The 64,158-nt window shown below is 33.3% G+C and overlaps 1 protein-coding gene across 1 annotated transcript; it reads left to right on the top strand.

The window, feature by feature from the left end:
* The first annotated feature begins 4,612 nt into the window (after positions 1–4,612).
* On the top strand, positions 4,613–38,628 carry LOC123714682. The gene is made up of 4 exons (XM_045669048.1): positions 4,613–4,834; positions 35,541–35,583; positions 35,711–37,298; positions 37,677–38,628. The coding sequence occupies exons 3-4, from the start codon at positions 35,785–35,787 to the stop codon at positions 38,512–38,514; spliced, it is 2,352 nt and encodes a 783-aa protein (XP_045525004.1). The 5' UTR covers positions 4,613–4,834; positions 35,541–35,583; positions 35,711–35,784; the 3' UTR covers positions 38,515–38,628.
* Positions 38,629–64,158: the final 25,530 nt, after the last annotated feature.

Below are 64,158 nucleotides of genomic sequence, written 5' to 3'. Positions count from 1 at the left end.
ATTTTTAAAATTGTAATGAAATAGATATACTGTACGATACTTAGGACTACTGGTTCTGCAACTCCTTTTACTTTGTCTAAGATAGAATCTTCGCTGCTATTTTGTAAGAAATCTCTTCTTAACTATTTTTGTATGTAATTTCAATATAGTTCAATAGCGCTGATTTAATGTAAATGTAGCACGGAGTTAATGTAAATCATTGAGTTTATAGTATTATCTTTTGTTAAAATAGCTTTTACACATTAAGAAAACACTTTTTGAACGGATTAAAGCTATGAATTATTAAAAACCTGTCATCTTGTAGTCGATACCAACTTCGAGACAATAAATACAGATAAAACAACTTTCTCTACAGCTGTGATACTTTTGACATTTAACACCTTTTGTCTTCAGTCACCGTGACCACGCACGCTGAAAAGCACGCGAAACTATGTAATTATGCAAATAACTATAAGTTTTAATAATACATAGCTTTAATCCCTTCAAAAAGTGTTTTTATCATTGAGTTTATATTTATTTATACAAAAAAAAGTTTTTTTTTGTTCGTGACATGTGTATAAACAAACTTTATCCTTAAATATATGAGATGCCCTAATAATAATTAAGACATCGGCGATACAAACTTCGTAGATTTGGCCTTTTTCCTGTGTCGCACTTGTTTCGTTTCAGTCATGTCATTATATATATAACATATGTACGTAAATAATAGCGTGTTGTAGCGTGCGTAAAATGACATCACTTCTTTCATAAGGGTTACGGACAAATTAGTAAATTAAATAACAGAGATATTTGCTGACAAAGTCTCTGTAAACATAATTAAAGCGGAATCCCGCATGTGATGTCGTCTCAAGGTATAATTTTGCGCAGTAAACCCGGATTTCGCAAAGACCTTTCAATATCCTCCAAGGGGAATTCAAACGAATTAATAGGAAATTTGTTTCTGAACAAGTTATAAAACTTAAATTGTTCACAGAGTCGATAATTATGTTACATGTTTTACCTGTGGTTAAATGCAATTCAAATTCAAACGCAGTCTTAATATTGGCAAATGGTGGTGCACATTATTATTTAGCCAAAAGAGCAGTATGGGGGGGGGGACCTTGTAACAACATTGTATAATTCTCATCCCTCATCGTAGATTCGAAACCCTGTTCACCAACGGACTTTCTGTCTATGCATGTAAATTCGCTGACGGAGAACATCGGGAGGATATCGGCATGATTTATGAGCCACAACTTCGTTGACGGTGTGTCAGGCACAGAAGGCTGCTTAACTACGTTTCTATTAGAAAAAAAAAACAAATGATAACGAAACATAAAAGCGTGTATCGCTACACAATTAACGACAGGTGAGGTGTACAGCAAAACAAACTCGTAGTTTTATAATTTTTACAATGTGATTTATTAATTGAAGGACACACATATCAGGCAAAGAAATGAAATAAAGGTAATAAAAATTCTACGCAACAAGTATAATATAAGATTACAAATGCTTTCTCCCACAAATATTTAAAGTAATAGAAAATTCGATTTTCGTAATGATGATTGGAGTTTGTTAATTTGACGGATTGAGTCAACCAGTGTGATCGTGTTTAGTGCAGTATAATTTCCTTTTAATATCCGGATATTATTATTTTAAACAATACAAATAAAAGATTTTCAAGATAGTAATTTTAATCAAAACTTCAATGAACAGTTAATTCTTGCCGCGACTACTATTGAGGCGGTTTCAATAAGCACTATAATACAAGTTCAACTAATTTGGGTCCCCACAAAAGGTACGAATGTAAGTTCAGTTGTAAAGTTACGAAGAGATTTGCGGTATATCAATTGTTGGGACCGCTTCTGTTTTGAAATTTAGAAACTTTTGGCATAGTTTAAATAGTGGAGAGTTTTGTATAGTTTCGTAATTAATCTATTTAATGTTATATATATATAATAGTAGGTATATTGTTTAATTCACGACGAAGGTGCTGTTGGATGATGTGGACCACCGATGGAATATCAATTTGCCAAAAGCTTGTGGGTCGTTTCATCGTTTACGCAGAAGATATATATTTTAAATAAACTTGTTAAATCGAATAACTGTTATTAATTATTTTACAAAACTTGATGTTTGGATTGCCCTTCAACAGTATTTATGTAATCCTAGAATCTAAAATGTTCAAGTATTTACTTAGATAAACGTGAACTCTCTATCCTTAAATACGGATTTTCTAAATGATTATTCTATCACATGAGTAGGCATAGGTTTTAGCTTTACGTGCTCATGCCACAGGATATAAAATCACCAACTTCTTCACTCAGGGTTCCGTTTCGTTCCGGGTTTTTTATTGAACAGGGTGCAAACGGGCAGGAGGCTCACCTGATGTTAAGTGATACCACCACCCATGGACACTTTTAATGCCAGAGGGCTTGCGAGTGCGTTGCCTTTTAAGAATTGGTACGCTCTTTTCTTGAATTGGTTCGGAAATACTTTGGTGGTTAATTTTTCGTTACAATTTTGTAATATACAATAATTGCTTTACTTTATATTTAAATGGAATGGATCTTATGATGTAGTGGCGCTATTAATTGACCACTATTAAGTCTAGTGCAGCAGGATTATACACAATTCCCGGAACTTATGGCCAGCCATAAGTTCCAGGAATTGTGTATGTGTATGTAGTCTGTTAGAAATGTAATTCATATTTATTAAAGTCTCAGTGAAAATAAAAATAAATATTTCATTCAAATGATCACCTTTGGCTTTTTTACGGGCCTGTATATTTGACCACGAATCTTTGGATTTACGTACTGTTTCCGAGGGAAATGACGCCACTGCTTGCTGCAAAGTTTTTTTTATGAGACTCAATGACACCGTGTCGTTTAGAGCAGGCCATGTCCTCTAAAACTTACCGTAAATTGAAGTCTAAAGGGTTGGGGTCTGGGCCAGTCTTCAGCTGTTATGAAGTCCGGAACGTTGGTTTTAAGCCAGGCTTGAATAGTTCGTGCCTTGAATCCTGCTGGAACGACAGCTCCATACCCACTTTGCGCAAGGCGATGACTGCAATTATATTTTCTTTAACAGTCCATTCCATATCGTAATTTGATAATGAACTCAAAAAATTAGTGAAATGGCGCAAAATCGAAAAAAGTTTCAAAAATAATATACGTTCCAAATTTAAAATAACTAAAAAGTTTTTATGTAGCAGTATCTATGGCCAGACTAATTACATAAGGATTTTTTATAATGAATATCAATTATTTTAGTAAATTCGAGCGAATATTAACTATGTTCTCAATAACATTTTTATTGCATACAATTGTTGGAATTGGGAGCAGTGTTGGCCTAGTGATAATTATGCTACTCTTAACCCCAAACATTTTTTTATTCCTATTTTAAATATACTATACTTTTATACAAAACTATTGTTCCACCAGATAAAGAATTTAAATATATATATTTTTTAAATTATTATATTAGTGGAGATCATGAACTGTACTCCGCCAGCAGACACCAGTTCCACTTATGTCACTGCTTAACGATTTCCTCAGTTCTGCACCAGAACTGGATTGTTTGTTTGTTGTTACAGGTTTCGGGAAACTGAGAGATGTAGGAGGTTTTATTTACTTAGAAAATTTAGTAAAAATACAATTTATTAGTAATTTTAGGTAGACTGAATATTATAATGATTGTTTGGCATATATGTTGTAAATGTATAAATAAATACTATAACTTTTATTATACTACTAATATTGAATTTAGCTTTAATAAAACATTCGGGAAAATTGAGCAAATTTTTAATACTATACTAAATTTCGTATTATTTCTCAAATATTTGCCTTAGACTACTTGACATTTTTAGCAATTTTTACGGCTGAATTAACCTCTTTAAGATATAATCTTGCGTGAGGTTTTTAGACGAACCTACAGGCGTCTACTAGTACAATATAATCCGCGAGATATAAAGCCATTGTTGTTCTTTTCAAGAGAACTCATAACCGTAGATCCCGATTTTATTGCGCTTCTGTACTGCAATATGCCTTTAAAATTGAAGGCTTTATCTTCAATATACTGTATCAGCTATCATTGTTCTATAGACTTTTATTAAAGGTGAGAAATATGTGTTTATAATCAACATTATGATTACTCATGTTTTATGTAAAACTGGTGTGTGACATAAAAAAATCCAAATATTGCATTTGGGTTTATAATAAACGGGCGTTCCTCTGGAATGGTGCCTAGTACTCTTTCGAAGAGACCAATAATATGTATAAACCTGCGTATGTAATCTAATATTAACGTACTAAACAACAAGTCTGGATTGTGAATAATACAAAAATCAACGTGTACAAAGCTGACTGACTTGCCTTTAAGACAAGAGAGACTTGCTTTAAAACTTTGGATTTTTTAATGAATTCCCATCAGATATAACAAATATATAATTGTAATTAATACAAAATGAACAGTAGGCGTTGAATATTTTTTACATTTGACTACGAAACGTTTTCTCGTAAAAACTTACCACTTCATTCTCTCTAAAATCGTGTACGTTCGGCTACGTTCGTAACCTTTCGTCAGGCTTCGTTACTTTGGGCGGTCTCTCATTCAGTCGCCGCTAGCAACGACTACTATCTGACGTGTTTTTTTTCATGTATTTATTTGTATACGTTAGTTATAAATCTACATTTACTAAGTAAGTGATAAAAAATTAATTAAATTTTTATTATAACTGTTGAAAGTGTAGTGATAATTTTTTTCGAGTGAAATTAATTTATTGTGAAGGAAAATCATTGACTTAAACTCGGCGGGAATGATGCCGGAGTGGTTTGCGAGTATAAACATTTGCGAGGTAGGAAGTGCCACTTAATTTTTAATTTAATTTTAATATTGAAAATTATTATTTGATGTTTCTGTGCGCACTCGGCTGCAGTATAATGTATGTTAAGTTATTCCAAAATTTCATATTCGCTTCCACATTCGAAAATTATGAAAGTGAAAACTGTTAAAATATTTTGACACCAAAAAATAGCATTAGTTTTTGAATTCTCAGGTTACAGTTCGATTATTTTAAATGAATTTAAGTATTTTATTACAAAGAAATAAATCTCCGCTCTTGTTGATACAAAAGCTTCTTTAATTTCTAGTCTGATTTTGTGTTAAATCAATTTATAAATGGCTATACACATTTTGTTTTTATACGATATAATTCGAGGTTTTGTTAAAATGGCTTCATTTTAGTCATGTTAGGATTTTTTAAATTGACCACAAAAGCGATTTCTATATTTGAAACAATTATTTGACCTAATTCTATGAGCTTGACAACATTAGTACGTAGCGTTTTTCTATTCGTGGATATTTTTCAAGTAACATTTTTTTTGAACTAGTAATAATAGATAAGAGTTCTTACTTAATGATAGTTTTTCGCACATGCAAACCTTAATATCTGTATAGAAAGTAATGAAATATTAACGTTGAAAATTCCAATTTCCTATGAAAATGGTTCGTTCAATATACGGAGACGTCAAGCGCAAATTGTCAGTAAAGCTATAGGAGTTGAGACTTTATTAAAACTACTTGATATGTAACAGAAATTTATATTACCTTTTTGAAACGTGAGGAAAATGAAATCGCGTAGCGCTTCAGCGGGATTTTCGGATCTATACCTATTAAGAAGCTTTGATTGGCGCGTGCCGTATGTTATGATATAAGTATATTTGAATTCTTTAGATTATGGAATATAATTTATAATACACCTAAAATATTCGTAGAACTGGTTTTTGTGAGACAAGACTCGAGCAAGTTTTTTTTATTGGGGCAAACGGACATCCTCATCTGATGTTAAGTGATACCGCCCATTGCCACTCTCAATGTCAGAGAAATCGCGTGTGCGTTGACGGCCTTTTAGGAAATGCTACGTTCTTTTCTTGACCCTAAGTCGAATTGGTTCGAATATACTTCAGTGGGCAGCTGGTACTTATAAAAGTTTAACGTATTAAAAAAAATAATTATAAGGAAACAGTCTTGTTAATCCTAATTAAATTGATATTGAGGCGACCTCATACAAATTTTCAATATAATAATAGAAGCCTTATTTCCTCATCTACTTTACATGATTTTTCAATTACGAATAAAAAGAAAATTGGTTTGGTCGCATTATACCTTCTGGAAATTTTATCAACATGAAATTACAGATTAATTTCCTTATTCATTCCCACGTCCAGTCTTATTAATAGCGCCTTGGGGTCGCGTTTGAACCCCGGCTGAAAACCAATGTTTTATTCTATTAATAGTTGCGCATGCGGTGGATGACAACATAGTACGGAAACCAACTTATCTTCGGAAAATCAACAGCATGCTTCAGGCACAAACATCTGATCGCCATTTGCCTATAGGATCAAAATACTTAAAATTCCACATGGGGTTTTGGGGACTTTATATTATATTTCATAAATACCTTTTACCCTTATCTATACCCAGTTTCATTGAATGAGACAGATATAAATTGGAACAGTGAATTTGGTAGATGTGACTACTGACCACGACTTAGATTTTATGAATAAGGGTTAATATGTTGTTTATCTTTAGACCGTGGGTGTAGGGGGTTAGGGGGTCTTACCGCGAAGCAAAGTAGCTAGAAATCTTTCATCCAATTTACCAATTACATTCAGTCAAAGCCGTTTAATTTCTTTTTACGTGGCATTCAACGTTAAACGACATAATTGAATCTCTTTGTGGTGTTATTTAGATAAAAAAATCAGTATGATCCAACATAAGCCGTGAGTTGATTAATTGGTTGGGTACATAATATATACATATATATATATATATATATAATTTGAAACACAAGTTGCCATTTAATGTTTTATTGTCACTTATAGCTCTAAAGTCGTAGCCTAAAAGTGTTGTACTTATATAATTGATATATAAGTAAAAATAGTAGTCATCAGCGTCATGTAGCACGCCTTACAGATCACAGGTGGACGAAAGTAGTAACTACATGGAGAGGCCGACTACGCAAACGGTACAGAGGCAGACCTTACGCTCGATGGGATGATGATATCAAAAAAATCTTAGGTCCTCAATGGATGGAGATAGAGAAAGATGGCAAGCCTTGGAGGAGGCCTTTACCGGAGAGGGCTCCTGATACATACTAACTGTTAGGATAACTGGATATTAGTGGATGGGGAAATAATTTAAGGCTTAAACTAACATAAAATATAAATAAAGTAAAAATAGTACATACAACAGTGATACAATACACGTAGGATCATTTCCTTTTAATGATTCCGTATATCATAGAACAATCAATAGATGTGTGAAAGCCCCAGAAGCTAAACGAATATTTATAGGTAATTGATTAAGAGACTATGACAAGTTTAACAGATATTTGGTAAATCAAAAAACATAGCGATTTAAAAGATTGACGCAGAATTTTTTGCCATTTCTTGTCATCCATATTGAGGCCTTAAGAACTAAATCTTTTTGTGGTTCATTAGTATATTAATCTATATAAATTAAATTTGATTTGAGCCTATAGCGATAATTGATCAATCAAAGAGATGCATAATTAATTGTAAAACCCGTGGCTAGAGTGAGTGTGATATTTTATACATGTTGCATAGAACAGCGTAATAATAATTTATCATTTGTTGTTTCCGACACGACGTTGCAGTGCAACAAGAAATCTTTGATGTAAACCGCAACACGCCATCTACTGGTACGAACTGCATTTAATTACAGTTTTGTTTTTGTTCCTTTCATACATTTTAGAGGTTTAATTGCTCCAAAATGCGGGAAAACTTAAGAATAATCGTGAAAATAGCGAGTGAAATTCGTATCGTTTTTACGTAATATTAAATAAACATGATCTAGAGTATCTCCCTGACGGTATGTTCAAAGCACTTGAAATATCGAATTACGAATATAACTTTAAAGAAGTTTATTTAAATGATTTTCATTTCAGTACGTCTATTATAATTTTGCTTGGTATATTTTCTATACCAAGCAACGTTATAATCTGCTTTAACGATTATTCAAATTATTTAAAGGATTTATTACAAAGATAAACACTTAGATGATGTAAAGATTTAAGTAGACTACGGATATAAAAAGGCTGTGTTACTGCTACTTTTGCAGATAGATAACCTGATTCGTACGGGCTTGAATTTGGTAAAATGTATTTAGTTAAATACTTGAAATTACCGTGATAATAAATATAATTGTTGCCATATAGAATGTCGACGATTTTAACTCTCCGGTAGTAACGCAATGGTACACCAGAATTTGCCGAGTCCCACTTTGACTCCTATGTACATTGGTCTAATAAGTTTTTGTGTGCATGATAACGTCTAACAACATTTAGTTATTTATAGCTGGTAGGCAACGTTAAGCCTTTCTCACGTGACTTAATCGCAGGATTCATATTTCTTATGCCCAGTCAAAATACTGCTAATTGGTATGAATTTTGTGTGGAATATCAAAAAATAACTCGATTGAAGTCGGCTTAATTGGCAAAATTTCAATTGACGATTATAAATCCAAAAGCCGTTCAAACGTGAATTAAATACAAGTTGACTTCATACGTTTTAGAAAGTCAACATTAAATTGAAATGGTTAATTCAAATAAGCCCGTGACTTGAGATTTGATACGTTTTGGATACAATCCTTAGAAAAGCTCTGTACAATAATTATTATGAGTTATTTCTATCACACAAATATGTCACCACATGTATCCCGACTGTTTCATGACAGTCAATTACACGCTCACCTCGGGCTCGTATGTGGAAATATAGAGATGTAATCACAAATGAATATTTCCTTTGAGGTTTATTTTGAGACTGCAATGTATTTTTGAAATAATATGGCCTTAATTGTATTCGCATGACACTGAAGTCTGCTTATTAATATCTAGCGCTTGCATCACACGGGTGGAGGAGGCGGAGGGCAAAATTGGTAAAACGTAATGTATTTTTGATTAAGTTTTTCATCGGAAGGAAGGAACCCTTCGGACCCCACCCCTAGATCAGCATTTGTTCCAAGACTTGGCAGATTTATGTATCTTTTAAGGCAAGTGGGATATTGTTGCCTATAAGTGTATATAACAGTTGGCCTAGTGGCTTCGGCGTGCGACTCTCATCCCTAAGGTTGTAGGTTCCATCCCCGGCTGTGCACCAATGGATTGTCTTACTATGTACGCATTTAATATTAGCTCGAACAGTGAAGGAAAACATCTTGAGGAAACCGGCTTGCCTTAGACCCAAAAAGTCGAAGATGTGTGTCAGGCACGGAAGGCTGATCACCTACTTGCCTATTCAATTCACAAACGATCATGAAACAGATACAGAAATCTGAGGCCCAGACCTAAAAAGGTTGTAGCGCCATTGATTATTATTATTATAAGTAATATATTATGTTAAACTTAGCAGCAAGTGTTATTTCAAATCAAATAAAATATAATTTATTTGTCTAGGTAACTTATGAACGTCAGTTTAGAAAAAATATGATTCTTAATTTCCATTTTCAGCCAGTTCTCAAATCAAGGTCAAATCAAACTCTCCGTCAATCTTTTAAATAGCAAGGTTGTTCAACAAAATATTTGGAACCATTACATCATGCTCATCAAATAATGTTTATTCATTAAAATGTTCAGTTCATTAAATAAAAAATAATGAATAAATAAACAGGAATGAATGAATTCATGTTCAGTTCATTAAATAAAAAATAATGAATAAATAAACAAGAAAACCAAACGTTTAAAAAAACACTTTTATCAGTAAAGCGCATTGAAATAGCATGTGTGAAGCATGCACTTACATTAGTTTAGAACAACACGCAAACACATAGTATCAGGGTGAATCATGTATAAAGAACGCTATTGATGAACCACAGAGCAACGAACAAATCGCACTTTTAACTATGTACTGCTTTCCCTCTCTCAAATTTTAAACATGATACAACCTACCCTACCGCATGGATCAATGTATTTTATGTATGGATTAAATTTTTTTTAGTAAAAACAGAAAACTTTAATGGCCAAAATTGATTTACGCATTCATCCCAGCTTGAGTCCTCACAATGCAGTTCTCACAACTACCAAGTCTGGAGATAAATGACACGATGCTATATCTTTATATTTCGTCAAAGGAACATCTCCGACTACAAACAATGTAATGTTTACGGGTGTATAATAATGATGAAAATTCTATCATATTGTCTACATAACACCGTTTCGTATACAGAAATACGTAAAATGAATGAGAAATTAAATTTCGTCTAAGCAAAGTTCAAATTAAATTGCACACCTGCCATGTACAGGTGCATTGTATTATATCATACGTATGACCTGTAATAGGAGAATAAACATTATTAAACGTACCATATCTCAAATACCGTTTTGTCGTTATGCCCGTCGTGTCACTTTGCTAACAGAATTGTTGTTAATTTGTTTTTTATAATAACCGCTGATTGAAATAAATGTACTACCTGTGGTCTGTTCTAATTATACTCACTTTGTTCGTATAGAAACAGGTATACACATAATATCATTTATATAATAGGTAACATAATTTTTGATTTATTGACCTCAAAATTCTAAATTTACAGTCATTGCCAGTTCTTCAATCAATCGTAAAACGGATGACAAAAAATTATAATAAGCATTTCGTTTTATACGTACGATCAAACTCAAAAAATTAACCTTATTATATATAACTACGGATAATGATAATTATATATTACACTTTAGCTACACAAATCAATGAATTTTCTCATATACACCATTCAATTAAACTGTGTGGCTAAATAGAATCGTTCCAATCACAGATAAATGAAAGGAAATACGTACATTTAGCGCAGTGCGAATTCATTTTATTTCGTTTGTAAGACAGGGATTTTCCTATTTGCTTAGTTCCCGTAATTGCCTCACATTTCAGGACCCACGAAAGTGGGTTTTAGCACAGATGAAATCTCGTTTGTAGTAGCTGTTGTATAGCCTATCATATTGTCTGTGGTTTACGTATTAAAGCTTAAAATATATCTCTGATTGCTTTAATGTGGTCTTATTACATTACTCTATGGTGTTTATGCGTTAATTCGATTCCCTCTCTGAACAATTTTTATTTTATTTTAAAATATTTGATTTGAATTATTTAGCTCAATGTTGCAAATTTGGCGACTTCATAGTCAAGATTTGAATTAAGTTTCAATTCAACCATACATTAAAGCGGAACCTAAAATGGAATTGCACTCTCTTGTGCTTTCTCAAATACCTTATTAACTGGTGTGAGTTGCGCTGTAATTTAGATATACTCGTATGTATTACAGAACATACTAACATACAAACGTCTAACTCTTAGAACCATAAGACACGGAGATTCATTTGCAACATTGGCTTGGAAATAAATAGTATACATATTTTAATTCAATTTTAGCAAATTATCCTCTTTATTTTTTAAATTTAGAACAGTCGAAGTATATTTACATCATTTTTTAGATAAATAACAATGATTTTATTATTATTTACAAAGCTCTTTCAGTGTTTTGTCAGATGAATGGTCTGACAATTGTCAATCTGGGCGGGAAATTCAAATTGTAAATGGAACGTCATTACAAAGATCATAATTATGTTCCTTTTTTGTGATTTATTCTTAATTTATAACTACAATTTATTGACATGATTTAATGTTTAATCCTATATCATTAACAATATAAAAAAATATCTTCTCATAAAAGCAATTTGATTTACTGTGTCTTAACAGTAACGTTCAAGATATCCGTCCAGGGAGATATCAGCAGAGCATTTAGTTTAGGCCAACATATTTTTGTTTCGTAAATTTTGTATTTAATACATTTTTTACAGCTACAAAATTCGCCATTTTACTATCATTGATTTTATTTTATGTATAATTAAAGTTTTTAACAGAAATGTCTACTTGGAAAGAACAATGATATTTTTTTCAAAGCAATAATATGTATGTGAACAGGAGAGACGTACTAGTTCGTAATTAACAACTAATAGCGCATAATCAATTGTTATATAAATATTAAATAAATGAATACCATAATAATTCAATCTTATACCATTTCCTGTGAAACGTTGTGAAAATTCCGCGAACAGATTTCCTTCGAGAGATTAATAAAATAAACATTGAATGGGAAATTATTAACAATACATCGGCAATGCACAATACACGTAGGATTTCTGCGACCGGATTGGTAGTTGAGTTTGTTCAACTGTTACCAAGTATTTATCTTAACGATTTATACATCGCATTTCGAATACTATTTAATTATATTTCCAATAACATTGTTAGTGCAGTTCACTTACCAAAACGTGTAATGAATTTATGTGAATTAACATTGCTAATTGGTAATTATTTATATCCGATATATACATTATTTAAAACATAATCTAACATATTCGACAAAACCGTTTTTAAAATGGACATCTTAAATCATACAATCCGTATCACCTTGACGTCCGTCGTTCCATGACTGAGCGATAAAGCAATTTATGCCACGCACCATCACAATGTGGAACCAGCTGCCCACTGAAGTAAATCCAAACCAATTCGAGATAGGGTCCTTTAAGTTCGTACCAATTCTTAAAAGGCCGGCAGCGCGCTTCCCGGCCTCTTAGCAGTGTGAGTGTCCATGAGCGGCGGTATCACTTAAAGTCAGGTGAGCCTCCTGCCCTGCATCCTATAACATCCTATACATCAATTAAAGGTGAAAAATTTGAAAATAGTACAGAAACTGGATTTTTTTAAATTGATTAAGTCATGCAATTTCTTCAAAAGACTAGTCTTAGTACACTTAATTAATATTAATAATGCAGTATATGTGACCTATATGGGTTTTGATTGCAGTTTGCATCCGTTTCTTTGATCATTTTTATTTCATAGACAAGTAAGTGATTCTGTTTGACACATGTCGTCGATATTTGGACATGATGCCGGTTTTCCTGTACTGTAGTGTGTATTAGTAAGTGGTATAAAAAAAATATATATATATTAGTGCACAGCCGTGATACGATCGCAGCACACTTAAAACACTATACAGACACTGGTCTTATAATTTTTATTAAGGTGAATAAAACTGTTATTAATAACTTCTTCCAGCTATCTATCTATATAGCTTCTATAAATATCGAAATTTTAAAAGTTTAGCTGCTGAATTTTTGAAAAGAACTCTCTACATCCCTTTTTTGGTAAAATTGTTTATCAATAAAAGTAAAAACTAAAAAAATCGTAATAATATACTTTGGCAAGTTTGTTTAGTAAAAACATCTTTAAAGAAATGGTTCGTTCACAGTAATTTTTAAGAATAAATAGAACGACAGAATTACAGAACAATGTGACGAAGTTTTAATCTAAGTTTTTCAACACTCCACTTAGAGCCTCGCCCCGAGTGTAAATGGCTTAAATATAATAAAGCCACAAAACGAGGAAAATTTTGCGTTTCTTTATTTGTTTTGCGCACATAAACTGGTTTATCGCATGCAATCTTTTTACGTAAGGTCAGGTATCCCAAAGATGAAATTATAATTAAAAAAAGTATTTTGATGTTATAACATTTAAATATTATTCTTTTGACTTTAAAAATACCTTTTAATACCTGCAGTTGAGTTTCATCATCGGATGTCGAGGCAGAATACAAAGTTCCACCCGTATCACCTCGACGTCCGCCGTTACACGACTGAGTGTTTTTCAAGGCAATTTTTGCCGCGCACCACCGCTATGTGGAACCAGCTGCCCACGGAAGTATTTCCGAACCAATTCGACTTAGGCTCCTTCAAGAAAAGAGCGTACCAATTCTTAAAAAACCAGCAACTCACTCGCGTGCCCTCAGGCATTGAGAGTGTTCATGGGCGGTATCACTTAACATTAAGTGAGCCTCCTGCCCGTTTGCCTCTTGTTCTGTAAGAAAAAAGCCAACTTTAACTAAAGTGCTGGAAAAACTTGCACAATAGGTTAAGTTCTTTTTTAGGCAAATTCAGTGCAACAAATGATGAACAGTACTTTTTTCAAATAGGTAAAAATACTATCGAAGCAGCTTTCTCTTTCATTAAGGTTTTTGTGGAACATATCGATACAGTTCTGCGCTATGGTATCCTTTTATGGGGAAATTCGGTAGATGTGAATAAAAATTTTATTACTCAGAAAAAATGTATTAGGGCTATTATGGGCTTACCTCTCGTAAGCTGTACATTATTTTTTTCCCAACTCGGTATCTTGACGGTACCAAGTTTATATATCCTTATGACTGTAAAAAAGAAACCAAAATTGTTCAAAACATTTTAAAAAAATCAAGATAATTTATTCGTATATGTAACAAGATGTACACTTATGAACGACAAAAAAAGAATTGTATATGAAATGCTTCTAATTTTACATTTACTGCAACTTCTCAAATCAAGGGCGTAGAACGGAAGAGAAGAACTGACAATTAACTGGTATATACTGAGGGATTCAACAAGGACCCTGCATGCTGTACCGCGATGTATTAAACAATATGTTTCGCCATAGCTTTCAAACTATTTAATCACCTTCCTAGTAGTTACAGATAACTATCGTGTAATTCTTTCAAGGGGATGATGATAAATTTTTTAAAGGTGCCTTTATAACCTGGGTGAGTTATTAGACCATAAGTTTGATTTCAAATACATAACTTAACTTATTATTATGACATTATGTTAATGTTTTTATTATATGACACTAGCAGACCCAGCAAACGTCGTTTTGCCATGTATATTATTTCCAGGAAACATTTTTTTTTGTTTAATTAAAATAGCCTATCTACTGTAATAAAAAATAGGGATTGATGGTAGAGGGGTGACAATTAAGGGTTGTTGTACTTATGTATGCTGTATCATAAAAAATAAAAACATTAGTTTTCTTCTAAAAAGTAATGAATAAAATTTGGGGTGAACACTCCTTATTACTTAGGGGTTTGAAAGATAGATAGTACCCGATTCTCATATGTACTGAATATGCATAAAAAAATCATAAGTATCGGTTGAGCCGTTTCGAAGGAGTATGGAAACAAACATTGTGACACGAGAATTTTATATTTTAGAGAAATTTGCATGCCGGATTAAAACAATGTATGTAAGTTTAACTCCTCCTCCTCTTAACAAATTTTTACCATAGATACAATTAGATACATAACAAGTTACTCGCAATACCGTAGAAATTCAAAATTCACAAATTGACTTTGAAGAAAAGACGAAGAAACTAATCTTTTTTGTACGATTAAGGTATATTATCCAATTAACAGGTTTGCTTATTCATAAATATTCACTAAGTTTCTACAATTCTTAAGCCGTCCCTTTGGTTTCCATACCATGTGAGAGAAAAACAAAAGATAGCGCGTTTCGTTTGTTTATCATTGGCTAAGTAAGCGTGACTATGAATGGACGAGTTGCTTTTGATTATTCAAATAAGTTTCCAATGTTTCCTAGCAATCTATGCGTTAACGGGTAGTGTATCCCGTCTTTTGTTATGTTACCCTGATAGTTCAAAGATAAAACGAGTCGATCTAAAGTAGGGTTAAAATTTAATGGATCACCGATCGAGTTACAATGGCGCCCCGATGAATGATGTAAGATTACCGAATGACGTACCATAAATAAATATCTGTATAACGACTCTTGGGCCGTGGGGTTCAAGTGCAGAGACGCTAATTAACGATTTAAGCTGAGCCAGAGCTGGTGATTTTCTCGCTGGTAACTGCTGCCACCGTTAAAGGTACACTTTTATTATTTAAAGAAAGTAGTATTTTAACAGTTGCCACCCCATAAGTGTATGAAAATATTATGAACGTTTATAAAACATAAATAAATTTTTGAAGCGCAGTGACTCTCACAATTTAAACACAAGAAGTAAGAATAGACTTGCGTTTTCTGCTTTCAGACTTTACTGCTCATTTATGGGGAAATGTACACAGATATATAACAAAATTCCAGATCATGTAATCAGACTTCCGCTACATAAGTTTAAACCTTACATCAAGGAAACCCTAATAAAAAATGGATAGAACAGTTCAAGAATGTATAGATGATAACAATGTGTGGACACTAATATCGCTATAAGGTAGATGGCGTAAAATGACATGCATAAGTGAACAAATTGTACTTAAATGAATGACTTTATGATTTTGACTTTTTCTTTACTGTCACAGGAACCAAACTTTTAAATTTGTTTTAATTTTATTTTTAGTTATTTTTATTATTACTATGTAGGTTAAGAAATTGTTAATACTGTATATTTTACTGTTATGAAGATAATACCAAATATTTTATCCGGTATCGGTGTTGCGTTGTCGCTTAACATTTAAGAACTGCCTTGCCATGCCGTTGCCAATTCGATCATATACACAAAGCATTGCCTCTCAGTTATAACTTTGAAAACATAACAATAATATTGAACTTCAAAATGCTATTTGCAACTACGGTCGAAATAATTTACTTATTTACTTACCGCAGTCGCAGCGAAACAGTGAGTCTCGGTTTGTTCTAACTTTAATTTACTTAAGAGTTGCTTGTTATACGAACATTTTACAGCTAAACTACTGCATCTACTTGACCGATTTGCCGTCAAAGCAAGGATTGAGGGCACTTACTTGGAAGAAGCTTAATAGCTTCGCTATTGATTGGCAAAAGATTACGTTATCTAATAACTGATTTAAAGTAGGTAAGCCGACGTCGCTGTTGAATACAACAGCGACGTCGGGAGTATTATGGGACCCCAATGATGAAAATGATATGTTTTTATACGTTGAATAGTAATTGCATCATGTGTAAGAACAGAGGCCAGGTGTTTTTTTTTTAAATGTAATAGGAGACAAACGAACAGGAGGCTCACCTGTTGTTAAGTAATACCGCCGCCCATGGGCACTCACATTGCCAGAAGTATCGCAAGTGCGTTGCCGGCTTTTCAAGAATTGGTACGCTCATTTCTTGAAAGACCCTTGGTCGAAAGTCGAATCGGTTCGGAAATACTTCAGTATGGAAGCTGGTTCCATATAGTGGTTGTGTGCGGCAAAATTGTTTTAGAAAACGTTCAGTTGTGGAACGACGGACGTCGAGGTGATACGGATGGTACTTTGTATTCTGCCTTGACGTCCGATAATGGAACTCGGTTACAGGTGCGCGATTCTCAGTGATATTTCCTCGATTTTTCTTTCTAAGTACGCAATTAACATATGATCGTGTATTGAAAATCGCATGGCATGGCTTACAACTTAAATAAAGGCAGAAACTAGCTATGTTTTTTACTAATAATATCGTCAGCAATGAAGACACAAAGAAAAAATATAAATTGTAGTTGGTGACGTAATCCTATTTGCCGATATCGCCAAATCACTGAAACGTTATTATTGTTAGACCCAGTTTGCTGAGATTTTAGGGTAAGGTAAGTCAAGACAACGCCAAGTATGACTAACGTATGTCAAAATCGATTCACATTTTATCATGCTGTTATGAAAGACTACTTCGTGTATAATATCTATAATAGAGTGATACTCTTAATGTAATGGCTCTTGAAGACGGCTGGACCAATTAGAGTATTTTTTTAATTTTCCTTTTGAGGACGTTTGCGATTTTTATGGAGAGATAAATTGTAGAAATATAAATATTTTCAACGTTTTTTCTAGTATAGTTTCTATGAAGTAGCATAACAAAATATTGTATATGTTGGTTTGTATTTCTATTTAAAGGTAGAAAATAACACATTGAATGAAAAGGCTAAATTACACTCTAAGGAGCTTGGAGTGCTCAGGACGGCGAGATTCTACTTCACTCTGAACCACCGCTTGCAACTCTATGAAACGCCAATTCAGCCCCACATGGGGTACTGTTCTCATCTCTGGGCGGGATCTCCCCAGTACCAGCTCCTTCCACATGGCCGTCTTTAATGAAGATCGGTTAGAACCGTCATCGAACAGTCACTTTCTGAGTGGATTAATCCCTTTGCGTTGTCTAGAGTTGTAGGGTCTCTCTACATCTTCCATTGCATTTCCAGGGCGAGTGAACAGAGAAGTTGAATCTAAATTTAAGCTAAATTTCATCATCAGATGTTTTGGCAGAATACAAAATACTATCCGTATCACCTCGATGATCGTATTTCCACAACAGAGCGGTTCTTAAGGCAGTTTGCAGTTGCCGTGCACCACACTTGGAACCAGCTGCCTACTGAAGTATTTCCGAACCAATACGACTTAGGATCCTTTCAAAAAGAGCATACCATTTCTTATAAGGCCGATAACGTACATGGGAGCCTTCTGGCAATGTCAGTGTTATCACTTAACATCAGGCGAGCTTCCTGCTTGTTTGCCCACAATTACATATAAAAAATTCTAATAACGAAGACACACAATGTTAATATTTTTTTCAATAAAATTTAATAAAAAATACAAGAATGAACAAGTATATAATACTAAAACATTGACGTATAAATCAAAATAACAAATATACAATTCTATATTTGTTTTGTCTACCTTTGACTTCTGAATATTTGGATTCGTCGAACCCAATTCGATCAGATACAAATTGTTTCAGAAAAGATGTATATAAACAAAGTTCGACATCTCCATCATTTTATAGTCGAACGATCGAAACTATAAAAGTCAGTGCCAACGAGAATTTCGTTATGCTTCAGGAAATTGGAAGAAGTTGTATTGACTGTTCTCTATTTGTGCCTCCCCGGGTCTTTTTCATACTAGCTTTTATCAAATTAACGAACTCTATTGCTTTCCGATTTTCCTATGTATATTTACTTCGCCCTTGGGAACTGGTGGTTTCCAGGGGAATTGGGATTTATATAAAACGTAAAAGTATATAGATACTACTTTGTTTATATAAATTTGGCTTTTAATTAAATTGTCTATGAAAGATTATCGGATACGTTTATTTCTCATGGTTTTATTACGGAGAACATTCACATAAGAGCAGTCTTTATTTCAGACTAGTCTAGTTATACAACATTGTTTTTGTTTTATACACCGTTTTATGTACGGATATATTAATAAAACATTAAAATCACACTCATACAATATATCAATTCTAAATAAAATAGGTACTAACAAAAGAATATATTGTAATCATAACAATAGTGTACATTTAACGAGTACAAATCTCGAAATTATGAAAAAAAATTGGTATCTATGTATTGATGTTTTCCTTTGATAATTTGCCCACAAAGACAAATCTATAGATTGTAACATCCGCGTTGTTGGTATTTAAATGATCTTTAAACTTTTGAAAATTTGCATACTTTCTTCATACCTTAAATCTACTTATAAATACTTCTGTTAGTATCGAATGGCCAAAAAAGATGACCGACAACTGTTTACTGTCAATGTGACAGTTTTAAGTAAGTATTCTGATCTAGTATAGCCTATATAGTAGTATTAGCCTATTGGTTGAGAATACTTAGTAAAGTTAATCGGATAATAGTCACAAAAGGATAACAATAAAATGACGCTGCCCCTGAAGAAGGATAATTGTTAAAGTTACCTACTCTATGTTGCGTTTCTCATACCTTTAACGTGAATATTTACTGAGTAACTATGCAAAACGCTTTAGTATACGTCGTGTGCTATAATCCCCTTAGTGGGCAACGAACTAGCCAAGCACAGACAGATAACAAGCCATTGCACTCTAGGCAACCTATTTTCTATCAATATTTTTTTAACTGCTGTTTAAGTGTAGCTTAATATATGAATGAAACCTATATAAATACACTTAAAGACTTCTATAAATTAATAAAAACATAATTGATATTGTGAGATATAGTATTTTAAAAGAATTTTGGAAATCAGTCCAATTGTTTTAGAATTTATTACATATACCGATGTTGGTAATAATCACAAATAAAATGCAAACAATGCTTTACCATAAGCATATTAAACTTCTTAGGTTTGCGCGATATCGCTCGAAAGATAAAAGTTAATTTTTTATGTTAATTATCTGAAAACCAATTGAAAACGTCTAACTCCTTTCTTACAATTTATACGACTCAATCTCAACTTGATGGCCCCAAGTTTCCATTATGCACATATCTAATCCATCTTGAATTATTTATACGCCGAAGTTTCTTCACATTCAATCACAATTATAGATAGATGTGAGTTAACAGATTTTAAACAAACATCTTTATGGTTTTTAATCTGTGTTGAGATATCTAAATCGATGTAGCAATCTAAAGGTGGCAAGTGACATACATTTCTGTCTGTGATCATAAACAGACGTAGAACCCTAGAATGAAAATTTGCATCCTGCGTAATGAGACACAAAATAGATTTATGGAGTTGTAAACTACATGTGTAGGTGCAAATGGATAAAGTCACAGAGACGCAAAAATAATGTTGCTAGCGCAAGAAATTAGATAGATAGATTTGACATGTTTTTAATTAAATTTTTATTTTTAAATCATTCTATAAAGATTTAATGTATATGAATAATCATACAAACACAGAATAAATAAAATTACAAAAATTTGTTAGTGCTTATTTACGGATGGCGAAATGAATGAAGACTTAATTGTATAATTCTTAATACTCTGAAGTTACTATGTAAAAGAAAATTGTATATATCATCCAAAAATCAAACTAAATATTTGTATGGAACGAAAATAAAATCGTGCAAAAGCGATAAATTTTTATAAATATGCAAATGTAACACTTATGTTCTATTTCAAGATGGCCGACAACTATCTACTCGTATATGTCAAAGTGACAAATAACATGATTTGGATATAGTTTACCCATTTAAATATCTAGTAACTAAACTTTTAAATCGAATGAATTGCTCTTCGCAAAACTATATTGGATAAAAATGTATACAATCTTCTCACTTATAAATCGTTGTCAATTTGTAATTCTTCATAAATCATGTAATAATTTAAACTGAGTACCCATTGTGGAGATATAACAAAAGATTTTCTCTTCTATGGTACAAGAAAGCACTTTAATTTAATTTACATTTTCTATTGCTATTTCTTGGAATGTAAAATCTGTGCTATGAACTACTTTAAGACGAAATAATTTATAGAAATACTCAAGAATGTTAGCGGAGACTAGCGCTATACTTAAATAAGTAAAAGGAAAATGCAGAGCCTCGTCTATGATAGCTTGTTGTTGAAATGAAATATTGATTTTAAAGAATATATAAAGAGATATGTTCAATTAGGTAGTAAATGCGTGTATCCATTTTAATTTGGTATGCTTAATAGATCAAAGGAAAAAATTGGATTTTGTTGGAGTATTAAATTTCCAATATAATCAACCACAATATAAAGTATTCTAAATTCTAAATCTCGAAATATACGAATATGATTCATGTTTCGATTTTATTACAAATCATTGTGTAGGTTTAATTTCTACCGCTGTTATGTTTATTGCTACGAGAAACATAAAATAATATACTGAAACTTATTCAATATCTTCTTACCCTAATTGTAGTAAGGTTCCGTTTAAATGTTTGTGCACTTTGAGCGTCCAACCCGAAAATTTTGTTTCACTAGAAATCGATTATCACCATGTATTATACGCAGAAGTCGGTGAATTATAAAATAAAAGGGATTTATTGACTTAATCTATTTAATTGAATGATAAAATTAGTCCGGTCCAGCTAATAGAGGCTTTTACGGCCTAAATCTAATGACCCCTATTCAATAATAAAGTAATACTGTCCGAATTGCTTGTAATTTGGCTTCCCTTCTTTAATTTGTATCTAAGTTGCTGCAGGGCGAGGCCCTCACTATTAGATAGAGGGATAAATAAATTCTTTCTTCAGAAAGGAGATAATACTTAATTGTTTGATTTATCGATCAATGTAGATAAGCTAATGTATCTTACATTACATTATCACATTACTGTAACAGTACAGTTAGTTTTTTGGTAATTAAAATAATTTTATTAATGGGTTAAATGGGGTTATTTTTTATATGGGGTCCAATTATTCCTCAATGTAATCCTTAAGAGACAAGAGTTGTTTAATTGAATATATGAAATTTAAACTTTTATTCCACTATCTATAGATTTTAACATTGACAGCTCTTCTAATAAATGCTATAATGGATGACAGTTCTTTTCTAATAAATTACATCTATTTTATAAAACAGTATCTTGCAGTTGATAACTCAGAGGTTTAGCTTTAAGCGCCGGCCGTGTTATAACGTTTATATTCGCAATGAACATTTGTACGGCAAAGGAATAGATCGTGAAGAAACCGGTATGTCATAGCCCTCACGAAGAACACACATAAGCCTGGTTAACAATTGCGTTAAGAAATGTAATCAACGATAGTAGAACTGTGTGCTATGTCCAATTTAACGGTTTTGGGGCTTGATACTGACATCTTTTATTACTGCCCATAGAGTTTTATATACGTTATACATATATGTGGATATATAATTGTATATTATAAATAATCCGTAGAGTATAAGAGAAAACAAAGTGAAAACTATGTCAGGTGCATAGGAGAAAATATTCTCCGGCAACGTTGAAAAAAGGCGATGACTTCGAACTTTGAAAATTTTGTTTTTCCGGATGAATAAGAACTGATATTACTTTTTGTTTGTAAGGTAACTTCATTCTATATACAAAACTTATTTCCGTTATTCTTGCTTGCTTCTGAGGTGAAATAAATTTATTAACAGTATTTATTCTTTACTATTCATTTTTCTGTAAATATGTTAGCTGCCCCCACGAACTTCGTTTCTCCTTAATGTGAATTTACTTAGCCTACCTTTTTAGTATGAAAATTTTAATTAAACTACTGCGAAATGTTTGTAATTACAAACACCGTGACACGATAATTTTATATATTTGATACTAAGATCAGCTACAAATAATTTAAACACATCAAATTGGCGCTACAAGCCTCTATGGTGTTACGCGTCACATTTATTTCATTAATATATGAGCAATCTCTTATTTACAATAACTTGCGTTAGCAAGTGTTGGCTCGACGCACTAATACATTGGTACATTGAAATACAGAATTTAATGCAACAAGCACTTATAGGCAAATATAACAAACACAAGAAACGAAAAAAATGTGTGCGTCCACCCACTAGTACACACGTAAGGTGTGAAACATCTCTATGACCTTATTTTTCAAAATATTATCTACTATATGCAACTCTACAGAAATTGGTTAAATAAAATAAAATTAGATAAAGTTTAACAAAAGGCTTTTATTATCATAGACATGAATACAAAGAATACAATTATTTAATTTTACCTTATAACTTGATAATTAGTATCGTTATTATATGTTTTTGTTATTAATGGCTTCGAATCTCTTCGAATCAACCGTGGTAGGGGCGAGAAAATGATGGCACGTATCGGAAAAATGTAACGCGTAACCCAAAAATGTGACGGTAATTTTTTTTCTAACACCGATAAAGAAGTTTCACTTCAAAAAAACAACTAAAGGAAAATTGATATCAAAGTATGAGGGGAACAACTTCTATATGCAGACCTCGCTGGTTTATCAAAATGCTCAAACTGGATATCGGTGAGTTTTGGCCAAAACGTCTTCTGAAAGGAGAGACATCCCTTTTGTCTCTGCCTGGGTAAACAAAACTTAAATTTAGTTAAAAGTTTATGACACATATCGCTGAAGTTGTGGTTTAAGACGTTTAAACAAGATTAAGAAAGACTGGCCGCACGTTCTATATATAAATAGACCGCTTAATGGTTAGTAATTAAAAAAAAATTTATTCATAAACCAGGGTTTGATCGCGCGACCTCGCAAACGCATCCTTGAGCACATCGCAAATCATATTATCAACAGTTTTACGTGTGTATATTTTCGTAAACTATTCTGACGTAGAACACTTATTGATATCGTGAAAGTTTTTTCGTTTTTCGAGCAAAGTTTTACCACACACCGAGATACCGATGTTCGGAATCTATTCAAAACCTTTATTTATTCGAACATTTATTAAACTTCTACGATGTTTTTCTTTCAAACTCTCGTTCCGGTATTTACTTTGTTCTTTATAAGTTATTACGTGATATTTCATCACCCAAACGTAGATGTACTGAGATTTTTCACTACGCCATTGAAGTGGGAGCTTATGAATCTAAGGATTGGTTTATTCGTTCTTAGTGTTGTTTTGTTCAACAACAATAGAGATTCCTTCTGATAACAGCCAACAAATGCAGCGTAATAACCTACTTCTGTTTGTATTTATTTACGTTATTTTAGCGTGAATTTTTTGACCCAAATTTTCTATGAAAACAGTTTGTATTCAACTTTAGTTACATAACATACCCGTTAATCTAGTTGTCGATTTAGTTCACAATAATTATATGAACTTAAATTAGAATAATGTTAACAATTCGTTGCAACACAAAGTAATCGGGTCAGGCCAAATATCAGGCAACGTGACAATCTCGTTTGAAAGTAAAACTAACCACTTTTAGTAAGTTATTATGAAGATTCTTTTGTAAGTGACGTCCTCAAGCAATGTTTTGATAGGACAGTTGTGGAAGTAGGCCGTTGTGATGTCTCCTGTGTTTTGTACGATGTCATTTGTGTGTGCTACTTATTGTTTGAACTCGAACAAGACTGGTACATTGCAGTTTTATATCATATTGTTATTTAACTATATGATATATTGTATTAAAACTTTATGATATACTGCATTAAAACTATTTTGTTTTAATCAGATAGAACAGAATCGATTTGTTTAATTATATTTAGTTTTAATCGTACAGCTAAAAAACCGATTTTTGTTAACGCCCACGCGCTGTTTAGTAGTTGAACAGCGCGTGGGCGCTAGATAACAATTTTTTTGGTATTCGATTATGATTTTAGCATTTATTAATTATTTCCCCCGCGAAATTCGTTTTGCCTTAATATTTTATACTTAGCCTACCATTTAAGTAACTAACCAACATATGGAGCATTTTCATTTACTTCTCCATAGAGAATGTTTGTTTTCTACTACATATTTAGCGATTCCTTTTTATTTATGGATATATACAGAATATGCGGTTACCGTTAATATAAATATTTTTTCTTTAAAATAACTTTAACATTGTATTGTTATAGTAACGTAAGCTAGCACATAACTTTTGATTCTTCTTTATTTCTTTTAGTTTAACTACCAGTACACTGAGTGTACTACGTACTTTTTTGCGATAGTACGTGCCTGACTGAAGACATCACCCCGGCGGTATTGGGCTGACATATTGGGTCACTTCAAAGGTAACTAATCCCCAAATATATCATTCGGGATACGAATCCCGGACCGTCTATGTAACGTGAACGAACTAAGTTAAAAGCAAAATTAAATGCTTGTTCAAATTTTATAGCGACAATTTTAGATTATTTAACTCAATAGAAAAGTTACTGAAGTTCGATATGTATTTTTGAAGTTAAACTTCTTTAGGCGCAGGAGGAGTATTTTTTAAAAAGAAAAGAGAAAGAGCGGTGGAGATCGATTGAGAGTGAGAAAGGGATATCGAGAAAAAATACACGCTATTGGTTGATACGTTCGTTTAGTAGTTACATATTAGAATTTTAGATGGCAATTCTGTTGCATAACGTCTTGTGCAGTAAACGCAGATTTTTTATTTATTTATATTATCATTAGTACGTATACAGTGTGTATACAGTTTGAATATGGATACACAAATACATGGAGTGATCATACCCTGGTACATGTACATGGTAAAAGCCCCAATAGATGAGGGGCTTTTACCTTAGTAATAATTAATTTACAAAGAAGTTTCACTTTATATATGCTCTAGTTACGAATCGCAGCGTCATTATGATGATCTATGGAATAGTCCTATAGCAATAATATTGTTATTTAATTGTTATGATGCATCTTAAAGTCGGTTTAAAGTTGCATACAAATCATGTAGAACTATTTAACTCAAACCAATACGATACCAATTCAAAGATCCTTTTCATTTTGAAAGGTTAATGACCCGATTTCCATTGGATTGCTTAAAGTGCTTTCGAGGCTTCCAAGTTTGATTTGTATCATGTCATAGAATTGTTTCAAATATCTGAAACCGCATCACGTTCATATACGTGTTGTGAATAATCAAACGATTTCAATATTTTTTCTTATGAATGAAATATCGCAAAACCCCAATATCCAAGCCATTAACGATCGGAGTCCGTAAAATAATCAGATTATTATGTATAACAATAATTTACTTGGTTTAAATTTTACTAAATTATTAATCGAAGTTTTTATATTTTCACGCGTATGAAATACCTATTTACTTACTTTTGTTTTGATTAAATTTGTGTAAATTTTTTATTTTATATAGTATGTTATGCATATTTGGTTTATATCCATACAACTATTGTAAATTAAACATCAATATTACTTTTTAATACACGGATAAATAACAAGGTAAATAGAGGAGAATCGTTTCTTTACTCCACGTTTTATCTGGCTTCAGTTACTGAAGTCAAACAACATGCATATCCAAAACAAAGACAGGACAGAAAACCCTTTGTCCTTTTCACTCCCATAAACTTCGACATATCGCTGTCTTTTTGGTTGAGTTTAAGACCGGTACGTAGTAAGATAAGCTAGTGCTCTCTCGTATGGGGAAGGAAAAAGCAAATGTCAGTGTCGACAATCCTTATCACCTACTTGTCTATGAAATAAAAAAATACCAAATACACGGAAGCAGCAATATATCTGAGGCAAAGACCGCAAATATATTGCAGCGCCGCTGGATTACTTATTATTAAGATTTAAGTTATGAAACAGTTCCGACGCCTGACGTTTCGCTTTTGAGGTATTATTGTCATACAGTGACAATCGAAGTCCGTATTGTTAGAGTCTGTTATTTCCCCGGAGGTATTAATATAGACGTTATATGGCAATATTAGCCCGGGACATAATAATTTAAATGCATTTTATACGTGCTTGTATTATCTTGTGTAGCAAAATATTAATTAAAAGGGATTATTATGAAAATAATTATCTACTGTAGTTAACGAAGCGTCTTATATAAAACCGTTACTATAACGACTTAGTGCCTCGATCGTCAATTATTTTACTCCGAACATAGTACTCTTTATTAAGTGCATGTATAAGATCTTCCAGGAACTACAAAATCGATTTCATATATTTGACATATACCTGAAATTGGCAACCATGTAAGCAATAAAATGTGTTTATTATGATGAATATTTACTTTTTGCTACGCGAACAAAGTCATGCAGGCCACAGGCTTGATATCATACGTGTCCAATAGCACGGGAAGCATTAGTACATACTATATTGTATATATCCATGCAGACAACAAACAGCGTATACTGTGTTCACCAAGTCATTTCATCCCTTGCATCATATAAAATATTTCTGTATTCAAAAAAATAAAATCTTACCTCAAATATTCGCAATATGCAACAAAAAACTCACTTTTGTCATTCAAGGTAAAGCTACTGGCAGTAAGAGGTATATGAAAGAATTTATGTCAGAGATTTTAATAAAACGCATGTCATTTTGTAGTGGCACCGGGTTAAACGGGACACAGGTAATGCTTAAACTCAGTCGACCTATTTCATATTTCCAGACATGACGGGCGGGGTGAACTGGGAATGTTTTACTTTTTACCTTCAATATAAATCACCTCGTATCAAATTTAGGTAACACAATATCTTTGACGGGGCACACGGGTGCAATTTACTTAGATCCTTGCTATATAGAAAAGTTCTATTTGGTTAGTTTATATAGTACAATATTTACTTGAGATTTTATGAATAAAGTAACTTTTTTAAACGAATTTTACAGTTTTTAAATTTTTCTATTAAATTATAATTATTGTTTAGTTCATGGTATATTAGATAATAAATAAAATAATAATAATATTTTACTAATATAACTCAGTCTTGTACTACTAAACTGCTAGGAATATATATCGAATACTAGGGTTACATAGAAATACAAAATATGAAAGAATTCTGGAGTATAAGCACATGGCTATGAGTGCATTGTGGCATTTTCTCACAAACGGACGAGCGACCGAAGAATTTTGTTTGATGGCACTTAAACCATTATAATGTTTCGACATATCTACATCTATTTTCTGTCTAAATTTTCTATTCAAAAGCCACTTGATGATGCGATGCAGATATGGATAAAGACTTCGTCATAAAAAGGTTTAGCTTGCCATATTTTTATGCGAATATAATTGCGAGTTCAGTCTGTATTTACTGTCCTACTTATTTTAATAAATTTATATAATTTATATGTCTGTCTATTTATTTAGAAGGAACTGATCAAGACGGATTTAAAATTGTACGTTATAAGTTTTTATCAGTATGCACTCTCGAAAAACTCACTCACTCACTAACAATTACGGGTAATTACAAATTGATCACGCAAAATTCCGCGGTATATGTCAGGCACAGAGGCTGATCACCAGCTTCCTTATTAAGAAATAATGTGGGGAAAATAAAACAAAGATCTGATAGTATGTTTATTACAAATGTAATAACATAAATATTAATAATTTACACTGTAATAATGTTATATAAGGTATGTCATAAAATGTTTTTAATAAATGCATTACCATTTATATGTAACCCAATATTCCAAAATGAAATCAGTCGAAAAACTATTTCGCCACGGTATCAACAAAAAGATTGTGGTAAAATTAGATTAAGTAACTTTTTGGGTTTCGCTAAATCCCTTTGGATTGTGTTTTGCTAGCTGAGAATGAATTTAAACACAAAGTACATAATTCTGGGGACCATTTTGTGTTGAACATGTATATTTACTTTATTCTGTAATGTTTATTTCATAGCATTTATCTTAAAGTGAATTTATTTTGACGCAATTTTTTCACTGCCTAAAAGGGGATTTTCTTAGTAATATTTAAGATAGTTAACGTGCCGTAGAGGCTTCGAATTCCGACAACAAAATTGTTTGGCAAGGCCCAAGGCTTCTAAATCAGCCATTTGCATTTCGAATTTGCAATTCAATTTTGCGAAAAATTAAGACAATTTTAAGTCCTAAAATATAACCGACAAGTGTAACGACTTTAACCTTCGTTTTAGTAAACCCTAATCAGACACTATTATCGCTATAATAAAACCGAAAATTAATGTTTTATCGAATACCAATTAAATCAAATTATCCTTCAGAATGCTGATGGTGACAAGGAACCAATGTTATTGGCGACCCCTGTGATGAGGGTAACCGCAAAATGTCACACTGAATTCAAACTTTGTCAATAAATGCGTTTAAAGGATCTTTCAGGAAGGGTTTGATTTGACAATCAAAATATTTTTTCCTAGAAAGATACGGTTTTAATAATTTTCTCAATCTAATATTAGTAACTCATTCATTTGGCACTTCGAGAAAAGAGCTTACCAATTCTTAAAAGAACGCACTTGCGAGCCTTCTGGCAATAGGAGTGTCCATGGGCAGTGTCACTTAATATCAGATGAATTTGGCCTATTTTATAAAAAAAAATACCGTTAAAACATGATACATATTTTCTGAGGACACGAAAAAAATATCAAAATCCTGCCTGAAAGCATAATCGTATTCATAAGTGGAAACAATTGAATAAACAGAATTTTCTACGTGTACTAACTCACAATGTACTATGAAACCTTAGGACAGACCCGCACTAATTCCTCTTGATATGTTAACTATTGTAAGCATTTTTCTACTAAGGCTATCTTTAGCCTACTTCAGTACATATTATAAAATAGAGTTCTTTGCCGACTGCGATGCACTCACTCGGGTTTCAATAGTCTTTCATGAGGAAAAATGTACCCGTAATATAAATATATAACTGACTGTTTATACAAGATACTCTATTCTACTGTACTTTGTTTTGTGGGCACTATAGTGAAAGTGCTTTTATTTTGTCGGATGCTAAGCGTTTGTTACTCTATATTATGACCATTTATCACAATATGTGTAGAGAAGCATGATTGCTGCTCATTATATTTTCCTTGTACAAAACTTGGCGATTAGAAAGAGTAACGGCGAGTTTATTGCCAGGCCTCGCTCGCTCTACGCTCTCGATTTGGGAACTGGTAGTAAATGTATAATTGGATTCAGAGGTTCAGAAGGTACCAATATAATTAAATAAATTTGATTTGATTTTGCGTTTCTAGTGCGTCCTACACGGTATAGATTTTCTATGTGTAATTTATAAAACCCTTTGAAGTTATTTTAAATATACATAGTCGTTTTCACTCAAAGCTGTAGGCAACAGCTAGTGTAATAATGTTTTCGGTTCTGACTAGGGTTAAGCACTGAGCGACAGTTTAGTAATTAAGTTTCATCGGTGTAGAATTGACTTTTAATGCGAGTTCATTGTATTAAAAAAATAGAATTCACACTGCTCGCATTTGTTATTGAGTTTCAATTGTTACAACATTTTAGAATTTTATACCACGAGGTACTCTTTCACACCGCCAGCTAGAGAATTGAAAAAAAAAAATTTGACAATAATTTTTTTTGCTAAATCTCATTATGTTTACATGATTTAGTTATAGTAAAAAAGACCACAGTGATGGTTTTTCTTGTATTATACAGCTCCTAAGTTTCCTATCCTCTGTGTTTGTTTTGCTGTCTATGAAACCGATGAACTCAAAAATGATCAAATTCATATGCGATATTCATCGATAGATTTTATTATGTTATTTGACTGAAATATAGGAATTATTGTTGAAGTGGTCGCAATCAAACACAGAAAGAAAGACTAGCTGCGGCGGCTGTTATACGCTGAATATATTATATATTTTAATTCTAGTTCGATAGTGGCTCAACGACAACTTTTACCGGGGAACTATTTCTGTCCATTCATAATCATTATATTAGGTAAAATAACTGGCTTAATAAGAAGCACCAGAATTTTTACACATATATTGTATTTAGTTGAACCCAGGAATTCCGATATACATGCGTGTTATTCACTGTTCTATAGAGTAGCAGAATAAAATATTAAATTGTTATTTGGTATTTCTTCTTAAACTTTGAGGGACTTTCAGAGATGTAGAATTCATATTTAGTTCTAAATCTTAGTAAATAAGTTTGTTTTCATTTAGGACGACTGTAACTGTTTTGTGAATTTTGTAGAAATCCGTGTATATACAACTTTAACTTCTTTTTTTAAATATTAACCACAGCAAAGTAAATATATAATTAGAAAGAAACACAATATTTATATGTAAAACAACCAGTGTCCTAACGTATGATATCGACAATAGACGAACACTTGACGAAACTATTGAAGCAAAGGGCACAGAGGACTCACTTTGATCCCCCTCATTTAATTTGCCGCTGGTTTTATGTAAAATAGCGAGCCTGACCTCATTACAATTGCCTCCGACCTTCAACTAGGGATTATTCTCCTTGATGTGATGGCCCTTTATTGAAGCGAATACCGCCTTAACGATGTAGACGCATCTGTTTATACGTATACTGTAAATTGCATGAATTAAACATATTTGACCCGGGATGCGCGTAATCCAAATTATTGCTTAAATTACTTGGGTCAATTTACCTACGCATATATTCCGACCCTTTCTGTTCAACTGTTTATTGAAAATGCGCTTTACAATTTATTTTCGCAACTACGTTGATGCGTTTTTAATTGATTCATGTGTTGTTAATTTGTTTGTAAGTGTAATAATGGTTTTAAAAGTGTGGCCAAGTATAAATGATGGTTTATAATCAAAATTGTCTTTGAATGTTTGTTGTTTAATAGTATTTTTTATGTTGTACATGTCGCATAATTTATAACTCCATTTTGTAACTAGAGAACTATTTGATCTGTGAGTGACTGCATCTAATTTGTTAGTGTGTGGGAAGTTTTCGTATTAATAATTCGTAATAGAAGATTTTTATTTTAAATCCGTTATTTACGAGCATTCCTGGTCCAAATCGTGCGCCTCAAATTGTCGTGGTCTTCTGTTCAAGTAATTGTTTCTCATCTGTACGGGAACACTTTTAAACTGTAAGCATGTAGCACTAAAAAAAACTATATGTAAATTAGTCTACAGTCTAATTAGTATATGTAATAATGAAAAAATATATTACACATATAAAAAGGATTTGCAGTAAAATGAAACAATGTACTAGCCTCCACACTAGCATTCACTATCTCGTAGGCAGCTAGTTCTTGACGTAATAAATTCTACATAACACTTACTATAATTTAAATAATGGTGGACAAGTAGTATAGTTTCATTTTGAGCTTAAGACAGATTTAAAGTATGGTTCAAAATTGTTATGGTGGTACAATCTAAAGTTCGTATATTCTGCCACACACTAGGTTAAATGTTGTGTATAAGGAGGTTTTAAGACACTGAAGTTGTACAAATAAATCTCTTCCCTAATATTATAGAAGAAAGTTTTGCATTTTTAATTTTTGTTTCTATTCGTAACAATTAATCATAATCAAGCTAAAACTTTTATCTGGACTAACAAAAAAAATATTTTATTACCTTTTAAATATTTTATTACCTGTATTAGATATATATTAGTTATATAGTAAAATCTGTATCTTGATTAGATTATGAATGGAAGTGTGTAATAATCTGAAAGGAAGTAATTAAAAACTTATCAAAACTTAGAAAAATATATCTATAGTCTTCTTAGTTTACTTTTCAGTAAAGTATTGGGTATTGCTAGTACAAATATAAAATGCGCATAATTGAACTTAAACATATTTTATACAAACAATTATGTTACCAGAACAAATACTCTTTTAATACATCTGCTACCGAATAAAAGTGATACATTCGTGATGTCCTCTATCCCGGAATTATTGGAATCTAACATGAGGGTGTCGTTATTAGATTTACAACTTTGTTAATACCGAATCTTTTCCAAGCAGTATATTTTCATTTAACGAAGGAAAATATAGAAAGTTTTTCCTCTTACAAGCGATATAGAAAGTTTTATGTTATTTTCTGATGGCTTTTACAATCATTGATAAGTATCGATTTTGACAACCAAGACGCACACAATATTTTACATCCGTACATGTAATCGTGTAAAGATATGCATAGTACGAAATGGTTCAATATATTTTTTTGTTAAAAAGGATTACAATTAATCTTACAAACAAAAATAATAAAAGGAACTAACAGAATCCATACAAACTTTAAATATGTGATTTAAAAAGTTTATAAAATATATAATTGGAAAATTTTGGAAAGATAGCTTAGCAAAATTGTGAGTAAAAGTATTGGAAGGGGTATATTAAAGGGGAATATTTATTTGCTAGCAGCAGGGTAGCAATAAAGGAAGGTTTAAGTTGATTAATAAATATTACTATTGGTGAGGTACTTCAAGCTACAGTTTGTAAAAATAAATTATGCAGTGGCGCCCTGTATTGGTCTAGGATTACATCAGTTTCTAACTCTTTTGTATTTTGACGTGACAACGTCTTATAATTCGATGGAGCCGCACGCACGAAAAAACGTGACTCATGCGGCGTTACCTCGCTCTGCGGCGCTACCTCGGTTTGAGGCGTTCCATTTAAGCGCGGAAAGAGCGATCAAGAGGCACAATCGGCCTCCGCCTTGGCAGCGTTTGACATCTGTCTCTCTTCTACTTGAGTGAGCGATGAAAAAAAAGTGACATAATTGTATTTATGCGTACAGATAAATGAACTTGATCAATTCAATTGTGATTTTGATTTACCTATTTCTCTATATCCATACAAAATATCTATTAAACAAATAGAAGTACAATTTTCTTTTGAAAAAGCAACCTTTCATCAGTATTTTCTTATGACGTCACGTTCAACTATCGTCAGTAAACCGACTTTACAGACAACCGATATTTTTAGACAAGTCGGTGACCTTCCTTATCTATATGTTGTATATTTCTAGTCGTTACTTCACGATGTTTACCTTGATCGTAGGAAGAAAATCGAAAGGCGTCAGGATTGAACGGTCACACTGCTTTAAATTATATACGTATATACCTATATCCCATACATAAATTACGGCATTTATGAATTATAATTATAAATATTATGTCTTGTTTATTCGTTTCTAAAGTAGTATAGGCACAAAAGATTTAATAACGATAACGAAGCAAATGAGTTCTTGTCTTCTATTCATGAATGTTGGCAGATAAAAGCGAATAAAGATTTTTACTTATAAAAACAAATGACACTTCATAATTATTGTATTTAAAATCACAGTAGATATTGATTTAATTTTACCTTGTAAATAAACGTATAAACATATTCTAAGTTGTTTTCGTTAGGTTAACATCAATTCTTTATAAAAGTTCATAAATAGCTTAGGAAAGTAGGTATGCGACCGCGCTCAGGCCAGTCACGCGATTGCATGTAGTAAAAAGGGCACACTACAATTACATACCAACTGACCCTTAGTTATTTCGCCGTTACACGCGAATGTTGCCATTTAATCGAAAAATCTAAACTTTATTCCTGTTCGAGGCCATCAATATCCTTAAACAATCTGTAGCCTATGGGGAATTAAGTGATGCCTCCCTTTCGTTCGCTAATACCCATAGTGATGGCGATTTCATTGCCTCCATTCCTCAACTTCTTGCCTATATCTACTAAATAATTGAGTTCAATATTTGCAATACCATATTGTGTAGGTTTGTTTTTCAATCTCCTAGTTTGAAACTAACCATAAAAGCAAACGCGACGTATAAACAAAACAAACCTGTCGCGCTACAACTTTTTTAGGTCTGGGCCTCAAATTTCTGTTCTGTCTTATATTCATTTGTCAACCGCTTCTTTAAAATTTCCTGTGTGTGGTTTTTTTTTGGGTTTAAGGCAAGCCAGTTTTCTTACGATGTATTCCTGCACCGTTCGAGCGAATGTTAAATGCGCACATAGACAGAAAGTTTATTGGTGTACAGCCGGGGATCGAACCTCAAGGATGAGAGTCGCACGCTGAAGAAGCAACTAGGGCAATACTCAAAACTGATTAAAAAATTAAAAAGTAAATAAAACAATAAAGCAAAGTATAAACTAAATGTTTATATAAGACTTTTAGTTGTTTTTCCAGTTCACTAGCTAAAACTAATATTTCTTCATAAAATAAATACGCCCTGTTAGCTGTTACGTTAACAGAGTCGGTAAGAAAGATTTGAAATCCCTAAGCGTATAGAGGATTTGTTAGTGAACCGGGTAGACATTTAGGAATTCACGTTGTAAACATTATGTAAATCCTGGTACCTTCTGTAATCTAAGTGACTACGTGAGATCTGTTCTTTATATCAACTAACGATATAATCATTTAAAACAATGACTTATTATATTCGTGTGTACTTATGATGTTCAATTACATTGACAATTATCCTTTTTCTAACACTTACTAAGCCTATATGTTTTTTTTCTTTAATTATTTTTGTATAATCTGTCACTGATATATGTCGTCAATTTTTGAGGTTATGATACGCCGTTTCCTCGCGTTGTTTTCTTTAACCGTGAAAGTTACACATAAAAAGTAATGAAACTACTGAGATTATAACTTTATATGTAACTATATACTTATATTTCCGATTAAGTATATATGATTCTTATATTCTTTTGTATCTTTACAGATATCGAGAAATTTTGGAGTTTCTTACTTCCTGAAAATTTGAGGTAAAATTTTCTGTTATTTTTCGCATATTAAGAGTGCATTTTTTATATTCCAATTAAAAAGATATTTAGCTTAGAGGTAGTTCAAGTTTTTACTAAAATAGGTATAAAGAACAAAACATTGTTATAGGATTGCGGCCGATTAGGGGATGACGCTCGGCAGTAAAGACGAAAAGCGCGGCGCGGGTTGAGCTGGCGCGGGGGATGTGGGTATTCGTGATGCTGGCTTTGGCGGCAGCCGTCAGTGCCGAGTGTCCACGTCACTGCGAGTGTAAATGGCGCAGTGGAAAAGAATCGGCACTATGCGCCAGAGCTGGACTAAACGCAGTCCCACCGCGCCTAGATCCCACCACACAACTACTAGATTTAGCCGAAAATCGACTGACAACTCTTCGTGATGACGCTTTTGCCTCCGCTGGACTTCTTAATCTTCAACGGTTATACCTTCCCGCGTGCAATATACGAAGTATTAAACAATACGCGTTTCGCGCTCTAGTAAATCTTGTGGAGCTGGACCTGTCTCGGAATCGACTAGAATCCATTCCGTCGCACGCCTTTGATTCAATTCGAGAACTTCGAGAGCTTCGACTCAGCGGAAATCCTATCACGAAAATTAAAGATGAAGCCTTTTCAACTTTACCGCATTTAGTGAGACTAAGTCTTATATCTTGTAAAATATCTGAAATCGAGCCAAGAGGCTTTATCGGTTTAGAAGCTTCGTTGGAGTATTTAGAGCTAAGTAAAAATAAACTTCAAGTACTTCACGTTGCAGTCTTAGCACCCTTGAGATCACTCAAGGGCTTAGAGCTGGCAAATAATCCATGGGATTGCAATTGTGTGTTGAGACCACTGAGGGACTGGATGATAAGAAAAAATGTTCCTGCAACCGTCGTGCCAGACTGTGCACTACCACCGCGCCTTCTACAACATTCATGGGATCGCTTAGACCTTGAGGATTTTGCTTGTCTTCCAGAAGTAACTACATCGTCTAGCAATATAAAGGGAGTAGAAGGTGAAGAAGTAATACTGGCATGTAAAGTAACCGGCATACCGGCACCAAGAGTTCGATGGCTACGTTCAGGCCGGTTACTTGCTAATAGTACTAATGCAAATTCAGCAAGGGCATTTTTATTGCGAAGTGAAGGTCAAACTAGTACTTTAATTATAAAATCGTCAGATGTACAAGATTCAGGACTATATACTTGTAATGCTGAGAATCGAGCAGGAAAAGTAGAAGTTATTTTAAATCTAACTATTGACAGAAAAGTACCTGTAAAGGGTTTCGGGGGTCGGGCTTTAATGGCCGGAATGGCTGTATCAGCAGTGATAGTTTTAAGTTCGTGTTTAGTAGGACTGTGTATTTATGAAACTCGTAAAAAGAGACAAATAGATAGGTGGAATGAACAAATAGTGACATCAAATCATAATGAAAATAATTATGAAAAAATTGAAGCTAATGTAAAAAATAATGTAGAACTATCTCGATCAACTCCAATTGAGAATAGAAAGAGAGGTGATTACAGAAACGTTCCTTCCCATGACCCAGAAGAGGAGTATGAGGGTTATAGAAAAGGTGAAGGTCGAGGTGAAGAAAGAGAAGTGACTTCACCAGCAATGGCTAAAAATTTTCGTCGAAGTGAATTCGAAGTAGCTGGGTCAAGATCTGCTGAAGTGGTTCAAGATCTACACATACCTCGCCTGAGCCAGTATGCGACAAGGTAAAGCACCTAATTACTTATACCATTTTTATATATAATAATAATAAATATTGGAAATACGAGAAAAAGCAACGATACTCTTTTAAAGAAAACACTTTTTTACCGGATTGAAGCTATGTACTTAACTAACGTAATTCAATTTATGACGTTAAGAGATAAGCATATTTAAATTTTAAATAAAGTGAAAGGTTTAGGAAATAATATTATAATGAATCCCATCATATAAATTTTAGGAAAAAAAAACTTAACTAACTAACTTGTACTGTGCTCGAACTTATTAAATAGCTCAGGTTCTATATCTACGTAAATGTTCTTTTCAATATTATTTTCTATGAAGAGAATTTATCGGTATTGTATTAATTCATATTTTTATTTCAGATCACAGAAAAACGTCGAAGCCATGCAAAACTCCAAGTCGACGGGCCTTTTAAGTGGTCGCATCGAGATGTTATCAGAAAATAGCCGATTTAACAACAACGCTCGATCGTGTCCCCAGCCTCGAATACGTGAACGCCTGGATAACGATCTTTCTGGGAGCGATAGCGAGAAAAATTACCCTGATCTTATAGAGATGAGTGCATTAGGTACGAGTTCATATTTGCGTGATACAAAACACGATCCATATTATTTTTATACAATCCCGAGAAGAAAAGACGGAGATAGTCGGAGCCCGCTTTTGAGTAGTCGTAGAAACAGTTCTGGTGGCGACTCAGTAACATATCTTGACAGGATTGAGAAAAATCGACAAAAACCATCTGGTAGGTCAAACAGTTTTTTAGATTTATCTAGCGGCGGAAGTCGATTAAGACGAAATCCAAGTTTACCAGCGTCACCCAACAGGGAGCCGATGACAGTTCCGTCCGCCACTCCACTTTTAGACCTCTCAGGGCTACGAGATTACACCCAAACGAGTCCTCCCTTCGAAGACTTTGATTTTCGAGCGTCTCAACTTGAAAGATTTTTAGAAGAGTACAGAACTCTAAGGGAACAATTATCTAGAATGAAAGAGACGAGAGAGAACTTGCAAAGAACCAGAGCAGTAGAAAATGAAGAGTTGAGGTCTATTCTCAAGGGAAAACCAAGTATAGCAGTAACTGAAACTTCTTCTTCAGTAGCCTTGACTGATCCTGCATCTCCTCTTGCTCTCAGTCCACCCGAATATAAGCCCCAACAGTCTCGACCGGAATGGTTAACGACGTTACTTTATCGCAATTAATATAAATATAATTTTGTAAATATAGTCAAAGGAACTGATCAAAATTGAATTGTTTTTAAGTAAAGTGATAATCATAATCATCCTTTTAAAAGTTGAAATAAATTTTGAAGTCGGCTTGAACATTTTATTTCTCCCTTTGATGACTGAGTCAAGTTTAACTTCAATAAGGTGCGAAATGTTTACAAAAAAAGTGTAATTAGATTGCCAGTAAATGGCTTTATTTCGTTCATTAGGCTTGGAAAGGAGCAATGAAAATGAACGCTTAATAAGAGACTATAGATTTAGTACCCAATTAGTGTGACGGCGGCCTTTGTTCTGCTTTTATCGGTAATAACGATCTCTGCTCCACATTTTTATTTAAATGAAACAGTAAATGTCGTTGTTCTATTGATGGATGTGTCCGAGATCTGTTTTCAAAGATATAAAGGCAATTTCCTTTTTGCTCATAACCAATTGTGCTAACATATTTCCGTTTTCTCTCCGTCTAATTAAATCCATAATAGAACTAAAACTATCCACGAGTTAAATAATAACAGATCCGACTGACTCAAATCATAGCCTAGTCTCAGTTCCTGTGAAATGTTCCAATAAATTTACTATCTATGAAATAATGAAAAAGCGGACTAAGTGAATCTTTGCCGTCTACCGTCTATATACACTGCATTCCATATATATCCCGGTGCAATGTTAAAATACTACGAGTTAAATTGAGGATCCAATAGACAGAACGAGAGTTCGCAATTACAGCTGTCCGAGCGAATTGTGCGCTCGACAATAAAAGCGATACTTTTATTGTGGCTGTAAATTGCAGGCGCGTTGTCGGCGCGATGTCGTGTCGGTCCCGTTTTCTTTTAGCCTAAGGACTTTTGTCTATCCAATTTAACACTTATCCCCTATATAGATCAGTGTTCACCTCGTAAGTGTTCAATTCTTCACCAGCATAAACATCAGCTGGGCACGAATGTTTTAATTTTTTTAAGTACGCAAGACACATATGGATAGGGAAATTGATATGTTTACGACCAAAACGGACGCGCAGTATACAGAAATCTCATCACCTACTTAGGGGTCGTTCACGTATTACGTAAGCACTATTGATTGATCTTTTCTTATTTGGTGATAAGTCAACAGTAATCATTCACTTTTTTACACATATTACCCACACGTATAAAAAATTAATAAGTTGTACTATTATTTTTGAGGGCTTTGCTTACTTTGGCTGACAAGATAAATAGATAAATTGCAGTAAATCTGCTTACGTAATACTTGAACGGCCCCTTACCTGTAGAAAAAATATTAATGAAACAGACACAAAAGTATGTTTGTCTTATCCAGGTAACGGTCTTACTATAAATATCTTATAGTGAAAATATAAGAAGCGATTTAACCCCTAAAATAAATATATTACAAACCAATACCATTGCAAAAGTGATTATATTTATTCTATTAAGAAGCAAAATGTCTACATCAGACTACCTCTATCAGATTATAATTTATTACATACTAAGCCCGTTCCTGATAAATATCCTTTTAAATAAGACCTTATCGGAACCGGATGTCCTTCAATCTATCACTGTAATGGTCCATAGTAGAGTATTTTTTGAACAAGTATTTTTAGTCTTGTCTTATATTATACCTCAGTCTTTAATAATAACAGTGGCACTAAGACCAATTATGGCCTTTGGGTTGCCCGTGTTGCTTTTATACATTCACATCAATACAACAATTAGCCATACAAAAATAGGCATGCAAATGTCATATTAATAATCATTATGCCTACACACAGTTAATCTTTTTATAATTGTTGTCAAAGCTTATGATCTAAATACTCTACACACTATAAAGTCAAAGTCAAGCCTTGCCTTTAAAAATTTAATCACCATTATCCAATTTTATTTAAAAGCCTTCAATGCTGACTGTCTTGTATCTTTACGTACTGGCTACAGCGGAATTTGCTTTGCATATAAAAATATCACCTTTACACCTAAACAGCATGGTGGCACCTCAGTGGTTAAGTTTCATTATACAGTGATATTCAATAAATCGTGACTCATAAAGTAATCCTACTAAGGTGAATCTCCGCTTCAAAGCCCTATATTATTGCTACTACACAGATTGGGAGTGGCTTGTGTCTATAAAACATTTTCTGCTTCACAAAACTTTCATTTACGTGAAATAAAAGAGTCGTATTTGCAGTACGGCCATGATACGAGTCAAGGTGAAATAAAGTTCGTTATTTTAAAAAGAAAATAGGCTACAATGAAAGTAAAAAGTATAACAAATAACAATGCCAACCGCACAAACTACCTTCGCAATGGAAATTAAATTTCTGGAAGATGTATTGAGTACTTTTTAGTAGGTGCTTTTACTAACACAGTCGTTTTAATGAAGCTCTGTCTTCTGTAAGTTGTAGCTTTTTAAAGATTTCCAAGATGTCCAATTTGCTTTCCGAGATTCGATGTAAATATTTCATTAAATTCGATTTAATATACACAAACATACATGAATATTATTAATTATTATAAATTTAAATTGAATTTAAAAATCTTATTCTTAAATTTATCGCGCGTGTAATGAAAACTTATTTATTTTTAAAAGTTCGATTCCAGAAACAATAATTATGTTGCCGCTTAAAAAATAAATGAAATATATGTATAAAAGTATGTTATAATTAGCGTTTTTATTCAATAAAACTTGACTAATATGTATGGAATATAGATTGAAATAAACAATTTCAATCTGACATTTCAAAATGGCGACGGTAGTACCAATTGCAGCCGCCGGCCAAGTATGTGACACTGTATTCTTCAAGAACGTTCTTCACGATGTGATTCATTGATTTTCTTTATTATGTATAGTCACAAACGGCCAGCCTTAATTATAAGCTTCGCCGTAATCAGGGTCATCTATAAATTTATAAGACAATATTTTTTAAATATATTTACGCCTTTTTTCTGAAGGCCACGGATCTCCCCTTGCTTGGATACCTCTCTCGCTTCATCCATTTTCATGACATTCACCGTGAACGCTCGTCAATTATGGGAACTTATTAAAATTTCAGTAGACAAGATGATCAGCTCGATAAGGTTTTGGATCTATCTGAACCTCAGACATATGAATTCAGAAAACAGACTTAAGTCGAACTATGACTCGAATATCAACATCATGGTTTTGACATACCTACGGTAGTCATACTTTCGTTTCTGAATCTTACCCTAAGATATGCCGGCTATGCCATTTCCTTCATTAACCTACCGTGGAGGTTCGAGGGGACCAGCTCATATCGGTTTCTCAAGGCTTACTATGATCTTTTTAAATACAACCCTTTTTCCATTTTAGTCAGACTTCAAAGCGTTTCGGTTATCATAACATTTCGGCAGTACCTATATTTAAGCGTTTACAACTGATAGCGAAAAACTTTCCAAAGAAAGCTCAAGGACATATAACGCGTTGTAAAACCTTTCTTTATCGAAAAAGGTTTCGAGTAAAACCTTCACGAATGAAATTGACAGCAGTATCAGTTTTTCAAGACATCCCGTATTCGCACCGCGGGGATCCTTTGGCCAGCCCTCCGTCACTCGTTTAGCAAAATGACGGACCTTTTTTATCTAGCCCAACCGCAATTTGTTGCGGGCGATCTCTGCCAGCGATACACGAATTCATTTCAAATTCTCATACGATAAATTTTACTTGAAACGTGTCAGAAATATACAAATGTTCACCTACTAATAATATAAAATGTAAATAAAACACACATGAGCAGTGTTGCCCTAGTGGCTTCAGCGTGCGACTCTTATCCCTGAGGTCGTAGGTTCGATCCCCGGCCTTGCACCAATGGACTTTTTTTCTATGTGCGCATTTAACATTCACTCGAACGGTGAAGGAAAACATCGGCTTGCCTTAGACCTAAAAAGTCGACGGTGTGTGTCAGGCACAGAAGGCTGATCACCAACTTGCCTATTCAATTCACAAACGGTCGTGAAACATATACAGAAATCTGAGGCCCACACCTAAAAGGGTTGTAGCGCCATTGATTTATTTTATTTTTGTAAATAAAACACCATAGGTAGACCATTAGATTTATTCACATCCCCAGAGACATCGCACGCACCGCTTGGCCGCATCGCATATGACAACGTAGACTACGTTAGACAATCGTTAGAGCAGGTCATCCTTGAGATGATTGTCGCCTTCATACGTGACAATTTCGTGCCCTACAAGGCTTACCTTATCAAAGTACAAGTAATTCAAAATGAGTCGATTAAATTGTATTATTACCAGTGCATGTGACCGGCTTTTTCTCTATTGGATCTGTTAATTCGAAATACCCAGTTCACTAAATATCTATATGTACAGAATAAAAAGTACAAAACATATATAGAGTCTTAAAGTAGTAATAAACTTTATTGAATCGGATTTTTAATTCATACATACTTTTTAAATTCGTTAATTAATTTAAACAATATTATCAACACCCCGATCAACACTTATCTCTTTGTCACAAGATTCTTTATCGTTAACTTTTTCAATTCATGTCTCATATTTCTAAAAGAAATCTGATCTTTCGAGTTGCGAAAGAAATTGCTGAACACCAAAAACTTATCCGTCACAATGTACTTGAGCGAGGATAAAATAAAAGTTTAGAGTTAAGATTAGTGTTCCTCCGAGCCTTGTGTAACTTCATAATTTGCTTTTCATTTTCTCAGTCAACTTCGATAATGTTGAACATAATGGATCGAAATTGCATTAATAAACCAAACGACCCGAATCCTTTTAGCTGCAGCATTTCTGTATCTTTTAAATTATTTTATTTTTAATTAATTGTGTATATTGGATATAACTGACCCGTATTTATAATTTTTCATTGTAGCTTTACTCGAACGTTCACGGTTTTAACTTTAAATGACGGGTCAATTCAAACATTATAGGAATTTAAAAAAATGCTTTTGGCAATATATCTCACTGTCATAAAATTTTATTTCCAGCAACTGTATGTTAATGAATAGTTTCTTTATGCTTTTCTTTACCGTACAAGTAAGATAACACACAAAAAACGTTTTTGTACTTATGTACACGCGTCAGAAGTTATACTTCTTTGTCATAAGATAAAAATCTTTTCAACAAGTTTATTCTAGGTATGTAGAAAAAACGACACTAACAATAGAAACAGATATTTAATACATTGAAAGATTAATATAACGCATTATCTAGTTAAATAAAGTTTATTTAAATATCACAAAAAACTAAAATGTTGAGTATAGCTAACTTCAGGGTGTCGGTTTTTTGTGACGGTGTGCGCGCGCATCGTAGAATTTACTCTTAATTTCAAAAAGAAGCACTGGTGCATAGGTGCTTCAGACCCAAAACTCTGCCCACTTGTTCGAAGCCTTTTCCAAATCAATAAATAAATACCTAGGTAACACTGAAAATGTTTAGAAAAAACGGCTTAATGTAGATTGTTTTTCGAAGTAATCTCCATTCCTCTCTACATATCGTGGCATTCGATGGAACCACTGAGAAATGCAGTGTGTCTCTTCTATGGCATTGTATGCTTTCACCGCATCTTCAGGTCTCGTAAAGCGATTACCTCGAATTTTATCTTTAGTTCTTGGCAATAAATGAAAGTCGCAGGGCGCCAGGTCAGGACTGTATGGCGGATGACTCATTATCTCGACACCTGCCATAGTCAAATATTTAACAGTCCATTTTGCGGAGTGCGCAATGTCGTGGTGAAGGAGGATCCTGTTTCGAGGGCGCAGCTATCGAATTTTTTCAAGACAACAGGTAAACAGCGATTGACATAACAGTCTGCAGTAACTGTCCTTCCATCTGTCGCGAAATGACCTCCTCGACCAAAGAATGAGGCAATTATCTTTTTTCCTTGACTTCTTCCTTTCTTTGCCTTAGTTGGCAGATCCTCGAAAGGAAACATCCACTGAGCTGATTGACTTTTTGATTCGGGTTCGTAGCAACATATCTAGCTTTCATCACCAGTGACGAGTCACCGCCGTTGAACTTATCTAACATTTGGCGACATCAGTCTATGCGAAGGTGTTTCTGGTCATTGGTTAAAGTATGGAGAGTCCATCTGGTACAAAGCTTCCGGACGCCTAAATGTTCGTGTAATATTATTTGAACTTGGCTCATACAAATGCCTAGGCTTGCTCTTATCTGCTGATAGGTCACTCTATTATCTTCCTCTATCATGCGTCGCACAGCACTGATATTATCTTCAATAGTCGCTGTTAAAGGACGTCCTCACTTAAACTCGTTAAACAAATTGTAAATAGTGACACGAGATGGGGCTTCATTAAGAAATGCTAATCGAAGCCTATCATACGAAAAGAGAACACAACGAAAGTCATAAAAAATCAATGACCGAAAATTTTCTCGCGTTAGTTTCATTTTCACGTGTATCAAGAGTTTTAGATTTGCCACCAATTCCCAAAAACAAATGACAAATGAATGCAATATACTACTTTGAGTTACCAAAGAGTTCTAAAATTGAAATTCAAAAAAAGCTTTCATTAGCAATGTTTCCAACTGGCCAGTTCCAAACATTTTTAGTGTTATCCACGTATAGCAGGACAAATAAATCTTATTGATTAAGCTAATGAAATCGAATAAAGGAAGTGAAACTACATAACATTAAAACCAAGTTATTCATAAATATTTACATAACTACAACATTTTTGTATGCGTCTTTGTGAACACGACGCACTTTGTTTAAAAGTCTCAATGAGTATGCAGAGTGCAATTTTCAAAATGGCTTCATAAGCAAAAATATGAGGCAGAGTGCACAAGCGAACTCATTACCGAACTCCTTGAGGTAGTATTTCGGGTGAATAGGGCAGGCGTAGCGAGATAGCAGCCTCTTATGAGTTATATCGCGACAAACGAAGTGTTTCTCCCCGTGCCCCCATGAGATGGCTGATGTGTATGGACGTTTCATAACAGCTTATCTATTGCCACTGAATATATTATAAGAAATCAACATTTACCAGATAAAAATAATTTATGAATTTATGACACGTAGGATGTAGACAAATTAAGCTCATGTACAAAATTGGAGGTAAAAGTTAATAGAATTCAATATCAAACTTGAGTTTTTTAATATAATTTAAGAAAAGACCAAGAAGACAAACATATTAAACATTCGTCCCTTTTGTAATGCCAGCTTTTGTTATTTTAGTGAAGGAAAACATCTCGAGGCATGTCTTAGACCCAAAGATTGACGACGTGTGTCAGACACATAATTATCCTATTTGTCGATTAAGGAAAACAAACACGAAACAGATACAAAAGTCTGAGCCACTGGCTTCAGTGGTTATATTTTAAAAATTAACCCATTATTGATATACTTATATATATTTATATTAAAAATATAACCTATTGAGAACTCGAATAATTAAGATTATGTTGGTAGTATTATAAAGTCCATCTTTTGTATTGTATACAATATATATTCTATTATTGAAAAGAATAGCTAAGGAATCTCGAAATCGGTATTCACGAAAAAGTTAATTATTCATAATCAATTTGTTTAGAATCTCATTAATTTGAATAACGCTTATTTTGAAGTCTGTTTTGTTTTATAACATTTAATTTATGACATAATGATTTCGTTTTTTGATAGGTTTTGTTTCATTTATAATTGGCATAAGTATTTGGTGCTTTGTGGTGGATATTCAATAGAATACCTAACCATCACAATTCTATCAAATTGAAAGGAATAAAGGGCTTTGTATAAGTGTAACCGGCTTTATTTAATTCCTGGATATTCAAAAAATCTCGTCGGTTTGCGGTCCGGGAAAATAGAGAGGGGAACAAATAGCCGAGCGAGATAAAAAGGTCCCGTCATCTTGCTAAATGACTCTAGACGTGAAACAGATGCAATCGTTTGAATTTTATAATTTACGGACCCGACAGACGTTGTCCCGTACATATATATTTGAAACCTGAAAACCAATTGTATAAACTATTCTCAATTCCAATTATAATCACACAAAAAAGAAAAACACATGAAAGAATAGATACAAAAATCAATGTAACTCATAGTTAGCGGCTCGATTGAGGCTTTGAGGGTAAGATTCAAAGTCGACATCCATCCATCCATATTATCCAGCTTTGACATTGACAATTAGCGCTAAGTGCCGAATCTGAATCTGTGGCTAAAAGATATAAGATTTGTAATATTGAAATGTTACTATAAGATGTTGTTAGGTTAGTTAATTACTTAAGACAAGGTCCCTAATTAGGGACCGAAAAAAATTACCGACTTGGATGGATCTCACACTTGTTTTTTACAAGTTATATTTTTAATGGCATTAATATAACAATATGGCTCATATAACAGCACCAAGGCATAGATTCATTCATTAATAGTTTAAAGTATGATTTACTGTATTAGCCTTCAATTTTACGGTGTATGCAAGATTGTTATATTTCAGTTAATTTGTATAAAGTTATAATGATGTATACACTTGAAGATTCCCCAGGAATTCAACATATTTATGAAAGCCGTATAAAAATCTTTTCAGTAGTTTGAGCTTATCGCATTCTACAGACAGATCCATTATAGTATCTAAGGGTGTATCTGTGAGGTTTTACGTAGTATAAATAGATCTATAGACTCAAGATTTTCATACAAAACCAATTGTTACTATTACGCAACTTAATTTAACATTGGAAACAATATACTCGCATATATTTGCTCGTAGCAGTGTAAAATTAATCAAGCGTTTTCCAACTATTATACTAGCAATATTCTACCCTTATTAATAATGATTTTAGGATTTTGTACACGTACACACCACGTACATATATTGATAACCTACTTTATTTTTAATTTGATAAAAATATCAGGATAATATACAGAAAAGGTTAATTTTTGTAAGGGAAGAAAATTACAAAAAAATGGACAGTTATCAAAACTATTAATATAGTACTTATTACAATTTGCAAAACAATTCGACTTAGGGTCCTTTAAGAAAAGATCGTGCCAATTCATATAACGGCAACTCATTCGCACTTCAGGCATTCAGGGAGCTCATGTTCGGCGGTATAAGTTATCACCAGGTGAGCCTCCTGCTCGACCAGTGTTCAGTAACACATAAGTTTCAAAAATAAAATCTTTATACGTGCGAGACAGGCTGAATATATTAAAGTAATTTAAATCCTTTGTAAATATAATTTTCATATATGAAGGCTGTTGAAATGTCTGGAAAGTTACTAATGAGGTCGTGTTCATATTTCAATTAATGCTGGCAACTTCGATACACGGTTGTATATTTCAAGGCCAGTATTTTAATATGAAACGAGTTCTTAGTTATAAAATCTACATAATGTTATATGTAACTTTATAGTTTTTTCATCTACATAGGTCTTTTAAATCTCAGTTTCCACGCGACGCGCAGCAGGTCTATTTATAATAAGAGCATACTTTATAACTCAGACAATACCGTGATAATCTATATTTACAAAGATATTCTCTGTGCCATCGCCGCTGGTTGGCTGAAGTTTGTTGGAGATTTTTGAATTTCGAATTTAAAGCTTTTGAACTTGGAATTTAAGTGGCTCTTCAATATAGTACTACTCTGAGTTCGACAAAGTAATTAACGTTTACGTCAAACAAACATTAGGATAATTATTGACAATCTTTATGTATATGAATCTTCTGCGTATGTTTGTAAACTCCTTTTGTGTGTGGTCAAGTAGATTCGTCCTTTGTACAGGAAAACGTCAATCGAGTTCGCTATTTCTATATAAGACATGCACTTCAAGAAACTCGACTTAGGGTCCTTCACAAAAGAGTGTACCAATTCTTAAAAGGCCGGCAACTTACTCTCAAGCCCTGTGGCATTGTGAGTGTCCATGGCATCACTTAACAATAGATGAGAGTCCTGCCCGCTGCATCCTGTTCTATAAAAATAAATCTTTTTTTTGTCGTGGATATACACAGGAATAGCAAACCATATTTATTAACACCCGAAATTCTTTGTTTTTCCTGAAAAAGATCATTATGGATCATTCATAATAGTATGTTACTATTTACATGCCTGTTACGATGTTTATAGTTGCGAATAATTTTTACTTGTTGATTTATTTCTTATTGACCGCATTGATCGGAAACCATTCTCGGTTAACGCCTCCAGCTTTCTTAACCTTCAAACGGCTTTCTTTCTCCATTCGTTTCCTTCTATCATCTTTCATCTGTGCGTTCTGTTATATGTAATTAACAAATAATTAAATTATTATTTATACTATATGAAGTTAAATTATAGTGCATAAATAATTTATATACAATAATAATATTAACCTTTATTTCTGTAAAATACTTCTAGTACATAAAAATGTGAAGTACTATAACACTAACAATTATTCGACAAGCCTTGTCCTTGGACATAGGCCTCCTGTTAGAGCTTCCACTTTTCTCGGTTGTTAATTTGTATATAGTTAACCTTAGTATAGATTATTTTTATTATTGTACATGAAATAAAAAAAAAACAAGTTTACAATAACTTTAGTGTGTCAACAATACCAATGAATATTTTAACGAGTCTGGCCATAAATAGTGTTACATAAAAACTTTTATTTTTTTCATTGTTTTAATTATTTTGTATTTGGAACACGTATATATTTTTAAAAATAGCAGGCGTATATTGGTATATCGCATTCTAAACATATACAACAACACTTCGTCCGTCGAAAACCAGAAAAGATCACCTACGTGCTGTTAGAACTACAACTACAAGTAATTCTGTTAAAGCCGGAATTACTCGAAACCCCATTTAACCCCCAAAATCTTATTGCGAGAAATGAAGTATTGTAGTATTGTCAAACAAGACCTGAAGCTCGGTGCTTATCGTCGATATACAGGAAATGCCCTAGATCTATCTTTACAATTAAAGAGAGTGGATCGATAAAAACGCCTTCTGTCAAGCACAGAAATATTCTCTTTACTGATGAAAATAATTTCATGATTGAAGAACACTACAATAAGCAAAATGATACAGTGTACGCTGCCAGTTCTAAAAAAGCTGCTAAAGTGGTCGGTAAGGTAAAACGTGGTCATCTTCTTGCGTCAGTGAGGTGGGCGGTGGGGCGTGTCTTATCAAGGTGTCACAAAACTAAATTTTTGTGTAAGAGCAGTGAAAACTTCAGCCAATGTATCAAGATACAACCTTGGATGATGTTGTAAAACCTCTTCAGCAATAAACTTTTTGAAAATATATAGTGGACTTTTCTAGCAGGATTCTGCACTTGGCCATAAGGCACGAACTACCTGGACTGGACGCATCTATCCCAGACTTTGAATTATGGTCAGCTTTAGAGGACATGGCCTGCTCTAAACGACACGACAACATTGAGTCTCTTAAAAAGTATTTGGAGCAAGTTGTGGCCAAATTTCATTTGGAAACAATGCGTAATACGTGGCCAAACAGATTAAATGAATGTATAAAAGCCAAAGGTGGCTATTTCGAATAGAATATATTTTTTGCTGAGACTTTAATAAATATGTAGGTATAAATTTTTGTAATATTATTTCATTAAAAAAATGCATTATCATTTGTAACAGAACTTATGGCTGGACTAGGTATTGCGTACTATAACGGTAAATTCTTACCTATTTAATGTAATCAACATAAAACTCTTTTACTTTTATCATAGGTTATTTTCTGAATCTACTTAACTAAAAAGCAAGCTCTAACACCTAATTCATTTAAAAGGTTCTCTTGTAAATCTTTACTTTATTCTAAAGAGTAAACCCGAGAGCCTGCCTCTTGATTATAAATTGCAAAACGCAACTTTATTTTATACAATATTCCTTGACGCAATTCTAATCCACAACTTTTTACAAAATATTGGCTTCTTTATATTTAAATAAAATGAAGAATGGTGGAGTCTTTTTTTTTATAGAACAGGGCAATCGGGCTGGAGGCTCACCTGATCTTAAGAATTGGTACGCACTTTTCTTGTAGGACCCTAAGTCGAGTTAGTTCGGAAATACTTCTGTGGGCAGATGATTCCACAGTGGTGGTGTGCGAAAACTGCCTTAAATACTCTCAGCTGTGGAGCGATGGACGTCGAGGTGATATGGGTGGAATTTCGTATTCAGAATCGACATCCGATGATGAAACCCAGCTGCAGGTATTTATTGGAAAAACTTTTTGTCTGTAAGGTTTAGGTGCAACAATCATTAAGGTTTTATATTATTTGACTGAAATGTAATACTGTTTACGAGGTCTTCTTAACTGATTTTATTGCCAAAATACACGAAAGCCATGTGAAGTTGTTGAAGTAATAAATGGATTTTACTTGTGTAATTGGTGATTCTATGATAATTTTCGGATTGGTGCACAATTTGAAATTCAAATAATTTTATTTCAAAGCCGTGTGAATTACATTGAAGCTCAATATATTACTAATTATTTACTCAAAGGTCAAAGCCTCGAACATAGACTATAATTATGTGGAACACTAACGTTATAAAAATCTAATTGCCATTTAGAAACAAAAAAAAAAATAACGATTCTAAAACAATTGGTGACTTTCAGTATAAAATTCGAAACAGAACTAATTAAAGCGTACGACCAACCAGGCTCCAGAAAATAAACCACTCATTATGGAAATCGTATACGTTTTTACAACAAATTGCCAAGCGAAATTAGAGAATTATCACTAAATAAATTCAAAGCTCTGGTAAATCAAACGTAAATTAATCAATAAAGCTTTTTATAAATTTCACGAATATGTAATGATCCTTATCCTTGGGATTGATTTGCCCCAGTTCAAACAATTTGTATGACTCAAAAATTAGCGATTATAAGAGTGGCGGAAAGTTTCTTGCCAGTTTGTTGTGTTACTTACTAACTTGTTTACCTATAAAGTAATATTGACTTTGACTTAGAAGTGCTCCTATACGAATACGCAAGTGAATGCACGTATATCGCTTATAGAAGTTTTCATCGATAGTACAGTACATAGTTTATCTAAGTCTGAATATATGAAGTCCGATAAAGAACGAGATTTAGGTGTCATTAGCAAAACCTTTTCTACGTCCATTTCCTTATTAGTTCTCATAAGTTGATTGGTATTTAGTACTTGACGTTTATATTTGTGTCTTAACATCCTGGTAGCCGTCTCCGTCTTTTATTCAATAAAAAAATCTCCTAATAGTTTTTCTTTTAATTCCATTCTGTAACATTCTATATCACTCGGATTTTAATAGTTAAGAACTAAAGAATTGTTCCTGACATCATTCCTGTGGTCTTTATTAAACTTTCCTCGATAAAATATTTAAAGAGAAAATGGATTGTTGACATTTTTCTTCTTTTGCCTTAGACTTAAATGAAAAGTAATATTTGCAGACAATAGTAAGTTTATTTCTTTTATATAGCGTTTGCATAATCTCGTAGAATGCCGAAGGATAGTGGAGTATACGTTATTTATAATATAATCTTCATAATTGCGATAAAATCATTTTACATTTATAAAAATCACTTAACTACAAAAGTATTAGGTTGGGGAAAAAGTCTTTTCGCATTATAGTATGTATGAACTTGTCATAAAATGTCTTTGGCTATACTCGTATTTGTATCTGGTTGGATTTGGTAACATTAAAAGTTTAAATTTCAAAGAAGATTTTTCCAAATTCAAATGATGAAAATGTGTGTTTTTTATTTATTTTTCGTACTGCCAAGATAAGCGAATATAATAAATAAATTCGATACATTTTAAACTTTAACAGAAAAAAAGTAAAAATGCAATGCAAGCCGTGAAAAAAATTTGCGATGTTTATGGACTTAGTGCAGTGTCAGAGCAGTCAGTCAGGTTACAACATATTTAGTTTATACGTTTTCAATCCGGAAATTTTCAAAGATGCACGTTGCTCTGGTCGCGCCCTATTACAGATAAAATGGCATCCATGTTTGAAAAAGTGGAGCAAGATCGGCATATCAGTAGTTTCGACAGTTTTGGCGCATTTGAAAAAACTGGGTACACAAAAAAAACCAAATACCTCACGAGCTCACTGAAACAAACCTAATGAACCGTGTACTCGTCTACTATTTATGATTCTTTATTACGTCGTAATGAAACCGAAACATTTATGAAGAAGCTGATTACTAGTGATGAGAAGTTGATCACGTACGATAAGGTCAGGCTTCACAGACTATGGCGAAATACGGGTTAACAAGCAACAAGGTGTGTGTGGTGGAATTGGAAGGCATTATTCATTATGAGCTGTAATATGGTCCTACCACCAGGTAGGACCATCGATTCTAAACTATACTGCGAAGAACTGATGAGATTATAGCAATAAGTTTTTCATCACGATAACGCTATAACCTCACATATATGTAGCGACTAAGCAAAAATTAAGAGATCTTGCTGGGAGGTGTTTATGTTTCCGCCTTATAATCCTGACCTTGCACCTTCAGATTTCTACATGTTTCGGTCGCTGTATTTTGATCAGAAGCCGCTAAATAAATTATATTAAAAAAAATGTTGTGAATTTTCTTAAAAAATGAGAAGAAACTTTTCTCCCAACCTATTATTTTTTAATTAACGACTTCATGACTAACATTGATGCACTTAGATGTATGGTCAGTTACTGACACATGATTTGTATGTATACATTTGTACACAACCGTGGTTGAAGACACGTCCACAGTGTTAAGCAACGCACGCATAAACGCTAAGTTACAAATAAAGCAAAAAACTTAGATCTAAAGGTGAGATTCTGACATGCAACTTAGCACTCGGTTTGACTTCCATATGTCTAAAAACAATTTGTGCTTTGTCTCGACAGCAGAAGTAACGAGGCCAACACTAGTCTCTGATTTTATTTTCAAGAAACAATTTCGTTTAATAAACCTCTGCTATGTCAGAACGTACACACTTTACTGTAAACCCTTTGAAAGGCTCTTTCAAAGTGAACTTTTGTCTCTAGCAAATCCGTGTATCAAGGCCGTACAGAAATGATATTGGAAATGCGGATTGTAGAAACAATCTCATTAATACTCGAAATCATAGCATCACAAATGAATGAAGCCTACGTTGTTTGATTTGGGACTAGAGAAATGAACGATAGTATACACGGTTACTACACGTACACGTAGCTGGTGTTATACTATTAAGATTATACGAAGCTCATTACGCGCAGGAAATTCGTAACGATTCGACGCGTCGGCGGTCATGTAGGCTATAAAAGCTGAAAAGAATTGCGATAAATAAATAGTTGAAAGACGTCTTGTTTTATTAAGATGATTCTCTTCTAGACAAGCGTAGACCATCCGTGGATTAAGAATGTACATCAATTTGAAGTCAACAATACCTGCTGTCAGAATTTTATAGACAAAGATGCATAACCATGCTAATAGCTAAGTCCTGCACCCTTTCTCTGTAACTTCCAATAGCGATAATGATACCAATGTAGACGTTTTTGACGTGACAACGGCTTATAATTCGATGGAGCCGGCTACACGCACGAAAAAAAAATGACGCATGTGGCGTTACCTCGCTCTGAGGCGTTCTATTTAAGGCTTGAAGTGCAAGCGAGAGCGCGGAACGAGCAACAAAGAGGATTGACATACCTAATTGTATTTATGCGTACAAATAAATGTAACTTGATCAATTCAATTGTGATTTCCATTTAGCTCCTTCTCTATACCCATACAAAATATCTATCAAACAAATAGAATTACAATTTTCTTTTGAAAAAGCCCATCCATCAGAATTATCTTATGACGTTTCACGTTAAACTATCGTCCGTAAACCAACTTTACAGACAACCGATTTTTTGTCCGGAATTTCAATGTAGTTCTCTCCATATATCCCATCTCTCCCAGGTCTGTTATCACATCCTTGGGATTACATAGAGCAATAACTCAATATAGTGATCGCGTGACTCGCTATCAGAAGTTCGAAGAAAAACGTTTGGATTGACATCAACAGCCACGATTGTGATTGTGAACTCAACTACAATGTGAGTTTTGCAGGTTGACTACGGAACGAGAGCCATAGAAATGGTATCAAAACTATGGGATCGCTATTATGTAGCCGAGGTTCTTACGTTGCTCAAGCACAGATCGCAGCTGGAAAAATTCTGCCACAGAATTTCAAATTTCTCAGTAAGATAAATAGCCCAAGATGTAAACCGGGTTCCACCGGCCTGCGGGCTTTGACTCACCCATATATCATGAGGATATTTCCGAAGAAAAGTCGTCGACTGTAGTTTAAGTGAATAAAGTCCCTTTTTAAGAAGGGAGAATTTGAGATTTTCCTGTTGCTAGTTTGGACACAAATCTGCCTGGTCACGTGGTTGATAGGCTACTTAGGTTCTTAAAAATGTAACCAAAAATCATATACAGGTGCTGGCTGGATTTCTTATTCACACGTTAAGTAAGAATTTCAATTCTTCTTTTATTGTGATTCGACGCGTATAGGAACAGAGCTGCCGTTGAGACAATGTTATCAAGCCGGAACGAGCAACCGTTTGGGTTTAGTTTAACTTGCTTTAGAATCATCTGGTAGTTCCGTTCCACGACAGAACTGTTAGTGCTTCATACATATTTCGATGATAAAATAAACGATGTATTTTAAACAATCTATCAAACTTTACCGTAGCCATAACCCTCGCGTTATCGATACAAAAACTAGACCATTTTGGGCTATACGTAATCTCAATTGGAAATTTTGTTTCCCAATTACTTTCCAATAATTCGCGTTGGTTTCGTTCAATGATACCGACTGAGTATGTGGTCAAATTTATTTTACATTATAATTTAAAATGTATTGAAAAATAAATATAATACAGGGGACGATGCCGTCGTAGAACAATAACTTCTCATTAGCTACGAACAAGTCCTGTCCATTGTAGTTAAAAATGGCTTCATAGGATTATCTGATATATGAAAATTTTGCCCTTTGGTTGTAATAGGAAAAAGAAGTAAAGTGATATTCTTTATATTTTAAGTTACTTTTAAATAAAGTACACGGCGAAGTAGTTTATATATTTGCACAGTAACTACACAGATTAAAACTTCGGGCCAGGTCAGCATATAGCCATAACAGCGGACGAGTATTTCAGTTAAGAAATAAGAAAGAAACAATCTTGGAGCCTGCGGTATTAGGTGGTTTGGCTGCCCATGGAGTCATCCTATCAATGGTTAAGATACAAGATATAGTCTATGAAGTGTTTGGGAATAAGTAAGAAAAAAAATAGACAATAAATATAGGTTATAAATTATTTTTATGTCCATCTGATGTTTACGATCGCAGTCCGTACACAGTCACAATGGTTGCCTTAATTCATTTGTTTAAAAAAATTTGACAACGGGCAATACTGTCTTACATCTTTGCACGTCCTTTAAGAGTACTTTATGCTTTGTAATTCAAAGTGAATACAAATGATAATTCTTATTGCAAAAGATGAAGGTTTGGGTAAGATAGCAGGGTTTACTGTCAGGGGAAAATTTATATGTAAGTTTATCCTAGGTATGACAGGGTTTAGAAGAAATAATAGTATTCATGAAGCAAATATCTTTCACTTTTTTTTTATAGGAAAAAACGGGCCGGAGGCATTCTTAAGTGATAGCGCCGCTTATGGACGCTTTCATTGCCAGAGGACTCGCGAAAGGCGTAACCGGCCTTTTACACTCATTTCTTGCACAACCCGAAGTCGAATTGGTTAGGAAACACTTTAGTGGGCAGGTAGTTCCACATAGTGGCATGGCTAAAGCTGTCTTAATCGCTCAGTTGTGGAACGACGGACGTCAAGGTGAGGTGGAATTTCGTATTCTGCCTCGACGTCCGACGATAAAATTCAGCAGCAGGTATAATTCCGCACACTCATATTCCTTATTGCAATAATATAACAATCGAATTTTTGTAATTCTAATCGAGTGCACACAGTCTTGATTCTGATATGAAATTTAATTGACTCTATACACACACATACACCTGTTTCCTTCTCCAAATATTTGAATTATACAAACAAAAACCTATTACATAGTTCTATCACAGCAAAGCCTGCAAATTAAAAAAATATTCAAATTAACTATAAATGTCACAGAGAAAATAGTTTCCTGTCGCACACGTAACTAAATGTATTGTGTTACTCTCATTTCCGGTAGTGGAGCACCTACATCTCCATAATCAAGGATTCACGTTTGCACCTTTCACAGAAATAGGGCTCATACAGCTGTAAAACAATGCCTCACTCTAACGTCGCGTTTGAACGCGTTTGAATTACTTGATATGATATGTTGTTATTCTATTAAGAAAACACTTTTTTACCAGATTGAAGCTATGTTTTATTTTAAACTTATAATTATTTTAATTTTTTCCCCACGTTTCGCGTGCTTTACAGCGTGCGTGGTCACGGTGACTGAAGACAAAAGGTGTTGAATGGCAAAAAGTATCACAGTTGTAGAGAAAGTTGTATTATTGATATCGACTAAATGTTCTATTAAGATTTTTTGAACTAAAGTTGTCATGTTTCCAATTATTATTTATTACCTTGTCTTTGTACCCTTTTAGAAAAGTTGTCACTCGACTGCCTTCTTGTATTACCTAAACATTTCTATGATAATGAATGTGAGTTCGTTTGTAAGTCATAACAAAAACGTTACTATTTATAATTTATGAATGTAATAAAACCTACACTATCATATCAAGAATTTAATAATTACAACTACAGTGTACTGATATAGTGTAAAGTTAATGTCTCTGTATAGCAGAGTTGGCCTAGTGGCTTCAAGGTTCAAATGTCGGGTGTGCACTGTGCAATGGACTTTATTTCTATATACGCATTTAACATGACAAAATATCGCGCGGCTTGCCTTAGGCTTAAAAAGTTGACGGCGTGTGTCAGGCACAGAAGGCTGATCATCTTTAGCTATTAGATTGACAGATACAGAAATCTGATGACCTAAAAAGGTGGCAGCGCCACAGCTTTTTTTCGTCGATGTAATTCTTTTTATATACTTATAGTAGGTATACATAAGTGAGTATACTTAATAAGCTATATATAAGTATAACAGTAGAAAATTAGAAGTTTTCTATCCACAATGCGTGTTTCTAGATATAATAAAAAGGTACACTAACCATTCCCACTAGCGTGGATAAAACAGCTAATATTTAACTTAATAATTGATCAATTGTGATTCAATTCATTTCGTTCCACATTCAATTGTATTTACTGTTGTAGCATTAACTAATGAAAACATTCATTAGCATTATAATAAGTACTTTAAGCCTAGGAAATATAACTCGAAAGTAGGTTAAAACGTCCCCGGCCGACGCTCTTAAATAGTAATAATAATACTATGTTGCTACTATGTCGCATTCTTCATGCAACTAAATAGAGGATTTGTTTTGTCTACATTTTTGTATGTAGCTGTGAATTGTATGGAACTATATGTTAACCTCATGTTTTCCTTATGGTATGAGAAGTGAAATTTTAATTTAGGTTCGGAAAGAAAATTGCACAATCAACTACCTGTGTTCTGAATATATCGTGGTAAGTAGGCACAGTCTTTTTTTTGGTAACTTAGGTATAAATCTCTTTAGGCGGTAATTTGAATTAATAACACCTGTTCCAGCAAATTGTTTTGGGCTATTGGTGATAATATGGGACCATATAGGAACCGCGGAAGTAATAATGACTAACTTCTTAACACGAAAGTAACTATTTAGAATAAAAAATAAAAATAAATCAGTGGCGCTACATTCTTTTAGGGACTCAGATTTATAATAATTTGTGTCTGTTTCATGATCATGTGTCAATCTAATAGGCAAGGTGATCAGCCTCCTGACATACGCCATTGATTATTGGGTCTATGGCAAACTGGTTTCCTCACGATGTTTTCCTTAACCGGTCAAGAAAATTCCCTTGGTTCCACAGCCGGGAATCAAACCTACGATCTCTCAGGAATTGGAGTCACACGTTGGAACCAATAGGGCAACACTGTTCTATTTAAAAAAAAATGATGGAACCACCAGATGGAAGATATAATAATTTTTTGTTGTTGCCTTACGCAGAATTTCACATACATTTAAATTCTATTAAAATATAAACACTTTGTTTAAGTAAAGGAAGTAATAAGATGCTGTCTCATAGTAAAGGTACGTGGCTGCAGAGTGCAAGTTTCATTCGCATTCGAACTTCTGGAGTTTCTTCAGCAAAAGTTTTTCTACACGGAACACATTTTCTTTAGTAGAATCATGATGTAATTATTTAATTTTTAATAAGATGTTATTACGACTTACGACATTAATTGAGTGTTAAGATATATTTATTAATTATCCTTTGTATCTTGCATATCGGAGCTATGGCGCTGCTATCGGCTTCTATTGTAATTATATGTCACAGAGCTTGTAGATTAACAGAGACAAAATAATACCAGTTGATTACCGTTGATACTTGTGGTGCATTCGATTTGCTAATATTACTAGATCTAAAAATTACAGACTATTAGATAGTCTGTAGTGTTGGTAATAACATAGTCTTTATTTTTAATATCAGAGCAATAGCGTTAGTTTCATCTGCTATTGTCATTAAAATTTAATAGCATCAATGTCAAATTAGTACAAAATCGTTAACACTTGCGTTTTATTTATGTGTCAACGTTGCTAGATTCACAAATAATAGACTATTTGGTAGTCTGTAGTAATATTAATTTCCTAGTAATAATTATTAACGTCAGAGCAAACATTAAGGGTTTTGAACTAATTTGACTTTGATCTTATTAAATTATAATGACAATGGCAGCTGATACTAACGCCATTGCTCTTACATTGCTAATAATGACTACGAAATCACTATTACGACAAACTATCGAATGGTCTGTTAACTTTTGGATTGACAAATCGATTTAACTACTTGTATTAAGGGTTCTAAACTAATTTGAAATTGTTATTATTAAATTATAATGACAATTGCAGCCGATACTAGCGCCATTGCTCTGACGTGTATTTTTTTGTGAAAATTGGTTAATAAAACGTGTGTTTTGACCTTGAGTTTTGAAATCAATAGTATAAAAAAATATCAAAAATTAGATATCGTGTTTATCCGATATTATTTCATACGTTAAATAATTAATTCAGTGTATCGTAAAGTACCATGAATAAAACACACCTATGCTTTAAAATTTTACTTTAACATAGCTAATTTACAATTTAAATTTTGAGTGCCATATATTTTACGTAATTTTAGTTTTAGCGAGATAAAACATTTTGTATGTATATTTAACATTAATTTATTGCAATTCCTGGCCATTCCCGCTATCGCTCCTAATTATGTTGTTACATTTAAGTCACGTTCTAAATTATTGTACATCGTTAATTTATATTTTATGGAGAATCTAATATTAATTTTTGTATTACTTAAACGTACTATAAGATCATTGTTTTTGAAAATATTCCAAATTTAAAATGATGACGCGTTCTGTATTCAAAATTGCTGTATGAGTAAATGCATTTGATATATCATCGGTTTCAATTAGTGTTAGTGGAAATATTCTGAATTTAAAAATACGAATATTATTATTTTAAATTCAGATTACAACTTCTTGAACCAGTTCGATATCTAAAATGTAATGTAATTAATTTTAGCTGTTCGTTACATTACTAGATTTATTTTGTATATAGAGCAGTGTCCGCCTAGTGGTTTAGTTTTCTTTCTATGTACGTAAAACAATTTCTTACACTGTCGTGCAATGAAGACGTCACGACGAAACTTGTACGTTTTAGAAATATAAACAACGTAGTCATCAGAAGACTGATCACCCATTAGCCAATAATGTGGACACTGAAACATGTAGAATGCAGAATGTAGCCACAAATTTATATTATTATGAATTGTATAGTGTTCGCTCGCTCGTTTGAATATTAAAACATTTAGTATTTCCTAGTTTGAATACGCTTAGTAATTTGAAACGTGGATTTAAATACTTAATTTAAAATTATTTTTACAGATAAAAAATAGACATTATAATCGGATTAGCATTCTATATTTAAAATTTCTATAATTTACATTCGAAATCCAAAATTATTCTTCAGTGACAAAGGGTTAGAACAAATATAGTTTTCATCGAGCGATTGTCATGACGTTTTGTTCCACGTGAAGCGACAGCTGCTCGCTTACAGGAAACTAGTTTATAAACTTTAGCCAATTCCATTCTCACCATAAGGGAGATTGGCTTTAGTAAAAACTTACTTTCAAATAACAAATTTGTAATAGCCAAGCTTTTGAATGACAGCGCGGTCAAAGTTTGTCTTTTGTGTGGAATTTGACAGTTTTAATAATAGTTTAAGAAGTTGAGACAACCTCAGATGGCATCCAGACACCGTCCTTGTCTCTGGTGATATTTTGCTTAGTTCCTCTATTTAATATATTTATAGAAAATTGAATAAGCAGTGTTATTCAAGTAAACCTAATATATTTTGTTTTGGTTGCCACTAACGATTCTAATTACTACGAGTATATACTATGTATTTATTTATAGTATAAATGATCTTAATATAAAGGAAGTTGGTGTGGTAGTACTGTACACAGTTTTTCTACCCACCAGGACGTCGAACATATTTAAATCATTAACATAAATACTAAGGCCTGTGACATAAACTATAACATTACAATAATAAAACCATTAAAATTGCACGTAAAACGTCATAAACCAATTGAAACATTGACGCGCCATAGCCGATGCAAGAAACCTGTTCTTGTCGAGAATTCTCATTCGAATACAGGATGTGTTCTTATATTCGAATATGTATTAAATTACGATAAAAACTTTTTTAAATTTAAATTTAATATTGTTTCTTGTTATGTAATGGTTAATGTAATATTTATTTATATACAATGATTTTCATTGGTATATAATCTTCATGAAAACAAATTGTTTCATTATGGCTCATTGTTTAATAAGAACTAGTTTAAAATATATTATCTATAGATTGGCTTTATTTTAGTCTTAGTAGACTACAAGAAATATTTACGAAGAATATTCAATAATTAAATTTTAGGAATTTACTTTACTTTCATCATATTTAATTTCGTTTTTGAAACTGATTTTTCTAAAAGCTTTTAAAATAATCGCTGGATCGACCTAGTTAAGGTCCTTATGGGCATTACGTGTTAAGGCTCGCCGAGGACACGCAGAAATGCAGGTATTGTATGAGTTTAGACTGTTATTTTTGCTCCCTCGGGCTTTCTTAGTGTTATAATCGTGGCGATTACTTAAATCGTCGAAGTTATGCCCCAAGAGTATAGCCAGACGCAGGCACTCATATAAACATAGCATTTTTTTAAAATATTTATTATGGCAAATATAGAATGTAAGTAAAATCCATTTATTTCTTCTATAATGAACTTGAACACTTATTCTTTGATTTGGACCAAACTAATCTAAAATTAGTCGAGTCCTGTCGAAATTAAATCTCTACCGGATATTAAATTCGACCGGAAATTCGGATATCTATTCCTTAAATGTGATAGATAATAGAAGGTTGTACAGATTAAAGTTATAATGGAAGATAAAAGTTATTGAGTGTTCTGACACATTCGTTTACTAAAAGCTCTTTGAAGAGCGATATAGCTTTATTAAGCGAGCGTGGCGTGGCATAACAAATAGTGTTAATTTATGCTTTCAGAGCTAACAAGCAGAATATTAAAATATCCCTCTATTAATATTTTGTATAATTATTCAATTAGTTAAAATGCATAGTAAGTATTTGAACCGGAATTAATTAAGAAGTCGTGTAGGTTAATTAGTTTTCTCGTGAGAATTTCACAAACAATAAATGCTTAGAGATTTATTTACGCAGATGTTTTGAATGAAGGTTATATTATTTTATAGGCCTAATAATAATATAGTAAACGTGTCTAAAGGTTTGCGTACGATTGCAAATTATCAATTTTACATTGTAAAAATAACAATATTTGCAATTAAAATTAAATGTATAATATTTCAATAAAATGTGTACTTAGTATTTTCAATGCTTCTTGTACCAAACACACGCTGTCGATTTTTCTTCACAGTGTACAATGCACACTCGGAGTTCGAACCTACTACCTCGGGAATGTGAGACGCACGCTCAAGCTTCAAATACTACTTTTAATTAATAAATTGTGAATACTTAATTAATTAACGTACAAATTACTTGTGTAGATAACAAGGGCGAACCGCAATGAGGAATACGGCACCACCTACACCGAAAACAGTAATAATATTGTAACATTAATGAATACATCACAAATTGAAGTTTGCAGTATTGGACAGAGTTTGTCATTGTTCTGCTTATCCGTCATGATTATTATAAAGCGTTCATTTTAAAGCATCTGACGTGGAACTCGAAACAGTTATGGTTTTGCGCGAATCGGACGCAGAGCCGACCTTGCCGTAACTAACGTCTCGTTACCCGAATAAGCCTCGTATTACGTCTTATAGAAACAATAAGACTTGGGGTCCTTCAAGAAAGTACCGCTCAAACTCTTAAAAAGGCCGACAACTTACTCGCGAGACCGACATTAAGTGTAGCGCCTACTTGCGCTTATCCTGAAACCTGCTAAAAAAATTATTCCGGTCGCTTATATACAACTTCTCGACATCAAGCTGGGGCCTTCGGGCCGGCTAGGCAGTCCTTAGGACTGGTGGCAGATCCTCCCTTTAGGTTGAAATACCTAAGTATTAGATAGTAATATTTAACATTAGACTAGCCTCTTGACGTTATAAAAAGAGTTAAAAATATACAATTTATGTATTTTCTTAATTTTAAAATTCTAATTAGTTGAGTTCGATTTGACGTATGTATTATATCTTTGATAACATTTGCAATGTTATAAATTTTATGTTACAAACCCCAACATTACGAAAGCCTATAACGAAAAGCACAGGGGCTCAATAAAAAAGCGGGACCGCTTCAAATGTAAATCCATGTCATTGTAATGGCCGAATCCCCAAGAATAAGATCTACTACTCGCTTCTTACTCTCAAGATATACTTCTGAAAACATGTCGGATTTGCGACAAGTTTATGTGCGAAAAGAAAAACTTAAACAATCCCCATCTTGATGTGATTCCGCGGGGAAATCCAAGTAGCTACTTTCAATACATTTCTTGACGCTTCAACTATATTGAAGTTTATAAAACTTTCACATTACGTCTACTGTTCTACGCCAGATTACTTTTAGTACTTAGTGTTTGATTATGATGTAACTTAGCGCAATATATTTGCTGGTTGTAGTTGTGCATTTAAAAACTTATGGAACTTGAGATATATATCTACGTGTCTAAGGACGTACGCATGGATTTATTAATGAGCTACCGGAGACGTTACAAAACAGCTATCTAAGGGTTTATAGAAAAATTATAGTGATCAGTATATTATTATATTTTTTTTTAAATTCTGTATTCCTTTTGGAGTAGAGACTCTTGGGCTGTAGGGTTCAAGTGCACATGCGATAATTTAATATTTATGTTTCCGCCTGGTGGATAGTGCAGGTGACTCCAGAGATGGTACTTTCCCTACCCTATGAATAAGTATCGCAATACAGGGAGGACATCCTGCCACTTGTTGAATTTTCTATTAATCAATTTTCATTAATTATTACTTTTATTATTTAGTTTAAGAATATTGT

The sequence above is a fragment of the Pieris brassicae genome, chromosome 9 (assembly GCF_905147105.1).
Source record: "Pieris brassicae chromosome 9, ilPieBrab1.1, whole genome shotgun sequence".
NCBI lineage: Eukaryota > Metazoa > Arthropoda > Insecta > Lepidoptera > Pieridae > Pieris > Pieris brassicae.
The sequence above is the reverse complement of the archived record's forward strand: the minus strand, read 5'-3'. Positions and strand labels throughout refer to the sequence as shown.

Excerpts from the sequence above, each read along its gene's own strand:
- LOC123714682 (XM_045669048.1), top strand. The coding sequence starts at position 35,785 with ATGTGGGTATTCGTGATGCTGGCTTTGGCGGCAGCCGTCAGTGCCGAG. Across the intron at positions 37,299-37,676 it reads CTGAGCCAGTATGCGACAAG|ATCACAGAAAAACGTCGAAG; the intron begins GTAAAGCACCTA and ends TTTTTATTTCAG.